At 36.1% G+C, this 58,597-nt stretch overlaps 3 protein-coding genes and 1 long non-coding RNA gene across 4 annotated transcripts; all 4 read right to left on the reverse strand.

The window, feature by feature from the left end:
* Window positions 1-929: 929 nt before the first annotated feature.
* Window positions 930-26,087, reverse strand: LOC144363815 (uncharacterized). Its single transcript, XM_085505930.1, has 14 exons — window positions 25,974-26,087; window positions 25,665-25,778; window positions 25,189-25,252; window positions 10,111-10,308; window positions 8,918-9,183; window positions 8,668-8,779; window positions 6,828-6,955; window positions 5,144-6,290; window positions 4,797-4,889; window positions 4,355-4,447; window positions 4,001-4,108; window positions 3,754-3,846; window positions 3,363-3,467; window positions 930-3,222 (listed from the first exon to the last, which is right to left on the reverse strand). Exons 1-14 carry the CDS (start codon window positions 26,085-26,087, stop codon window positions 2,258-2,260), a joined length of 3,600 nt encoding a protein of 1,199 aa, XP_085362056.1. The 3' UTR covers window positions 930-2,257.
* Window positions 26,088-26,431: 344 nt separating this feature from the next.
* LOC144363902 (uncharacterized) lies at window positions 26,432-27,255 on the reverse strand. The gene is made up of 2 exons (XR_013422780.2): window positions 27,135-27,255; window positions 26,432-26,507 (listed from the first exon to the last, which is right to left on the reverse strand). It is a non-coding gene; the product is annotated as an uncharacterized LOC144363902 (long non-coding RNA).
* A 21,942-nt stretch (window positions 27,256-49,197) lies between these two features.
* LOC144363799 (uncharacterized) lies at window positions 49,198-50,628 on the reverse strand. Its single transcript, XM_078014249.2, has 5 exons — window positions 50,463-50,628; window positions 50,081-50,341; window positions 49,802-49,935; window positions 49,542-49,634; window positions 49,198-49,332 (listed from the first exon to the last, which is right to left on the reverse strand). Exons 1-5 carry the CDS (start codon window positions 50,626-50,628, stop codon window positions 49,240-49,242), a joined length of 747 nt encoding a protein of 248 aa, XP_077870375.2. The 3' UTR covers window positions 49,198-49,239.
* A 1,234-nt stretch (window positions 50,629-51,862) lies between these two features.
* On the reverse strand, window positions 51,863-58,145 carry LOC146735591 (synaptogenesis protein syg-2-like). The gene is made up of 5 exons (XM_085505931.1): window positions 58,082-58,145; window positions 54,545-54,895; window positions 53,520-53,831; window positions 52,627-52,953; window positions 51,863-52,176 (listed from the first exon to the last, which is right to left on the reverse strand). Exons 1-5 carry the CDS (start codon window positions 58,128-58,130, stop codon window positions 51,863-51,865), a joined length of 1,353 nt encoding a protein of 450 aa, XP_085362057.1. The 5' UTR covers window positions 58,131-58,145.
* Window positions 58,146-58,597: the final 452 nt, after the last annotated feature.

Genomic DNA, 58,597 nt, shown 5'->3' on the forward strand with positions numbered 1-58,597 from the left:
GTGACGACAAATTATGAATTATGCTCAGTATGTCAATCAATATTGTGTATATTATGATTTGAATTCTTAAAAATTCATTATTTTACACAAATCATGCACAAGTAGTAGTTAGCAATAAATATATTGGTACAAACAAATCAGCAGAGTGAATATTGAGTTGAATATTGACTCGTATGCTCGACAATAGTGGAATGGCGAATTGTTACTTCTACTTGAACATTACTTTTACTTAATGAGGGGGGGTAGGGTTACCTGTGAAACTTTGTTTATAAGCCTTCATTCAGGTAACATTCATATTTATGAAACAGAATCCAACGTATGTAAACCCAACACTTGTATGTTATTTGTCTGCAAATTTTCTTGATGGTGTAGATGATTATACTTTAAATGTAGACAAGATAGGGTAAATGATTTTGGTATAGTGACCCGAAAATGCATAGCAACACGTTATGGACGTATTATGACATCAAATACCACTTTGTTTAACTTATGTAGTTACTATAGACAAACACTATGGCTCGTCGGGAAAATATAGTGTGGCTATTGCCAATTGAATGTAAAAACTAAATATGCACACGTAGTCCATACTTTCATTAGTATTTCGTGTTTGCTTATATTTAGTAAGCCATTCATAGTGTAGATTGTTTTTGTAGAAATTGTTTGACTACATACTGTTAGGAATTCACCGGGAATTATTAGCGTAGACTATAACTTCATATTGCGTTAAGATATTCCTTTTACTTGCGCGCTATACATAGTCCCATTTACACTCAGTCGGTTGATAAGTAACGCAGTGCTGGTATTCAGTTTAATGTTAAGCTGAACATTGATGCCAATCTAAAATGGTGGATAAATAATTCATAGCGAGTCTCTTACAAGACACAGAAATGACATTTTCACTACAATTGACTTGAACAATTCCGATAAAAGACGATGAAGAAACAAATTATTCTTTATTTAACTTAAAAAGCCTCTAGAACACGTTTCATATGACAAATTCAGGCTAAGTTGGTGTCTTGTTTATTTACAAAAAATGTCTAGAATGTTGAAGGTATATTTTGTTCTCTTGTAACAAAAGCGTGTGCGCCATGTTATTTAACATTTTAGCGCCATTCAGTGAAACAAAACATCAAAATGCCTGTACATTCTTGTATAAAGTAAACATATCTGAAAGTTTAAACCTCATTCTACAATCGAACAAATTCTAAACAAAAACTTTACGAATTAAATATAACATTTTGTCAGGCTTATTTGGACCCCTAGTTATGCTATGAAAAAAAAATATACAGCGAAGATCCATGAAACGTAAATCTTGATTATTTGACATTTTCTGTAACAAGACCAGTTGTATATTAAATGAAAGAATGTCAATTTGCAGATTTGTCTTCTTAAAAAATCAATCATCTGTCATACAATATACATGGAAAAAAGCAGGGTTGGTGTCAAAGTAAACCAATGTTGTCTATAATTTATTCTGTTGCTCACATCAATGAAAACCACAAAATTGCAAAAGTAACAGTTTCTACCAATTTTGAAATATCACTTGTCATGTGTAATTTGATGACAGATGATTTAAATTGTATCATTTGAATGAACCTTCTGTGAACGTACATACAGTAGCATCAACCGATGAAAACTATCTCACAAAATTACTATAAAATTGAACTATAAGGCAATTTCGAGTTTAATGACATTATTCATGAAATATTCTTTTGCTATACGTTGCTTAAAATAAATGACGATAAAACAAACAAAAATAGCTTATATACGTGAATTGACTTTCTGAAAATACTGTAATATTAAACATTCTTTAAAATAAATCCAGTCTTGTCATAAATAAAAAAACAAGACATCTAACAACAAAACAAGTTATATTAAAAATTTTCGACTTTCTAGGAGAAAATTGACAATACATATTGAATTATTGAATTTTTATTTTAGGAATTACTAAATAAGCGTAGTCATAAACTTGATGAAGATTAAACCTTGACGTAATTTATCAATGAGAGGTCGTCTACAGGACATACACAATTTATTTCATTAACATATTTTAAGTCATTTCAAGTTTGAAAATATATTGTTATAGAACACGAAAAATCGAGTCTGCAACCTGTTTTGGAAGTTATTGTTTCACATTTGTTCTGATTGCTGTAATTTTCGAAGGCAATCGTTCAACATGGTGCGTTGATACACAATTCCGATACCTTTTCATAAAGTTTCTTCAACGAGTATGCAAAACATTACTAAAATATGATTGTCACATATTCAATTTCTCTATGATGCATGTGGACATAGACGCCGCTGCCAAGGCTGCATAACGGTGCCATCTACCATCTTTGTGCTCATCTGCATAGTCGCAAACACCTCTCACAAACATGCATCCTTTTGAAGAAATGTGAGCAGCAGTAGCGACGCCGCTGTTTTCATTTTCAAAGCCGATAACATTTGCAGCTGCAGCTAATTTATCTCTTACTTCTGTGTTTCGCATTGCACTGTTTGCAGAACCCAATATGCCAAAATGGACTTTAGGCTCACCAGGACGACGAAGCATTGGCTCAGGTGGATGATGATGTCCCACGGGCAAGATGTCTTCCTCAGCAGCGGGCCTTTGAAATCTTTTACCCTTTTCTTTCATTTTTCTGATAGCACCGTCAATTAATTCACCAACTATTGTAGATGAACTTGGCTCTTCCTTTTCTATATCGTACTTGCATTCTCGTGCTGCATTCAACGCCTTCTGGTGAAGTCCAACATGTTCGCGTCTGATGTTTTCTCGGAAGTTATCCATGGCGAGTAAGGAAATTATTTCCCCGTAATCAAAATGGATAAACGCAGGACCGTTCTGTTCAATTGGGTACGAGACTATAACGTCACCTTTGCGAACATGGGGACGAATATATGCCGTGGTATTATTAAGGCTTGCCTCATCATACTGATAATTAGGTACTCCACCAGCGGTACCTACCATGAATATTATCTGTAAGGTGCTGAATACATCACAGAGACGTGTGACAGTTACTGCTGCGCTGTTCTCTCCCAGAAGCCCAACAGGAAGTTGCGTCATTACAACCGTCTTTCCTTTTATTTTCCCGATTTTGTAGTAATTAACATCTCCTTGAGGCTGAGTACCTTCGTAATCATTAGTTGGAGCATCAAACATCTGCAACATAGCTTCATGTTCCCAATCGAGTGCAGTGACAACACCAATAGTTGGTTTTATTTCTGACCACAAAAGAAAATACAATATTGATTAGCCTGAATACACTTGTATTTGATTAGAATAACACAGCCGGCGTCCTATCATAATATAACTTGTTTTATAATTTTGAAGTATAGTATATCATTATTTTTCAAATATTTACCTTCTTCATTGGAAAGTGCCTTAAGTGTTTCTCTGATTGTTCCTGTTGCACCATCTTCAAGGGGATCTGGTTGACTAGAATCAATACTGTCAGCAGTTATTGGTGCTGTAAATACAAAGTAAACATTGAACTAATAATGACATCATTGTGTACATAGTGCTCATTTGTTTAAATAATCCCCACATTTAATTTGACAAAAACGTAATTGACCTTGTTTATTTATTCAAAATAGATAAACGCAGGACCGTTCTGTTCAATTGGGTACGAGACTATAACGTCACCTTCGCGAACATGGAGACGAATATATGCAGTGGTATTATTAAGATTTATGTAAGAAATTAAAGTATAAAAATATATACAAAAAATTCTACATTTATTAAATTGATATTACCTTCGGTGTCACGTATTTCATTGACAACTGTTACATCAACTTCCAGGGGACAAGTACGACTGGAATAAATCGATCTGGTAGCACTTACTGATACTGTGAAAAGAACATGCAAATATAAATTACTGAATAGTACAATTTACATCACGTGTTTTTGAGTGTATACACCCCAGCTATAAAGTTCACTCTATTCAAAGAACATTTCGTTTTTTATCATTTGGAAGTATATCGCTATTTTTCGAGTATTTACCTTCTTCAGTGGAAAGTGCCTCAGATGTTTCTCTGGTTGCTTCTGTTGCATCAACTTCCAGAGGATCTCGTTGACTGGAATCAATACATCTGTCAGCAGTTATTGGTGCTGTAAAAAATAAAATAAACATGGAACTAATAATTACACTATTGTGTACATAGTGCTAATTTGGTTCAAACAATCCCTAGATTTAAGTGGAAAATACGTAATTGACCTTGTGTATACATGTTATCCTCCTTTATCTATGTATTCACTTTGAACAACTTGCAATGCACATATGTAATTATGTAAGCTATTAAATTAAGTATAACAATATATACAAAAAAAAATCTACATTTAACAAATTGATATTACCTTCGGTGTCATGTATTTCATTGATAACTCTTACATCATCTTCCAGGGGACAAGCACGACTGGAATTGACAGATCTGATAGCACTTAGCGATACTGTGAAAAGAACATGCAAATATAAATTACTGAATAGTACGATTCACAACACATGTTTTAGAGTGTATACACTTGAGCTAGGAAATTCACTATTCGGTTTTTAACATCTTTTTTACAGAAATTGTCAACGGTAATGATAATAATTATCCATGTCATATATAAACGTATAAATCATAGGTAATCTGTCAAAATCAAATTACAGAAGTGTTCGACAAATTCAACTGTTTTTCCCGCTTTTCCGCGAAGACCGTAAATTGCGTGTCAAAATTAAATATGTTATTTATGTAAGCAATTGAATAATTAAATAGATATATATGAAACAACGTTCAGTTTACGAAAATGAATTTACCTTTGGAGGAAAGATATGTGTCATCAACTTCAACATCTACCCTTGGGGTATCTGCATGACTGGAATCAGTAGATCTGTCAGCAGTTCCTGATGCTATAGTAAATAAACATGGAAATAGTAATAACACAATACACTACATAGGCCAATCTATTCAACCGTGTAATCATGCACCAACCATTCAATGATTCATGCGTTAGTTTAAGGATTCAATGTGGATGAAAACATATCAGTATTTTTGCTACTGTAAACTAATGACTACATTGGATTGATGGGGCATGAAAACGTTGTTTTTGTAGCAAAGATCTAAATCTTCATTCGATGAAACAATGAAATTCCATGATACTCACATTTGGGGTACCATATTTTGGGAAAGCAAATAAGGTGCTTCTCCGAACAGAATTTCTCAGTAGTGGCTACACAACCATCATCTAAATCTAGGGACCATGGAATGGTTTTCGTTTCATCATGTTCACCACATGTACATTTGATGCATTCTTTGTAGGACAATCGCGAATACTGATGCTTTACTATCTGATAAAGATGATTGTCTACCACCTCCTTTATCTTTAGTTGTTGACCATTTTGCAGATTACCGATTACGACCAGTCCGATGTCGCACCCCTTCTTGAATAGCTCTAGCTTTAAGGTGGTTTCTGAATCATCTATGGCAAATCTTGCTGCATTTAGAAATAATTTGGCATCCTTCCATGTATGCAAGCACTTCACAACAAGTTGATGGAACAGTGCATCGGGTAGAAAATTTCCCTCAAAGTGATAATATAGTGGACTTGATCTGCCAGCTATTAGCGGATCCAATGACTTCTCTTTCAGCATACATGGCATGTAATAGATTTCCTGGTCGCTATTATCAGATGGGCGCTTACAGATGATGTGAAACTTTTCATACATCCGAAGGAGAACCTCTTTATCATCCAGTCTATCTTCTGCCTCCAGTATGATATCTACCATTTCTTCATACAACAAACCATGATCAAACAGTTGATTGTAATACCAGTGTATCGCCGTAATTAGAGCAACCCGTTCCTCGTATTTAGACATTTTAGTGACAAGAATTCTCAACAGTTCAATCAACCACGGTGGATCAATAATGACGACGTTTTTTAAAATGTCGTCTTCGTGAAAGTAAATCATTTCACGAATACTATGGTAGTACTTCAAAGCTTCCTCGACCATGTCTTCATCCAGGCCTAACTTTTTGCCTATGCTGTGTACTTCGGATATTTGTACGAATTGCTTTTTCATTTGCCGTAAGGCTAACTCAAGTCGAATTTGGGCGCATGGATGTTTACATTTGTGAACAATGGAAAGTTCTTGAATCTTATTCTTGAGCGCGGGAATCTCATTGTTCACTGATAGACCATCACTCCTGCCTTTGTTGGTGATAGCAAATTTACCGGCATACAGCTCACGGAATGCTTTGGGAGTATTCCGGCTTATGTGAGTTATAATTTCATCCATTCTCTTATCCACCACCTGCGCAAAAATATGGCTAAAACTGAATAATTGCATTCATATTACATTCCGTTTATTTATAGCTGGGATATATTACAACAATAACAACATATTCAATGTGTAGATGTGGTAGGATATAAGGTAAATTAGAGGCTTATACGAGCATACAAACACGAACATTGTATACTCAGACTTTATATAGCCGTATGCTCCTCGTTCCTATATTTTTCATACGGCATCCTCGTAATAACATAATATTATTTATTAACAATATGAAATCAAATAAAGTTATAGTCAACCTTAATCTCGATCCCTCTAGATTTCAGAATCAGAGAACACTAGAATATCAGCGCTAACTTGAGATTACTGCTCAGTGCGAATAATTATATAATGCCAATGCTGGTTACAGAAATATTTATTTTGTCATTATATAATAATATTATGAAGAAATTTCCTGCTATAAATAAAATATATTCATTGTCACTACAGCGTGTGACAAGAACAATGAAATTATATACTAGTACATAAACGGATATTGAAAAGATTACGCTTGATTACCTCTGGTTCTACTAAATCTGTCTTTGCGCCCACTATGATGAACTTTGAACTTGCTATTCCATTGGTGTCAGGGTATGCGTCAGGGACGGAGTGCGTATATAGTGAATTGACCCAGGAAGATATAACATCTGAAATATCATACAATCTGGTTATAGTCTCTTCATGCTCAAATTGTATTATATGCCGGACTGATAGTCAACCAGCTCATGTGAATGTGGTGGTTGTGAACCCATAAAGTATTAGTTGCAAACAGTCAAACTCCTATTTTCATCTGTGCGACATTGACCAAAATAGTAAATGCTTAGACCCATTAAAGATGTAATATTTAAGGTGGGGGTAAATATATACTCTGGTACCCTGTTTATCTATTTGCAAAAATTTGATCCGTGAACACATACTATAAAGTCTATTTGGAGTCATGCAGATATTTACGGTTCTAAGGATACATTAGTAATATAAACATTAATACTAGGAATAATGTAAACCATGTTGGTAATATAAATATTATGAAATGATAAATATGCCCACACAATTATGTGGGCATGTTGAGACGAGATTAGGCTTAGTAGCAAGACGTTTTCAAGATGCGTACGCGCTAGCTCGCCGGTAAGTAAAACACTCGACTAGTAAACAGTGCTCTTCACACTTAGAACAGATTCAAAATACAATTGACGCATTGACACTCAAGGTACCCTCTTAATATATCCTTTTAATGTAAATTGTGCAATAACTTATCGTGTTATGAATTTGGACTAAGACCAGCAGTCTGATCGTTATGTAACAGGTGAATGACAAGTAGTTGATTTTAGAAAAGATAAGTACCGCTAAAATACCACACATATGGTTACATAAGACTTCATTTGGAAATTCTGAAATTTTCCCGGCTTCAACCAGGCTTGGTCAAACACAAGCAGCTGCAGATCTTAACTGAGGGCCCCTAAATGTTTTATCCATTGGTTAATAAAACGATAGTGTTGGTTACTGAGGAATGCACAAGATCCGCAACACACTAACATCCCTATCAAATTATAAAATTGAGTTCAACATGCGACAATGCCAACGAATTTTTCAGTGACAATAACATTGTAATATTGATATATTACGATGTGAAACTCAAAGCTTCATGAAACAAATAACTAACATCTGATGCTTTTTTTCCACTCATCAACAGTTCATGCGCTTAACTCAATGTCCATACAATTTCCATCGGTTAAAATATGTCAAATAAAAAATATCAGCAAAATTCACCGATAATGATTTCAATTAGTCCAAAATGAGTTGTGTTGCTTACCAGATATGCGTTCCAAAATAAATTTGATTATAATACCACAACCTCAACATGTTTAGTCGTAGCTATTGAGGACCCAGTTACATCATTAACGCAAATGAGTTTGTTTCCAAATTAGCTAATTACAAAGGCCACCTTTGTTTGCTTGCAGCAGTGGCGGCACAAGGGGCGTCGCCCCTACAAAATTTAGCTGAAACCCGCCGCCTTTGTAGACATAAGTGAATACATGTCTCACTATGAGACCAACTTTATAGCTGCGTTTTTTAAACACACCGCAGATCCTTTGAAAGAAATGTACTGCTCTTTTTGTATATTAATACACGATTTATTAACCGAGGACATGTTATAGTTTCTGTGCAATATTACATCTTTCAAACCTATAATGCCCAGTGTTCGGCAAAATAGATTCTAAATGATACTGATGGGTGAGCAGTTGATTAATGTTTTCCACATAAAAATCGAAATCGACACTGTTGCAAGGCACTGCACCGCGCCCATACATGTTGTTCAACAAAGGAATCTGTCGACAGGAATAGTTATTCTGAATTTTACCTTTAACTTTCTCTTCCTTGTCGGATTCACCATCAGCATAATCAATTGTATCATCCAGTGATTTAGATATGTCAACCACAATTATATAAATACCTTTCATCACAAGGAATATCTGTAATATACAATAATAAATATAGTTTTCCTGAAATATGGAGTAATCTACTTATCTGGATATGGTAAGCAATAATCACAATTTGGTTTAAAGTGAAAATTATTTGAATTGTTATATTTTGGCATGTTTAAAATATACCTGGTGACTGATCTGGTAAATTTTTTGTCCTGCAAAGTCCCATAATGAGAAATTAGAGTATGATTCTTCTGTATCAGTCTGTTCAAGTCGCTCAAACATTCGTTTAAGACCCTCATTACGTAAAGCCACTTCTCTTTCAAAGTCAACATGGGAATTTCCAATCCAACTTTCATCTGGTGAATCCTCTTTCATCTGAGATGCTACAATCTGGCCGAGTAATTTTTTCAGTTCCTCTTCTAGCATATGGCAAAAATACTCACTCTTTTCTGAAATTATATTTAGATGAAGTTTAAATGACGTGTTCATAAATAGAAAACCGCATCAGCCTTAATGATTTTGTAAAATGACACCAGTATAATCTTATGACGTAATCATTTGATCATTAAAAACCCTGCTAACCAGCATTCACAATGTTGGCATATTCGGATTTACTTACAAAGTACTCAGAATGATCAGCCCCTCGAACAGTCACAATCATTTATTAACGTCGTTGACTCAAATATGCAGACATCACTAAATCAATTGGCGATAATAATATATGTAGAAAACAATTTTATTACAATCAAAATAAGCTGCGAGACGGGACCGACCGTGCTCGTTTTATTCGTGGTTGTAATCGATAAAAGCCTTGAATCATAATTTCAAAGTGTGTGCCACCTGACTCAAATGTGTCAAACGCAATGAGCATAAATCTACACAGGACCAAGTGTTGTTTTCGACTGTGGACACAGTACCCGAGCCAGTGTCAATCGCATGAGGTACTGTTCAACCAAATTTCAAACATAATCTTATTTAATCCCTGTAAACTATCCACAATATCCCGAAAATAACAAATACTCAACATGAACTGATTTCTTTTGGTCCTGCGGTTGAATTGACTGGACAGTTTATAGGGAAACTAAACAATGCGACCAAATGTTTCGTTTGCCTCGTCAAGTACTGCAATCGCCATTCCCCTCGGACTCCACAGTTTGAGCAGTTTTAAGTGATGCCGAATAAAGCTTAAATAATTCGACATTAATTTATTACTTGATCAATTTGACACAGTAGATTGTATATTTGGTCATTGGTACGTATTGTCTTTTTCTATAATTTGACTAAAAGTCGACAACTAACTTTTTCGCTTGATACAAAATAATACAAAACCATAGTTTTCTCGTTTTATACTAGTATAAAACATTGCTTCCACTCACCCCTCTTTATCCAATTCAGTACATCAAGCCCATATGTTTCAATCCCATCAGTACTTATGTGTTTCTTCACAAAGGCTTCACCAAATAAACTTTTAATGGTCGACGTCTTCCCGGTACCAAATGAGCCGACAAACATTATACATCCTCTGGACATTTCCATGTACGTGTCATTGTGTAGCAAAGGAGTCTTTTTATCACCTGTAGTAAATACAATATATGAAGGGATGAAGCAATTATCCTCCAATCTGGAGGAAATAGTATGCACAATTTCCAATACCGGCATTCATTGCATTATACTGGATAGGCAGCTATTTTCACAACAATAGTAAAGCACTTGTGTAAATACATCTTACACATATTGTTTTTATTCTCAAAATGTAAATTATAATAATCATAGGAACCTAGATTCAACATTGCAGAAGACTAGTTTATTGTTAATGCATGACATTCAAAGAATAATAATGACTGGATTCATAATTTGAAAATTGTGTTGATGCTATTGCTATTGTTTTCTTTGGTGTTTCATTCAATTGTTTATCACAATGAAAAGTTGAATATAAAAAAAAATATTTAAAGTAATTGTTTTTTTCATTGAAATGACATGGATGGGATAGAATATAACTCAAAATAGATTACGATATACTAACGCTCCAATTCAGACTGACTAATTCGAACTGACTCAAATATTAGGGTTTCGATTTATTAAAGTCATACTTACCAACTGGAGGTAACCATGAAAAGTAATATAAATAAATAGCAAAGCATTAGATGAATAATCTTCCTTTATTTTAAAATCAGTGTTCTTATGCTAATTAGCACGTTATAATCCCAGTTTGTACTGTCATATTTGAGTGTGAAAATGAGATTAAAAACTAATACTTATAAACCGCAAGCATTCATTGACTACAAAATAATAACATGACATACTTTACGTTTTGTTTATTATCTATACATTAAAAGGTCTTTGATAGCTACACTGAACATTACGTAATATAATATAATATGTATGCCTGCTCATTCTACTATATTATCAACGCGATAATCAAAAAGAAAACAAGTGTCTAAATGTTTAACAGCAAGAGTAAGTTTTGGGACTGGAATTGCCCCCTCGACAGTGATTTTTTTTTTATTTAAGTCCGGTTTAACCTTTGCTTGCTTATTCACAATTCCTTTTTTCATTGAATAGCGATAATGAACAGTTTTATTTATCTTGAAATCGCTCATAAATCAATATTGCAATCAATCATCATGGTTCTATTCAATCTGGGTAATGTCATTCATAAACACGAATGCCAAATCAATGAACACATCATGCAAGTCAGATCTGGCATGAAACAATAGAAACAACCTTGATTTGTATGGCATTTTTCTGTTTCCATTATACGAGAACACTCGTATTTTATTAGTATCATCCGATATTATCCTACTAATTCAAAAATAATTGTACATGGCTATAAACTGTATAATAATTGATGGACACTACAAAACATGCAAAAGTGTCATATCAGTTTGATTACTTAAACGTGGAAATAAACAAAGAAACATTATACTTACGTTTTCTAATTCTTCCTAATTGAAAAATATAATAAAAGCAAAACAAAATCAAGTACATAATATATTCATTTAGTTATTAACGACAGTGACATATTAGATATGACTGACACAATGAGCATGCAGACTGACTCATTAGACTGATAATTAAAACGAGAAAATAACATAAATAAATCATAATAACCAACTGTGCAATTCCCAATTGAGTCATATGAAATACAAAAATAAAGCAAATACATGTTATATGTTGTTTTTGACACTCATCAATGTTCTACTCCTCTAAAAAAGTGCAATGCCATAGACATGAATTGTTGTTTCATTGCGTGACTGTGGCGGACACTACTAAACATGCGATAGTGGCATCTCATTCGACTGATAATTGAAACGAGAAAATAAACAGAAACAAATCATGCTTACCATCTGCAATTCCCAATTGAATCATATGAAATACAAAAATAAAGCAAATACATGTTATATGTTGTTTTTGACACTCATCAATGTTCTACTCCTCTAAAAAAGTGCAATGCCATAGACATGAATTGTTGTTTCATTGCGTGACTGTGGCGGACACTACTAAACATGCGATAGTGGCATCTCATTCGACTGATAATTGAAACGAGAAAATAAACAGAAACAAATCATGCTTACCATCTGCAATTCCCAATTGAATCATATGAAATACAAAAATAAAGCAAATACATGTTATATGTTGTTTTTGACACTCGTCAATGTTCTACTCCTCTAAAAAGTGCAATGCCATAGACATAAATTGTTTTATTATTGCGTGACTATGGCGGACACTACTAAACATGCGATAGTGGCATCTCATTCGACTGATAATTGAAACGAGAAAATAAACAGAAACAAATCATACTTACAAGCTGCAGTTCCCAATTGAATCATATGAAATACAAAAATAAAGTAAATACATGTAAAATGTTGTTTTTGACAGTCATCAATGTTCTACTCCTCTAAAAAGTGCAATGCCATAGACATGAATTCTTGTTTCATTGCGTGACTATGGCGGACACTACTAAACATGCGATAGTGGCATCTCATTTGACTGATAATTGAAACGAGAAAATAAACAGAAACAAATCATACTTACCAACTGCGCAATTCCCAATTGAATCATATGAAATACAAAAATAAAGCAAATACATGTTATATGTTGTTTTTGACACTCGTCAATGTTCTACTCCTCTAAAAAGTGCAATACCATAGACATAAATTGTTTTATTATTGCGTGACTATGGCGGACACTACTAAACATGCGATAGTGGCATCTCATTCGACTGATAATTGAAACGAGAAAATAAACAGAAACAAATCATACTTACAAGCTGCAGTTCCCAATTGAATCATATGAAATACAAAAATAAAGTAAATACATGTAAAATGTTGTTTTTGACAGTCATCAATGTTCTACTCCTCTAAAAAGTGCAATGCCATAGACATGAATTCTTGTTTCATTGCGTGACTATGGCGGACACTACTAAACATGCGATAGTGGCATCTCATTTGACTGATAATTGAAACGAGAAAATAAACAGAAACAAATCATACTTACCAACTGCGCAATTCCCAATTGAATCATATGAAATACAAAAATAAAGCAAATACATGTTAAATGTTGTTTTTGACACTCGTCAATGTTCTACTCCTCTAAAAAGTGCAATGCCGTAGACATGAATTGTTTTATCATTGCGTGACTGTGGCGGACACTACTAAATATGCGATAGTGGCATCTCATTTGACTGATAATTGAAACGAGAAAATAAACAGAAAAAAATCATACTTACAAACTGCGCAATTCCCAATTGAATCATATGAAATACAAAAATAAAGTAAATACATGTAAAATGTTGTTTTTGACAGTCATCAATGTTCTACTCCTCTAAAAAGTGCAATGCCATAGACATGAATTGTTTTATCATTGCGTGACTGTGGCGGACACTACTAAATATGCGATAGTGGCATCTCATTTGACTGATAATTGAAACGAGAAAATAAACAGAAAAAATCATACTTACAAACTGCGCAATTCCCAATTGAATCATATGAAATACAAAAATAAAGCAAATACATGTTATATGTTGTTTTTGACACTCGTCAATTTTCTACTCCTCTAAAAAGTGCAATGCCATAGACATTAATTGTTTTATTATTGCGTGACTACGGCGGACACTACTAAACATGCGATAGTGGCATCTCATTCGACTGATAATTGAAACGAGAAAATAAACAGAAACAAATCACACTTACCAGCTGCGCAATTCCCAATTGAATCATATGAAATACAAAAATAAAGCAAATACATGTTATATGTTGTTTTTGACACTCGTCAATGTTCTACTCCTCTAAAAAGTGCAATGCCATAGACATAAATTGTTTTATTATTGCGTGACTGTGGCGGACACTACTAAACATGCGATAGTGGCATCTCATTCGACTGATAATTGAAACGAGGAAATAAACAGAAACAAATCATACTTACCAACTGCGCAATTCCCAATTGAATCATATGAAATACAAAAATAAAGCAAATACATGTTAAATGTTGTTTTTGACACTCGTCAATGTTCTACTCCTCTAAAAAGTGCAATGCCATAGACATGAATTGTTTTATTATTGCGTGACTGTGGCGGACACTACTAAACATGCGATAGTGGCATCTCATTCGACTGATAATTGAAACGAGGAAATAAACAGAAACAAATCTTACTTACCAACTGCGCAATTCCCAATTGAATCATATGAAATACAAAAATAAAGCAAATACATGTTAAATGTTGTTTTTGACACTCGTCAATGTTCTACTCCTCTAAAAAGTGCAATGCCATAGACATAAATTGTTTTATTATTGCGTGACTATGGCGGACACTACTAAACATGCGATAGTGGCATCTCATTCGACTGATAATTGAAACGAGAAAATAAACAGAAACAAATCACACTTACCAGCTGCGCAATTCCCAATTGAGTCATATGAAATACAAAAATAAAGCAAATACATGTAAAATGTTGTTTTTGACAGTCATCAATGTTCTACTCCTCTAAAAAGTGCAATGCCATAGACATGAATTCTTGTTTCATTGCGTGACTATGGCGGACACTACTAAACATGCGATAGTGGCATCTCATTTGACTGATAATTGAAACGAGAAAATAAACAGAAACAAATCATGCTTACCATCTGCAATTCCCAATTGAATCATATGAAATACAAAAATAAAGCAAATACATGTTAAATGTTGTTTTTGACACTCGTCAATGTTCTACTCCTCTAAAAAGTGCAATGCCATAGACATGAATTGTTTTATCATTGCGTGACTGTGGCGGACACTACTAAATATGCGATAGTGGCATCTCATTTGACTGATAATTGAAACGAGAAAATAAACAGAAAAAAATCATACTTACAAACTGCGCAATTCCCAATTGAATCATATGAAATACAAAAATAAAGCAAATACATGTTATATGTTGATTTTGACACTCGTCAATGTTCTACTCCTCTAAAAAGTGCAATGCCATAGACATAAATTGTTTTATTATTGCGTGACTATGGCGGACACTACTAAACATGCGATAGTGGCATCTCATTCGACTGATAATTGAAACGAGAAAATAAACAGAAACAAACCATACTTACAAACTGCGCAATTCCCAATTGAATCATATGATATACAAAAATAAAGCAAATACATGTTATATGTTGTTTTTGAGACTCGTCAATGTTCTACTCCTCTAAAAAGTGCAATGCCATAGACATGAATTCTTGTTTCATTGCGTGACTATGGCGGACACTACTAAACATGCGATAGTGGCATCTCATTTGACTGATAATTGAAACGAGAAAATAAACAGAAACAAATCATACTTACAAACTGCGCAATTCCCAATTGAATCATATGAAATACAAAAATAAAGCAAATACATGTTATATGTTGTTTTTGACACTCGTCAATTTTCTACTCCTCTAAAAAGTGCAATGCCATAGACATAAATTGTTTTATTATTGCGTGACTATGGCGGACACTACTAAACATGCGATAGTGGCATCTCATTCGACTGATAATTGAAACGAGAAAATAAACAGAAACAAATCACACTTACCAGCTGCGCAATTCCCAATTGAGTCATATGAAATACAAAAATAAAGCAAATACATGTTATATGTTGTTTTTGACACTCGTCAATGTTCTACTCCTCTAAAAAGTGCAATGCCATAGACATAAATTGTTTTATTATTGAGTGACTGTGGCCGACACTACTAAACATGCGATAGTGGCATCTCATTTGACTGATAATTGAAACTAGAAAATAAACAGAAACAAATCATACTTACCAACTGCGCAATTCCCAATTGAATCATATGAAATACAAAAATAAAGCAAATACATGTTAAATGTTGTTTTTGACACTCGTCAATGTTCTACTCCTCTAAAAAGTGCAATGCCATAGACATGAATTGTTTTATCATTGCGTGACTGTGGCGGACACTACTAAATATGCGATAGTGGCATCTCATTCGACTGATAATTGAAACGAGAAAATAAACAGAAACAAATCACACTTACCAGCTGCGCAATTCCCAATTGAGTCATATGAAATACAAAAATAAAGCAAATACATGTTATATGTTGTTTTTGACACTCGTCAATGTTCTACTCCTCTAAAAAGTGCAATGCCATAGACATAAATTGTTTTATTATTGAGTGACTGTGGCCGACACTACTAAACATGCGATAGTGGCATCTCATTTGACTGATAATTGAAACGAGAAAATAAACAGAAACAAATCATACTTACCAACTGCGCAATTCCCAATTGAATCATATGAAATACAAAAATAAAGCAAATACATGTTAAATGTTGTTTTTGACACTCGTCAATGTTCTACTCCTCTAAAAAGTGCAATGCCATAGACATGAATTGTTTTATCATTGCGTGACTGTGGCGGACACTACTAAATATGCGATAGTGGCATCTCATTTGACTGATAATTGAAACGAGAAAATAAACAGAAACAAATCATACTTACCAACTGCGCAATTCCCAATTGAATCATATGAAATACAAAAATAAAGCAAATACATGTTATATGTTGTTTTTGACACTCGTCAATGTTCTACTCCTCTAAAAAGTGCAATGCCATAGACATAAATTGTTGTTTCATTGCGTGACTGTGGCGGACACTACTAAACATGCGATAGTGGCATCTCATTTGACTGATAATTGAAACGAGAAAATAAACAGAAACAAATCATACTTACCAGCTGCAATTCCCAATTGAATCATATGAAATACAAAAATAAAGCAAATACATGTTATAAGTTGTTTTTGACACTCATCAATGTTCTACTCCTCTAAAAAGTGCAATGCCATAGACATGAATTGTTGTTTCATTGCGTGACTGTGGCGGACACTACTAAACATGCGATAGTGGCATCTCATTTGACTGATAATTGAAACGAGAAAATAAACAGAAACAAATCATGCTTACCATCTGCAATTCCCAATTGAATCATATGAAATACAAAAATAAAGCAAATACATGTTATATGTTGTTTTTGACACTCATCAATGTTCTACTCCTCTAAAAAGTGCAATGCCATAGACATAAATTGTTTTATTATTGCGTGACTATGGCGGACACTACTAAACATGCGATAGTGGCATCTCATTCGACTGATAATTGAAACGAGAAAATAAACAGAAACAAATCATGCTTACCATCTGCAATTCCCAATTGAATCATATGAAATACAAAAATAAAGCAAATACATGTTATATGTTGTTTTTGACACTCGTCAATGTTCTACTCCTCTAAAAAGTGCAATGCCATAGACATAAATTGTTTTATCATTGCGTGACTGTGGCGGACACTACTAAACATGCGATAGTGGCATCTCATTCGACTGATAATTGAAACGAGAAAATAAACAGAAACAAATCATACTTACCAACTGCGCAATTCCCAATTGAATCATATGAAATACAAAAATAAAGCAAATACATGTTACATGTTGTTTTTGACACTCGTCAATGTTCTACTCCTCTAAAAAGTGCAATGCCATAGACATAAATTGTTGTTTCATTGCGTAACTGTGGCGGACACTACTAAACATGCGATAGTGGCATCTTATTTGACTGATAATTGAAACGAGAAAATAAACAGAAACAAATCATACTTACCAACTGCGCAATTCCCAATTGAATCATATGAAATACAAAAATAAAGCAAATACATGTTATATGTTGTTTTTGACACTCGTCAATGTTCTACTCCTCTAAAAAGTGCAATGCCATAGACATAAATTGTTGTTTCATTGCGTGACTGTGGCGGACACTACTAAACATGCGATAGTGGCATCTCATTTGACTGATAATTGAAACGAGAAAATAAACAGAAACAAATCATACTTACCAGCTGCAATTCCCAATTGAATCATATGAAATACAAAAATAAAGCAAATACATGTTATAAGTTGTTTTTGACACTCATCAATGTTCTACTCCTCTAAAAAGTGCAATGCCATAGACATGAATTGTTGTTTCATTGCGTGACTGTGGCGGACACTACTAAACATGCGATAGTGGCATCTCATTTGACTGATAATTGAAACGAGAAAATAAACAGAAACAAATCATGCTTACCATCTGCAATTCCCAATTGAATCATATGAAATACAAAAATAAAGCAAATACATGTTATATGTTGTTTTTGACACTCATCAATGTTCTACTCCTCTAAAAAGTGCAATGCCATAGACATAAATTGTTTTATTATTGCGTGACTATGGCGGACACTACTAAACATGCGATAGTGGCATCTCATTCGACTGATAATTGAAACGAGAAAATAAACAGAAACAAATCATGCTTACCATCTGCAATTCCCAATTGAATCATATGAAATACAAAAATAAAGCAAATACATGTTATATGTTGTTTTTGACACTCGTCAATGTTCTACTCCTCTAAAAAGTGCAATGCCATAGACATAAATTGTTTTATCATTGCGTGACTGTGGCGGACACTACTAAACATGCGATAGTGGCATCTCATTCGACTGATAATTGAAACGAGAAAATAAACAGAAACAAATCATACTTACCAACTGCGCAATTCCCAATTGAATCATATGAAATACAAAAATAAAGCAAATACATGTTACATGTTGTTTTTGACACTCGTCAATGTTCTACTCCTCTAAAAAGTGCAATGCCATAGACATAACTTGTTTTATCATTGCGTGACTGTGGCGGACACTACTAAACATGCGATAGTGGCATCTCATTCGACTGATAATTGAAACGAGAAAATAAACAGAAACAAATCATACTTACGAGCTGCGCAATTCCCAATTGAATCATATGAAATACAAAAATAAAGCAAATACATGTTATATGTTGTTTTTGACACTCGTCAATGTTCTACTCCTCTAAAAAGTGCAATGCCATAGACATAAATTGTTTTATCATTGCGTGACTGTGGCGGACACTACTAAACATGCGATAGTGGCATCTCATTTGACTGATAATTGAAACGAGAAAATAAACAGAAAAAAATCATACTTACCAACTGCGCAATTCCCAATTGAATCATATAAAATACAAAAATAAAGCAAATACATGTTATATGTTATTTTTGACACTCGTCAATGTTCTACTCCTCTAAAAAGTGCAATGCCATAGACATAACTTGTTTTATCATTGCGTGACTGTGGCGGACACTACTAAACATGCGATAGTGGCATCTCATTCGACTGATAATTGAAACGAGAAAATAAACAGAAACAAATCATACTTACGAGCTGCGCAATTCCCAATTGAATCATATGAAATACAAAAATAAAGCAAATACATGTTATATGTTGTTTTTGACACTCGTCAATGTTCTACTCCTCTAAAAAGTGCAATGCCATAGACATAACTTGTTTTATCATTGCGTGACTGTGGCGGACACTACTAAACATGCGATAGTGGCATCTCATTCGACTGATAATTGAAACGAGAAAATAAACAGAAACAAATCATACTTACGAGCTGCGCAATTCCCAATTGAATCATATGAAATACAAAAATAAAGCAAATACATGTTATATGTTGTTTTTGACACTCGTCAATGTTCTACTCCTCTAAAAAGTGCAATGCCATAGACATAACTTGTTTTATCATTGCGTGACTGTGGCGGATACTACTAAACATGCGATAGTGGCATCTCATTCGACTGATAATTGAAACGAGAAAATAAACAGAAACAAATCATACTTACGAGCTGCGCAATTCCCAATTGAATCATATGAAATACAAAAATAAAGCAAATACATGTTACATGTTGTTTTTGACACTCGTCAATGTTCTACTCCTCTAAAAAGTGCAATGCCATAGACATAAATTGTTTTATCATTGCGTGACTGTGGCGGACACTACTAAACATGCGATAGTGGCATCTCATTTGACTGATAATTGAAACGAGAAAATAAACAGAAAAAAATCATACTTACCAACTGCGCAATTCCCAATTGAATCATATGAAATACAAAAATAAAGCAAATACATGTTATATGTTGTTTTTGACACTCGTCAATGTTCTACTCCTCTAAAAAGTGCAATGCCATAGACATAAATTGTTTTTTCATTGCATGACTGTGGCGGACACTACTAAACATGCGATAGTGGCATCTCATTCGACTGATAATTGAAACGAGAAAATAAACAGAAACAAATTATACTTACCAACTGCGCAATTCCCAATTGAATCATATGAAATACAAAAATAAAGCAAATACATGTTACATGTTGTTTTTGACACTCGTCAATGTTCTACTCCTCTAAAAAGTGCAATGCCATAGACATAAATTGTTTAATCATTGCGTGACTGTGGCGGACACTACTAAACATGCGATAGTGGCATCTCATTCGACTGATAATTGAAACGAGAAAATAAACAGAAACAAATCATACTTACCAACTGCGCAATTCCCAATTGTATCATATGAAATACAAAAATAAAGCAAATACATGTTACATGTTGTTTTTGACACTCGTCAATGTTCTACTCCTCTAAAAAGTGCAGTGCCATAGACATACATTTTTTATCATTGCGTGACTGTGGCGGACACTACTAAACATGCGATAGTGGCATCTCATTCGACTGATAATTGAAACGAGGAAATAAACAGAAACAAATCATACTTACAAGCTGCAGTTCCCAATTGAATCATATGAAATACAAAAATAAAGCAAATACATGTTATATGTTGTTTTTGACACTCATCAATGTTCTACTCCTCTAAAAAGTGCAATGCCATAGACATAAATTGTTCAATCAGTTGACTGTATGCTATAGTTGATTTTCATTCCGATGAATATTGAGCAGTAAGATAATACTTTCTCTCTGTAATCATCAATTGAATTAGGTTTCTATTGGACACAACTAATATATTATCGATTGGCTTTGTGGCCACTTGCATTCCTGTTATACTAACGTTCCTCTGGAAATATTATTCTCGCAGTGTTTTTTTTTTCGTAATACGATCTATTTTAACTTCTCATTACCGGAAGAATAACACATCAATGTAAATATTGCCAAAATCAACAAAAACAATGTACAACCAAGAAACTCGCATGAAAAAATGATGAAGCCGCATATTGAATTAGTAAAATGAATTGCATGGGCTCCGAATATATTAGTCAAATCTTGAAGGTCCATTGTATGTCACTCTGGCAGATATTAATTTCCAAATAAATGTAGTTATTCAAAGCGTTATGTTATATGGAACATGAAAATGAGATTGAATGAATTATTGTAGATGAATTTTCTTGTAGTAGGGCAAATCAAAGAAAAAAGATGCTCTGAAAATATAAATTGTGTCAACGATTTTTTCTCAAGTAATTATCTCGAGTTCCAGTTGCATACATTTTTCCTTATTTTGGCGATACATTGCACATCGATAAGAACGATAATTTGATGTTTTCCTAATGTTTTCCGATTGGTAAAGTAGGAAAATCAGCATACATGCTTCACTGTCATTGATGAATAGCTTGCTCGTACACGAAGGAAATCAGGCTAATTCGAGTAGAAAATATTGTATTGGACACGTTACATACAAACTTGATGTGAATTTTATGACCCCCGCCAAAAACGTCATGTTCTTGGTTTCGTTTTTTTTCATGGCGTAAACGCTATAATTAAATCAATGTGTATTAATTTCGACTATAAATTTATATTCTATGTGCCATTTATATTTTATGTAGTAGTGTCTGTATACATTTAATATGTGGTACTCGGGATTGCCCATTGGCTCACCGCGTGCTTTGTAGCTTTTGGTTAGAGATTCTGAAGTCACTTCACTTTGTTACTAGCGCACTCATTGGAAGTTCAAAGTTGCCTTTGGTCATACGTCGATACGTGCAACAACGACGGCGCCGGTGATCTCTCGTCGCTGTGCAACTTAGCCAAAATAAAATACATGATCATTTGAACACTGCTATTACAAGACTTGTTGGAGGTAATACATTTGACGCGAAGCTATTCACAAATCGGGTTTTTTACTGTTGCCAGGGCAACAGTGGGCCCGGATTTTTATCAGATTTTACCACCAAATTGGAGTGAAACTGACCTGCCTGGCAAGTTTGAGCGAAATCGGCCCAGCCCTAAAAATATCAAAGAAGTAATACGTGAAAACACACATAGAAATACGCACACACAAAAGGGATTTTAATGGCAGAGCAGATTGCCGCACTACAAATCAGTATAACAAGAAAACAAGACATGAACAAAGCAAAATATTCGTTGAGGCTTCTATGTAGTTTATGTAATGTAAAATCATTATTAATGAACATAATGATTGAATGCAAGTTAGAAAACGAATGCACGTTTCATCTATGAATGGATGCAAATTACAATATCTATACTTACAAATAACTGCAATAATCCAATAAAAGAAGGGAATAAAACAAAATATACGTTATTATTTATTCAACTTGTATAGTTTACAAGTTTGAAAAAAATACAACTATGGCAGGCAATTCATACTTTGCGAATAATTATTAATGAGAATAAAATAATTCTATTTCGTTACATTGCGTGCTTTACGATGAAATGCAAGTTATAATACGTATACTTACCAGCTGTAAAAATCCAATAAAATAAAATAAAAGGAGGAAATAAAACAAAATTTAAGTTACTATTTATTCAACTTAAATAGTTTACAGGTTTGCAAGACATTCGTCTATAGAAGTTGATTAATATCCGCCGAATACAAAATTACTAATAGTGCATGTAATCACGTATTTTGAGATGGAATGCATGCTAGAATACGTATACTTACCAACTGTAGTAATCCAATAAAAGGAGGGAATAAAACAAAATATTCGTTATTTATTCAACTTAAATTGTTTACAAGTATAAAAAATACATCCATTGAAGGCAATTCATACTTTTCAAATGTAAAATCATTATTCATGAGCATAATATATGTATATTACGTTGCATAACGTATTTATGAATGAAATATGTATAGTTACACAAAACTCCAGTAATCCAATGAAGGGAGGGAATAAAACAAAATGTAAGTAACTATTTAACTTATTACTAATGAGCATGATGAAACTATTATATCGTATTACGTCTATTGAGATGGAATGCAAGTTATAATACGTATACTTACCAGCTGCAGTAATCCAATAAAAGGAAAAACAAAATGCAAGTTAATATTCATCTAGTGGATGTAGTGTGAATATACAGTATGCAGCCTAAGAGTGCAACTAGTTTCAGGGTTTTAATTCGAACTGGCGTCAGGTGTATTTGTAAAAAAAAAATAATTCCTGAATTACAACAGACGCGATGTAATATTTTGGCACATGGGTAACGTACCCAGCAACGGGCGAGTGTAGGGCAAAAATATAAAAAGTCAAAAAGAACAATAGACATGCAACCCCGGAAGAAGTGTAGGTGGGTACAAAACGGGACAGCTGGAAAAACTTCATAAGAATGAAATACAGTATGCCTCGTTATGATAATTTTTAGAGTAATTCTAAAAATATAGACATAAATATATTTTATGAAAACAAATAATAATATACTTGACAGCAATTGCCCAGGACTAGTGTAAATGTAGATGCGGGCACGTGTAGCACACGATTATGTCCATACGATTTGCAGTCATGTTCGCGATGAAGCTGACAGGTCATTCGTACGTAGAATGGAGAGTAACTACCTCAATGGTGGATAGAATTGGCGCAGGAACGAAGTTAAACTTTGTTGTCACCACTAACAGGAACCCGGTACCAGGAGTAGAGTATTCAAATCGTCATGAGTCTCACAACGACTTTTGGACCAATTTTGTCACCGTGACGTATCATCAACGCCGGTGACGTGGTATGCAAGCTTTATATAAATCCTGTACACCTGGTATTAGCACCACAATACACTCGGCGGAATGAATTAACATCACAATAATCACGAAATGCATTGTTACATTCCATATTCACAGGAAAGGATGGCCATTCAAAAGTCTTGCTGCATATATTAAAATGCCAATGCCACACTACCACCTCAGTAACTTTACAGTTATTTCCAATGATCTCTGAAACAGGGTTCCTAGGTCCCTGTGACGTGATTTCCATCTCATGCAAGGTATGAGTATCGAATGTACATAAAGTTCATGATCTTTCTGAACTGGCCTTGGAAACCTTCCCATGCACACATTGACACGATAACGACATATAATGTCTGTATCATTATAACATATTTAAATACACCCACGTGCACCACTCATGGAAGAGTGTAAATATTCCTATCCCAGTTGTCAAAACCTACATCGCTGTCAAGTGCTTATACATGTCAGACTTTATGGAATATACTCTAAAATAAAACTTGTTACACAAGCTGAGAAACGTAGATTACCAGCTGTAAAAGTTTATTTTTGCATAGAAAATAGACTGAAAAAAATGTAGCACGTGTGCGTTCGCCGAGTGAATATGACCGTGACATAGTTTTTCACCCTCCATAAAAATATGAAAATATTATGCTATAGATAATTTGCATGTTTGTTTTTCTTGCTTTAGCAGAATCGAGTGAACGTTTTCAGAGACTGTACAAGTTAGTTGGAAGACGTAGACACTGGTTACACTGCGATTTGGAAACAAGGACGAGATGTGTACTGGTACTCGGTGTGTTTAGACCGTTCTGTCGTTTACATCTGTCCTGCCTTCCGATTTGTTGTAATTAGGTCACGAAATTTGCGCAAGCTAACAAACCTGAACTTGACCTCAAATTATGTGTATGCAACAGGCGTACATTTGTTTGTATACATACTTTCTGTTCTACGAGGATTGCCATGCACTATTAAGTGCCACAAAATTAAGTTTTAAGATATAGTTGGTTTAATAATACAAATGTTCACCCCAACAGCAGTGAAAATATAGTTTTAGAGACTCCCAGAAATCATTGTCAACCTCGGTTCGCCCGTGGTTGCTACAAACGTATCCCCACCTCGGTTATGATGCTTACCTAACATTAATTTAAACGTATGCTTCCGCTCTGCAATATCCTGGCTCTGCTCTATATCATTGCTCTGGTGTATCAGAAAAAAAATAATAATCAATATGTGTGTCCCTAAATAAGTTACATTAATAATCACATTAATTCTGTGTTATTATATGCAGCTTATAGTTCTACTACTAATAATAAAAGTAATCACTATACAAAGCAATACATAGTATATAATCAGTAAAAATACATTTGACTAACATAATATTTATTTTTTGATGAAAGAAATAAATGAACAATTTTATTTTCCAACTGATGCTTTCAGTTGGTGCATTATCTTAATATCTCATCTAGTGGCAATTATTTTAAGTTCGTGTTATCCACGCATTAAATTAAATGTGGCCACTTTAATCATCAGTAATGTTACAATAAAACATACAGACATATGACACGATAGCCTTGTGAAGAATACGGTGCTTTGCTATGTTCTTACTTACCGGATCAGGTGATTCGTGTTCAGAATTTTCGTTCACGGTCTCACGTGTTAGATCATTATTGTTGGCAATACCTGCAGTCTCTCCCAAAATATCCATTTCAATGGATTCCTGTTTCTCGTGCCAAAAAGTGTAAAATAATGAATCATGATACACTCATGTTGAGAGGGAGTTGTAAACATTGTCTTATTATTGAAAATATCAGATTTAAGACAACCTATGAAACCTAACATTATAGTCAATATAAAAATAATAAGTAAGATCATAGCCCTGTATACGCCTTATTTAAATGTAACGATAATGGTTTCATACCTGATTAGCTTGTACACTTTCATGATTCTCGGCTCCCTCAATGGCATCCATTTCTTGAGTATGAACACGTTCATACACGATGTCACGTCTGTGCTCGTTACTTTTGTCCTTCATTAAAGAACACACAAATATACTATTTACAAGGTTACAACTTTCTATATCAGTTTAAAGTGTATATTGAGCATTTTGCCAATTGTTGTATGAATTAAATAATTTCAATGCTTGAACACAAAATAACGACAAAATACTGCATATACAGGTAGTACATTCTTTGTGATTGCGTGCATAACTCAATAATACACACGAAATGAAATGCAGCCACGTTGTTCATCTGTCATACCACAGTAAGACATACAATCATACGACACCCATGTGGGCATACGATGTTTTCTATTTTTAATAATGCCTTACCAGATCATGATTTATTTATAAGGTTGCATACATTAGTGTGATACTTACAGTTGTTCTTATTGTTTCCATTTCAAGAGATTCCATTCTTATTCTCCTTGCACAATGTTCCCGTCTGTGTCTCTTCTGTTATATAAAATGCACAACAATGAATTATGAACGCATAAACATCACTCACGTTGGGGGGGGGGGGGTTGTAAGCTTTGTTATTATTTAAAATTAGACACAAGTTGCCATTGAGGATGTCACTATATTGACCATATTAGGCCTGAAACCCAACATGGATACAACAATGTCACGTGTGTCTAACGTCACTCCGACATTGTGAACGTTATCCTTTTTACAATTAACCATTACAGTACAATGGCACGATAAGGGTTTGAATAATGCGTATAAAATATTCCTAATTCACCCTAAGTACCCCCACCTGGGTCATAATGTCGATTACATTTGGCGATTTCTATACCTTGATCAACAACGGGAATTAAGTTAAAATAATAAATCATTGTTTAAGTCAGTAATGCCACAGAAATCAGAGTTATATTTCGTTAACACGTCGTTTATATACAGGTATGTCAAATGAATGTCCGCACAAAACAAACGAATGTTGTAGAGACCGTTGTCAAATTTATTTAGAGTTTTGAACATCTAAACACAATAATATATATGAATACATTTAATGCTTTTTATAATGTCTGTATCAACACGAAAAACAGTCAACAAAGTGGTCATGGGTGTTAAGTTTCTGCTTACCTTCTTATAAACACTCGGCGGATGTTCTTTTCCCTTGACAAGTGAAGACAAGATATATGGAATGGATTGCAAGCTGTGTCGTCAAACTGGAACTCCAAAGTCAGCACGTTCCACCCTCCAGTAATTTAGTGGCGTATGTATATGAGTAGGCAGTAGTGTGGCCAATTTTATAGTTTTGAATTCTTCCGGGTTGGACCATTAATTTTGAAAAGGGTTAGCACCACTCAGATTACGTGAATTGTTACTTCAACTACATATATCCTTTTTTGGAAATGATACCGTTGTGTTCCTTCTCGCGCAAATTGTTTTTTTGTATGTGTATCAAACTCTGGAAATAAGAGAATTTGAAAAAAGTCATTCGAGCGTATTTCTAAAGGCGTAATAAGTGTTCCTACTAATTCATACTTTATATGTACAGCAAGGTATTAATAACGAACATCACAGAGTTACTTGTGTATCTGAATTAATATGACATTTTGTTGTTTTATTTTAAAATACCCAGATGTCCCTCCAATTAAAAGCCATACCTTCCCCTGTTAAACACAATCAGTATTGTGTTCCATGACCTCAAACTGATATATTGTTAATATAATATATAACGTTGTGTCATAGTCCAATCCTTAACTAGCGGGCGGTATGACAGTTGTAGTGTTATAGAGCAGAGCGTCCAAGCGCGATCTTGCAAAATCTACGGACAAAAATATAAAAAATCAAATAAAGTGTTTGAGTGCGAAACGCATCATTTTATATATTTTGTTCATAAACACTTTCCAAAATGTGTTTCGGGTACAAATACGTGTGTGCCACACGCACATGTATTATTCATGATGTTGTAATCAGTAAAAAAAAACTTGTTAAAACGTGACTGATTTTAAAGCTATATTAGTGTTACTTTTGTTTTATTTTGACAATTTGTTATTCGGTAAATTTGATTTTAATATTTGAATTCTGTATGTAATCTGATTTATTTGTCCCATGTCATGAAGGCGCAGTATAATTAAACAGTGTGAAATGAAAACATCGGGACTCTGATTGGCCAATACAAACAGAATTTTTGACATCATGGCATACAATAAAATTGCATATATTTGCGATGTCATTGCAAATTCTCCCAAATTGAATACCTTCCCTGCCCAGAAAATTGTTTTTCACCTATTTCTAGTGACGATCTCTAATCGATTGTAAAACAACAACGGCTTGAATTGACTCTAAAATTAGTAGTTATGTAACCAATACACCCCAAAACCGTAAATCATACTAGCGTCAGATATGTATTTTCGACCATATAGTACCGGTGCGTAATCTGACATGTTTTTACTTCTAACTAATTATCATCTTGTTGTAATAATTTACATCCTTTCTTTCCAACATACGCAGCAATGGTCCTGTTACTATTAGTGCTGGCATTCCGTAATCACATTCTGGTTTGCAATAACAGATTGTACAGTACTACTAAGTTTGTTTGTCTCTGAACCGGCCAGATATCTCCCGTTTATAGAGACGCATTTTGCAATGTTAAATCGATTGTACCTATACCAGGTATATTTAGCGATTTAATTCTTTAAGTTATGGAGTAAAATCAGACTTCTGACTTTCCGCTTCTGTAAAAACATCTTTGGCAGTTCAAACAGTTCGAGAATGACGGTGTTATGATAGCAGAACAAACCAATTTACAAATTCGTGAAAGCCTAAAGACGATGAGATGATTTTTTCAAGAATGCCATTTTTAGACCTATTATTCACGGATACAGTCACTGTTTAGTGTAAATGGTATACTCGTAGATGCTTCTTTCTCGTTTTTCTCATGAAACCTGGGCTTTAGCAAGTAATATGGCTTCACAATAAATTTAGCATGAGATGAATTAATGATGGTAAAGACATCGGCATCTATCAATCTCATTAACAGATTTCACAATATTTGTGCAAATGCCTATAGTATGGTTGATGAACACTGTCGGTATACTTTCCGTGCATATATTTTGCTAATGAGCCCTGTTATTTTTTTTCTTCAAATTCGTCGAATTATTTTTTTAACTTCCTTATCGTACTGTGATAATTTGTTTCCATTAGATGCCGGCTCAGTTTTAATATGTTTTTTTGTTGATCTTGTATTTTTTCATTTTTTCTGCGTATTCCATACCCATAATTTCTGTGTTTTTTTGCATATCAAGTTTTTTAACTTTTATTGCCGCCGCTTTTGATTTTCATTGAAAGTTTGTTCATTTATTTAAAATCTTACATTTGTCTTCTATCAATGATTCTAAAGACTGTTGACTGATTACGTTGTTAGCATGGGCATTACTCTATCGTCTACTCTTACTTCTGTGCAGAGCGTGTTGTGACGTCGTTTGTGTAATTCAGGTATTATAGATATATGCTCGCGAGAGGGCGATAATTAATGGTGTTGAAATAATTTACCAGAACATAAGGAGTCTTTTTTTCACAACAAATACGGGTCACAGGTCATTGTCAATCAGTGCTTATTTTCATTGATTTATTATACTGACACGTGTGCTAGTCACCACGTAGTGGCTTGTCAGATTTAGGTGCCTCGTCGTTATTATGAGTTCTTTAAGGTAGGCATTGTTTCACGTCTAGTAAAATTGACAATGGGAGATTGTATTTGTGTTCTGGAGGTTTACAAGAACCGTGTCATCGTTCTACGGACGTTTGCAAAAGCTGTGTTTGCATGAACTCTCGGGCATTCAAAGATTACGCCGTCTGTTCACTGTGCTGTGTTCAGGCGCTGTGTTGTGTTCTAGTCCATCGACGAGCTTGAAATTGAGCCTCGCAATGCGTGCGTCGAAAAAGTTGGAGAACTTCAAGTAGTACTGACCATGACTTTTGAAATTTGGTAATTTTAATGTATGTTCTATTGTATGACTCCAGGCAAAGGCAAATTTGTTTTTGTATGTATTTTTTGTGTCCTAACACGTTGTAATTGTATCACGACAATTATGCTGAATTTATTATTTCGTTAAGTATTTTCACGTGGGCAAATCTGGTGTTTATATTTATACGCCACGACATCGTCTGTACTACGTTTATCAGTTTTGTACAACATATGTCCATTGATATATTGTGGACGCGTGATATATATATTTATTCTAATACAAAATTTGATTTTGATAACAATCCGACTTTGTGTCATTTCTTGCTGCGATTCTCTTGTTTGAGTTGGGCTCAACGGAACGAGTTACGTCTTCCCGTCATCCGACATACGAATCGGTCGTAACGCCGTGCAGTGTCTTGTTGGGCTAATCTGTACTTTTGTGACATACATAAGCTAAGATACTGTCATGCTTTCTATGTTCCTTTTTGTGTGTGTGCACATTTCAGGAATTGGTTGTACAACTAATTCCATTGCTGTCTTTTGCATCATCGTATTGGTTTCTGAACTGTGACTCAGGAATACCAAATAACAGCATCTGCCCATGGAAGGAAGGTGATTTCTCACTTGAAAAAACAACAACACGTTTACACTTGTCTAACTGTCAAATCATTTGATTCAGGTCAGCCAGATCTTTAATATAGTTGGGGTAACACCACTGCCAATGTAAACACGTGACAGTTTCTTTTCGCATTGGCAACGCACAATCTGTTGCAAAACTAAACTGTCAATTTACTACATTCAATTACCCATCATAGACTCCGGTCAGTAAAAATGACTTGTTTTAAGAGTAGACATTAATCTGTGATTCAGTCAATGACAATCTAGGTCAGGGGAAGCCCCATAACCGCATAGATTTTCTTCCACGTCACGCAACACGTGACCAAGGTGAAGAGGGCAGCGCCATCTTGCTCCAACTTCACTCTTCTGTTTCTCCACACAGAGTGTGCATTGCAGCAAAACAGGGCTTCAGCCTTCAGTTTTTTCGACTGAGTTGTCTGATGTACTCCAGTGACCATTGGTAACAGTAAGACTTGGTGTCTGGTAGGATATTTTTGTTCTTATTAGGGGCCCTGTGTCCTTTTATGTGTAGCACTAACGAAAAAACTCAGGTGACGTATTTGACCACCTTGTTTTAATTAACTTTAATTTTGTTCCACTCATGCGTGCCTTATTCATTTCTTAGTGTTGTTTAAAATGAACGGGAAGATAGGAAAACAGTCCAAGAAGACCTCTTCACTTCCTACATTGTGGCCCCCAAATCAACTCGGTAGTGCTGGTATTACCATCAGGATCTCCCAGGTTGGAACCCGATAGCAAATGACACCTTTGTTTAGAATGTCTTCGGGGTTTTGCAACGAGCACGTGTGCTTTTAAAAAACAGGATTCTGATGCCTGGGATATTTTCTAGAACCGTGTGAATGTTGCAGAGACCGATCACGTTTCCTGAGCTTGGGACTAGTAGTGCGTTAGATTCGGGAGACAAGGGGACAAGCCCCGACCTTCCCATCATTTTGGAGGCAGGTGGGGCACAGGCTGGTAGTACTGGGTCTCCGATGAGACTTAGTCCACAGCCGGCTGAATGGGGGGCTGCCGGTCAGGCCTCCAATTTCAGAAGGGTCCAAGCAGCCCTGAGCCCTGTTTCCACTACAGGTCACTCCCCCTGCAGGCATTCCCAGAGGGGACCGACCCGGCCATCAAAGATGTCATCGGCCACACCCTTGGAGGGGGTAAGATGATATTTGATTCGGTTGGTACAAACTTGGGTAGCCCCTCAGAGTCTATTATTTGGATCAGCTATGAGAGTCAGCCGTGGGGGTGATGTGAGGAATCATCAATCCTAGTGACCCCATGTGCATACCCCAACCCTCACCTGGAGTTTGTGGCCAGCACACTGGAATGCATTACGTGGTGTCTCAGGGCGGAATATGGCAGCTATCTTTACCAGCAGGCATATCTGTTGGTGGGGCACTGCACGACTAAGTGGTATATCCTGCAGTGTCAACTGGGTCTCTCAGTAGGAGCCACCTCGATGCAGCGGGATGCTGTTTGGCAGCTTGTGTTTTTTGTACTGGGGTGTCATCGCCTCAGTTACACAGACTGGACCTCGGGGCACTGCCAAGAGATCCCCTCACGTGGAAGCAATCCAACAGAAGATAGACAGTTTGCTTACAAAAGGCGATATACACAGGATAGAACAACTTGCCACAAGTCCGGTTTCTATTCACATGTGTTTGAAGTTCCAAAAGCTGGCGTTCAGTTCTGGACTTAAGCATGCTAAATCAGTATGTGTCCCCCGATCGGTTTTCTAGGCATGGAATTCGGCACAGAGGCAGGCTTAGTGCGCCCATCGCAGACTCATTGCCTAGCTGAACATCTAGTCAGCATTCCCTGTGTGTCTCTCCGGAAGCTGATGTTCATAACAAGTTCGATGATGACAGTTTGCAGGGTAGTTTCCCCAAGCTGTACTGCAGAGCAGTCTGGTGCACTGCACTCTGTTGTAACATCAGTCACACCTATGGGAAGCAGAGAGGCGAGTAACTCTCTTGGACCAAGCAAGGGATGCCTTACCCTTGAACCCACTTGACAGTAGTGTTTAAGGCAATGGACTAGAAATGCATTGGACTCGGCTCACACAGATTTGAATCCTGCTGACTCCATGGTATGACTCTGACAACACTTATTGAACGAACTAACCCAATGAATATGGCCCCTGCTTGGATTCATGACCGCCACATCAATTGGCTTGAACTGAAAGCAGTGCACTTAGACACTTTCTACCCATTATTCAAGGCCAGCTTCACACTCACAACACAGTGGTGGTCTCCTACATCAACAAGGGGAGTGGAGAACCGAATCCCCATCGCTGTCAGCTCTGGCCAAACAAATTCTCTATTGTGCCTGGAATACAATGACTGAACACCACCAAAGTCAAGTAGACAACCTTGTCTTCGTTTCCAGAACACAGAGTGGCAGATACCCCAATAGGTAGCCTCCAGACTGTTTTTTGGCTGTGGGACAGTCCTAGATTGGACCCATTAACCTCACACCGGAATTCCAAGCATACTAGACATTGCTGCTGAAACCAGGAACTTGGGAAATAGACGCATTACTGATCCTGTGTAGCCACATGGTCATGTATGCCTTTCCTCCCCTCCTGCTAATTCACTGGGTATTGGAGAATTTCAACATGAGCACACCTGAATGTTGACGCTAGGGGTGCCCATCTGGCCAAGCATGGCCTGGTTTTCACAACTTTTGAAAATATTAATCGAAACACAAATAGTGCTTCTGGACATTCCGAAACTGCTGTCCCAACTGGACCACGCACTACCAATGTGCCCAGTGTTGTACCACTCACATACATGGAAGCACTCAGTAGACCAGCACGGACAGAAGGTTTATTAGAACAGGCTGTCAACATCTTGGACAGGGCGAATAGCAGATGACTATAATTGGCGGCCATACGTTGACTGATGTAGTGGAAGGGAGGTTGGTCCATGCCACCCAACTGTTGGCCAGGTAGCTGAATGTTTGCATACATTTGTTTGGCAAGTTAGGATTGTCGTATGCAGCAATTGTTGGCTATAGAGATGAGTCCAGTCACCCACCCAAGATTTCTTTTTGGACAAGACTAGCTGATTGCCCTATTATTAGGAGAATGTTTACTGCTTTTCATAATCAGAGGCCTAGAACCCGAATTACAACACATTTGTATGTGTTTTAGCCTGGATAGGCAGGACAGACCAGTCTCCCCGACTTCCATTTCTAGATGGATCACTGCGACAGTGTTTAAGGTTTACGTCCATCTAGCATTCTCAACCCAGGGTATAAAGAGACCCCAAGTACGGGCACATGAGGATCGTGTGATCACTGATTCATTAGCTCTTGCATCAGGTGCCCTCCCAAATGAGCTCACATGACCATATATGGTCATCTGTTATTTTAATCAAATCTCAAAATTGTCATAATTACACAGGATTCATCTTCTTAACCGCAACAGTGCTTGAGATATAAAAGTTATGTGAAAAATGTTATGCATATTAATGAGGTTTGAAGCCCCCACCCCAGGGGCGCCCAGCCACAGGACGTAGCCATGTGAACATATGCACATACAAATTTTCACCCCAATCAGACCAATACAACACATAATTGCCCATTTCCCGTTTTCACATAACCCAAGATGGCGGCCAAACCACGTGAAGGACCAAAATGTTATTATTTTTTTCATATAAAGCTATGACCACACATGTCACATACATATTTATTTAGTTGATTTATGGATGCACCTTCGAAAAACAAATATCTAAACTTTTGGTATGTTTTTCCTATAATTCAAGTTGGCGGCCACTCCACGTGACTGATCAAAAATATATTATTTTTCTCATATGCAGCTATGACCAGACAAAATTGTCAGTTGAAGCACCAATGAGAAAGTAATGTGCAAACGTCTGGTAATGTTGGTTAATAATACAATATGGCGGCAAAACCACATGACCAAGCAACTATTTGGGCTCAAACTGGAGAGAGCTATGCATGTAGATGAATTATGCCAAATTTCATGTCAATCGGTCTGCAACTTTATTAGTTTTGTAAAGGATTTAGCCTTGTTTTCGAAAAAACAAAATAGTGACAAAATTCACGTGACCTATAATGTTCTTTTACCTCGTTAAGTATAGGCATGGGCTATAGGTGCAACACGACAAAAATTTAGACTTCTAGACTGGGACTTTTTTCAAAGTAAGTAGATATAGGTTAGTAGAAGCTATATACTAAGTTTCAGAGGGACCGGCAACAAGAACAAGAGATTTTAATGACAGAAGGACATAACAGAAAAAGTAACGTGACCGCTGAAGTTTTTATTGGTGATATTTATTGCGTTTAGAAAGGGATGATACCCCCCTCGTCGAATTTTGACCGTCAATAACAATCATGACAGTTGACCAATACAAATTTTAAAAAATCAGTGCACAAGTTCACATCACCACCAATGTTTGAAAACATTCTGTTCAGCCATTTTCTCAAATGAGCTGACAAAAAAAGCAGCGGAAAAAGTATAAAAATATATATATATATAAATGTAGGCGAGTCAGAGGCGACTGGAATGTTATGTTTTTCATGTTTGTTTTTAATAGTATCGATATTTAGTACATGTGACATTTAGGCACATTTTGGCTGATCAAGTTGCTTGGGCTCGAGGTAGTCACGCTTTCAGTTGGGGGACCCTGTGGGCGTGAGTGAGTGTTAGCATGGGCAAAATTCAGGCAAAATGAGCAGTCATGGTGCTTCAGGGTACCACCAACCAACCAGTTAATACAGGTGAAACCCTCGAGCAAGTTTGGCTGCTACCAAAGGCAAGCATAAAATGACCCCAAGCTTAGGAGAGATCAACTTCGGTGGAGAAGAGATCAACCCCAATGTAGAACCACCAAAACCTTGGCCACATATTTCTGTCACACACAGATTGTACCAGCGTATTCCAGCAGTGCATAACCGACCCCTGGGCTCACGGTTACAAGACCCAGCTTCGATCTCCACCTACTCTATGAACAGCCCCCGAAATGCCAGGCTCCAACATATGTGACACTTCTGCCAACGAGCTTGGTTCAGGAACGCTTTGTCAATCCCATGGGCCCAAAGGGACGTGTATGCCTTTCCTCTATTCCAGTTAATTCACCGGGTACTGAAAACTTCGACAGGAGCACATACGAATGTTAGTCGAAACACCAGTGGTGCTTCCGAACATACTGGATGTTTTTGTCCATTTATATGACAAGTTGTGCTTGTCCTATGCAGCAGCTATAGGTCAGCCTTGTCACCCACCTTCAAGAATTTTTTGGGGACAATGCTAGCCGATTGTCATATTATTAGGAGACTGTTTACTGTGTTCCATAACAGATGCCTAGACCAAGAACGAATTAACCATCCAATTCGGGCTTGTCGGTTGTACTGTACACTCTAAGTAGATCACCATTTGAGCCTCTGGGATCAGCATCACGAAGATATTAAATTTAGAACAGTCTTTCTACTGGCTCTCGCCTCTGGTATGCATCAGGTCTTTTCCTTCTCGGATGGTTGTGCCGCCTTTATGAACAATCAAGCTGTGCTAGGAACATAAATTGGGTTCAAGCTAAGAACCAAATCCCAAGACATCATCCACAGCCAATAGTTATCTCCTGACTGACTGACATTGTCGGCCCGAGGGATCAAAAGAAGCTGCTTCTTTGCCTGGTTCGAGTGTTGAGTTACGACAAAAACGGGAAGCGAGCACATGTTTATGTGTTATAGCCAAGGTAAGCATGACAAACCATTCTCCCTGACATCCATTTCTAGGTGGATCTCTGCAACAGTGTTAGAAGTTATGACCATCTGACATCCTCGATACAGAGACACCAAGTACGAGTGCATGAGGTCCATGCGATTGCTAACTCATTACCTCTTGCATCAGGTCCCCTTTTGAACATGTACTGAGGACAGGCTTCTGGAGAACGCAAATGTCTTTACCAGTTAATACCTAAAATGCACTCAAACCATTGGAGAGGGTCCTTCTAGGGTGGTTTCTGTCATAGCAGGTCGGATTATGGTTACTGACATGGCCCGAACAACCACAAGGAATCCTGTGCATCTCTGTGTGTAGTCTCTGCTAAAGATTTATGTGGAGACGCTTCTTCCATCAGTGATACACAACCAGGTCTCAATTTTGGCCTATGCCGTCATGCAGAACTGTTTCCGCCTGTTTCTTATTTTGGAATGCTACTTACCCTAGAATTTGGGCTTGGGTGTAGCGTCCTCAGACATGCCGACCCCATCACCCTATCAGCAGTTGCTTTTGTTGTGGGGACGACACGGGCAAGGTAAGACACCATTTGTGACTGGTCTTAAATAGGCGGTAATCATAAGTAGGGAATATTTTTCGGGCTGGGACACCCTTTATTGCTTCTGTTTTTTTTTTGGAAACCTGTCACCTCTCAACGTCTGACTCTGCCTACTGTGCCTGCCTATTCACATAGTTCATACCCACCATGGACTCAAGGTCCCTTCCGACCACCCTATTTTTCCATAGCAATTGGCTTAGTCCTCGAACCACCTTATTGGGACTTGCCAGTTGTGTTGTGAACCACCGTTTGAACCATTGAAATTAGCCCCACTGAATTCGATTTTATATATATGACAGGCGGGCTTTGTCCTTGGCAGAACGAAATTACCCTATAACTCAATTGGAAGCGTTGGCTGTCGTGGTGGGAATTAAATATTTTGATCCGTATTTGAGGCACGCAAAGTTTAAAGTGATAACAGACCACTCTGGTTTAAAGTATACATTCGGTTTAGTTAGACCCAAGGGCAGAATCGTTTGGTGGGTTATAGCATTACAGCAATATGATTTTGAAGTTGTACACAGACCCCGTAAAATTCATCAAAATGCTGATGCATTATCTAGGCGTCCCTATAAGGAACCCGAAAAACCCACAGAGTTAGAAGAAAATGATGATTTTATTGGAATAGTATCTTTAACAACTGATAACGTACATTGTAAGGGTGATACAGTCAATGAAATGTGTGATGATACAGCTGGCTGGTGTAATGCTAGTGGTATGCAACAGGTCGATCCTGACATAAATCAAATTATAAATTACTTGACAAACGACACCGTACCACTGCAACCACATAAAGCACGAATATTGACTTATGCTAGGGATGAATACTTTATGAAAAACGAAAAAAATATACCATCTTTGGTTCCACAAAGGTCGATTTAGCAAAGACCAAAATTGCATAAAACAGTTGGTCATTCCATGTAAATTAAGAAATCGCATCTTAGAACAATTTTTACGACAAAGTGACGGCAGGCCATTTTGGGTTTGCGAAGACATATGCGTCAATTAGGCAGCGCTATTACCGGCCAGAAATGGTGTCAGAAATTCACAGTTGGGTGTCTACTTGCGTAGATTGCGCCACAAGAAAATCTCCTAAGTTACGCACCAAGGCCCCACTACTCCCACTGAAGATAGAAGCCCCTTGGCACAGAGTAGGCGTTGATTTTGTGGGACCTGTACATAAAACTAGGGCGGGGAATCGTTATATCACCATGTTTACCGATTACTTTACTAAGTGGGTGGAGGCGTTTCCAACCAAAGACATGACAGCCCGCACAATCACTAGAATTCTGTTTGATGAAATAATATATAGACACGGCCTCACTATGTCTCCTATCAGATAGGGGTCAAAATTTCTTGTCTGAAGTAATTAAGGGAACCTGTCGAATGTTTGGAATCGGGATTCTGATCCCTCACATGATTTGAAGAATTACGTGATCCAACTACGAAATGAAACCCTAATATTAATCTTATCGTGTTCAGGATTCGTATTGGTCTTAACGATTATTTGGTTATGTAAATGCTACCACGGTCGTTCCATAATGTATCGGGCCCGCAATTACCCCGTACTAAGTTGATATTAGAAATATCGAATGACAAGTTCTATGTTTTAGTTATGGTCATGACCCTGCACATTTCCCCGAGTCAATTGACTTTTGCAAAAAGGCCCGTAATTGAGAATCTGACCGTCGATCGAGGTACATTCACTGCATTGTTAAATATTGAGTGGAATAGTTTGAAATTCATGATTAATGATAAACTGCATGTGATTCCCTTGCATAAGACTATCAAAATCCCAAGATGGAAAGAGAGTGTGTACACTGCCATAGAAGGTGTGGGGGAATTATTACAGATTGTTAATGGTTTGTCTGAAATTTATACTGAAATTCCACGTGAGATGACACAAGATAGGCAAAGGTAGGAAACCAAGTAGTGAATATTTGGCGAACAGGTAATGTGCTGGTAACCTCTGCCTGTAAGAGTAGGGTTTTTAGATTTATAACCCTTGATTTGTGTGACTTCCTAACTATTGTAATTAATCAGTGTGTTTTACTCGTTTGAAGTTATACCTTTTATTATTTTGTATTTTATCTTCATGGCGAGTGTGGAGTGAATTCCGATGTTTTTGATTTATGAACGTGTATGCCAGGGGACATAATTCTAGTGTCATGATTTATATTTCCATGTGTTTAGCTGAGGCCGCTTTTGGCGGTCACAGCGGCTTTCAATGGTGACCCCTGGATAATCCGCATCTGCTTACAATTTATCATGATAGCATTCATGGCATGTTAGTGAGATTAACCAAAAGACAACTGGCAGTTATAATTATCGAATTTGGAATGTTAGTTGAATATAACTATGAGAATTATGTCTCTACATCGGGAGCAATTAATCAGACATTAAGGCGTGTTACATACTTTGTGTGATTGGCTATATGCGAATTGAATGTGTGGAGGCCACGCCTCGAGCTGTTGAACTACTCTGTAATTGGTTAACCGTTGGAAAAGTGAATAAAACTGGTCTCAGGGAGTTGTGGCAGCTCTCCACGAGGCAGTCAGTCTTGATGCGGCCGAAAAAGGGAGACAACATGACTGAGAACGAATGTGACACAATTCGATTCTCAGTGTCTTTGTTCGATTGAAAGGGTGGCGAATTCCCTGATCACTGGTACCTGACTTGTACGTTTAATAACACTCAAATTAAGCCATAATAATGGCAACATGGCCTTTTTGGCTTGTTGTGCTAAAATCTTTGTTGCTGTCAAACATATAAGTCGACAGGAAAATACATCCCCAAGATATTTTTAGTCTACAGGACAGTCAAAATATTCGGTCTTTCTATTTGGGGTGCGGACACAAGATTTCACGTTTGAATATAAGCTGGACAATATTTTAAACATTTTCCTGTTTATACCCCCCTTTAACAGAATATACCACAACCTTTGTCTATCAACAGTGCCAAAAGCACTCGAAAAACCGACGAACGCAGAATTAAATTTTCCTCGTTTTTTGGTAATGTAATTTGAATAATTGACTGCATAATAAAAATGTTATCAAACATTGAGTAACCCTTCCTGAATCCCACCTGTGCTTCGTTGAATTGACCAAGTGCTTCTGCCCAAAGATACAGTATCGAAGTATATTTTACCAAATATACTGAGCAAGAAAGTTGCTCTATAATTTCCCGGGTCATCGGCGGACCCTTATTATATATTGGAAAGACAATTGCTCTTGACCAGACCTTTGGGAATTTTCCTGATTCAAATATTTGGTTAAAAATGATGTTTAAAAATGGGGCCAAGGTAGGAAAAGAGTTTTTAAAGAATTAGCCAATCAGTTCGTCTCATTTATTTCCATTGTGACAAAAATAAATTTTTACCCATAATAACTCGCAGACAAAAACAAATTGTATCATTAAATTAATCATATACATCTTGAATATAAAAAATGAAACTGAGGTAGAGGTCCTTCATGATAGTGTGTGTAGTTCGGTTGTAGTATGCAGAGAGTTGGTGGAGGATAGTCAATTGGCTGGGAGAGTTCTACCTGTGTAATGGTGGATGACCTCAGAGCTGGACTATAAATAGATACATCCTTTTGTGTTGGTGAGGTCGGGGCACTGTGTATGAGGACCCCAGTGTATGATCTTATTGTTAGTAATATTAGTGCAGCTAGGGAACCCAATGTTTCTGTATCTGGTTGGAAGCTAGATTTATCACATAAGGTAGGGCATGTTGGGGTTAGTTCGTCCTCTGGTAATAAAAATTGTTGTCTGTCAGGTATTATAACTAATGTTTCCTCAGGTAATGAAGGTTGTACATCTACTAGTAGTCAGGCTCGTGTGCCCTCTATTGATGATGAAGGTTGTTCTCCAGGTGTTGGCATAAGAGATTCTTCAGTTAGTGGGAGTGTTTGTGAACCCTCCATTGATTCCAGTCAGGATGATAGTGTTGATGATGTACAGGTGGGTACAAACTAGTGCTCAGAAGTTAGCTGAGAGAAAGCCATTACGCAGACTTATAGTTCCTGAATTGCATAGTAAGGTTGATACTAATGGTGGTAAGAAACCTATTACTGTGGATGCAGTGCGAGAGGCACAGCAGTCTAATTCACACATTAGAGCATGCTAGGAATTTAGTGAGTACTGGTGAAGAGTTGATCACAGGTCGTAACAATGCATGGTGATGATATTTTATGATATTATTTTTACGTTAACCACATGAATAAATACATAAATCATCTCATCAAAAGAGTACAATTTCTACACAAAATCATGGAAACGAGATAATTATAAGAATACAAATATAGTGTAAAGGTGAAAAAGAAATGAAAGGGGTATGTCAACGTCACAGCATATTAAATGAATCCCATTTTTCAGTGTGCGTCGCGAATTGTCTTCCCCCTATCGCTATCTCTTTTTCAAAAATATAAATTTGCCTAATGAGATTTTTGGTTTCTCATTTTAGAAAAGTAGATATGGCGTTTGGCTAGAAGAATAATATGATTTGTTATATTCGAAAAATCCTTGTTACCAAAAATAATATTTTGCTTTGACATATTACTAAAGGCTGATAAACGAAACGCACCGTAATAGTTTGCCAAAAAGTCTTCACAACTATATACTCACAGAATAGATGAATCAATGTTTCATAATACGTTTCAGAGAAACTGCATTTTGTTGATGTAATCATGCAGGAGTTCATGGAATATAAATCTTTGTTTGTATAGAGAATATTATGATTTAGTTTCAATTGAAAATGTCTTGTTCTATTATCAATTGTAGTGGCAAATTATATACTAGTATGATCAATATTCAAATTTTCTGACAGTTTTCTTTCACTCATTGGACGGGTGGCAACTTTGTTGATTAACTCTAAGAGTATTTTCCTGCTGTCAATTTTGTTAACTTTGGTAAAATTATTGTTCATATATATAGTCCAAAATCGTCAATTTTAAAATTTCCTTTAATATTTGGAGTAGCGTGATAGCCCACCTATTTGCCATTCGTCCAACGGAATGAGATCGCTATTCTTTCTGAAAAGGTCTGATACATATTTTATACCGAATTTATGCAGTATTCTTTAGAAAATAGACTTTCCTCCACAAGTTATTATTCAACAAGTACATATCAATATCTAAATCAGTTTGGTTATTTAATTCTGACCATGCACTAAAACAATATATGTAAAATGGTAGCAAATTAACATCAAGTAATTCAGTGCTGAAGTTACATTTATCAACAATATCCACCACCTACATTTTTAATTCTCTTTGTTAAAAGATCCTTCCAAACGTGGCTGACACTTTTATCAGATAACGTAAGTTTATCTTTTGTGTTTTATAAATTATACCCATGTCTGATGCCCCAAGACGCCCATTGTCTCTCCCCGATATCATGGTTTTACGAGAAGCCTTGTATTTACCACTCCAGAGAAATCTAAACAAAATTTTATTAATTTTTCTCAGTTCTTCGAGCGGATTCGTTATAAAATTTAAAATGTACTGTAATTTAGAAATACCAATTGATTTCATGATCTGAACTTTGCCAATTAGAGTAAGGTTGCGTTTTTGCCAAATATTGAATATATTAAGGAGATCAGATTTTAGTTTTAAGAGATTAAACTCCAACGCTTCCTGTTTATTGTATGAAAAATAAATACCAACTATCTTAATTGTAGATGTAGGCCACTTAACATTGTAAAATTTATCTCTATGCTTCCGCCATCTACCCAACCATAGGGCTTCAGTTTTCGGAATATTTAGCTGAAGGCCGGAAGCCATATACAACTTGTTTAATAAACAGTTGATTTCGAGAATTTTCTGTTGATGAGAAACAGGTGAGATCGTCGGCATACACGGACGACCTAACCTCCTTGTCACCTATTTTCACACCACAGATACAAGGACTTACATTAATTGATACAAGTAGCACTTCCAGCACAATAATAAATAAATAAATATGGTGACAATGGGTCACCTTGTCTAACCCTGCGTGTAATATTGAAATAGCCCGTGCTGCAACCATTATTCATAACACAGCTTACAGGGTTTGAATAATATGTATGCACCCATTAAATAAATGATTCACTAAAGTGAAAAGCATTCAGACATTTAAAATGAAATTGCCACTCAACTGTGTCAAATGCCTTTTCGAAATCCACAGTCATCATAGTGGCTGGGATATTTTCTTCCTCTGTATACGTAAGCATTCATCAATCAAACCAAACGAGCACAGTCGCCTATGTTACGACCTTTCAAAAATGCACATTGTGATTCAACTTTTTTAACTCGTTCAGCAATACATTTTGAAGCCAGTTTGGTATCCACATTCATAAGGGATATCGGCCGCCATTTTATCAAGCTGAGATGGTTTTTACCTGGTTTATTAATTAATTTGATAACGTTCTGATTTGTGTGAATCAGATAACTCAGCCTGTGCATAACCCTCGTTTAAAGAAAAATCTATAAAAAGTAACCGTTAGACCGTCGTTTCCGGGTGATTTGTTTGTTACATTACATCTTTTTTAGAACCCTGAAAGCTTCATCTAATATTATATCACCGTCTAGAAGAGTGTTTGTTCTTCCGACAGTTTTGGCATATTTTGATCAAGAAATTTATCTTGGCACAAATAATCAGTAACACGAGACAAATACAGGTCACTATACAACGACTTAATTTCTGATAATATATGTTCAGAATGCTCTAAAATCTAACCTTTCGCCCCATCAAGTCTAACAATATGGGATCGTCTACTATTAGCTTTTTCTAAATTAAAAAAACATTTTGTGTTTCTTTCACCCAATTCATACCACTTTGCTTTTGTGTGGACAATTGTGCCATCTGTTATATAATTATAATACAATTCTAATTCATGTTTTATCTAATTGTTTATAATTAGTCTCAGTGGGCTCACTGGCACACACAACCTTGTAATAACTTAATTCTTTCTCCAAATTAGCACGTCTTGCTCTTTTTTTTTTCTTTGGCTTTCGTTTACTGTATGTTACCGTAATTTGCCGGACTTTAAACTTAATGAAATCCCATAATATCCGTTTATGTTATTTTTATCTTTAAATTCATTTTGCCAAACTGGATTATTTTGTTCGATAAGCTTTACATACTCTGGGTGCCGCACGGGACTAGAATTAAACTTCCAGTACGATGGGCCCTGAACATACCCACCCACTTGAAAACAATAGCAACTGCATCATGGTCAGAACCAATGGATGGAACAACTGAAATAGATTCTACCTGATTCTGTGCCGAATCTACTAAAGTCTACTACAGATATATGAATTTGGCCCCCTTCTCCAAGTAAACGCTCTAAATATCTACCAGATCGAATACATTAATAAATCCCCGAACCTATTTTAGTGACGCACGCCGTGCATAATGTGACTTCCGAGTCTATCTAGTGACTATCAAGGGTAAGATTGAAATCGCCGCCTATGAGCTTAATGTCATGTGCATCAGTACATTGTTGTTCTAATAAAAGCGTTACATCTTCAAAAAAACCTAGGTGATCAGTTCCAATATTCAGGGCGTGCATTATTTAACCACATGATTAAACGTGCTCTTGCCCTAAAGTTGTATTTTCATGTTTTTTAATATTGGCATTATCGCTTGCCTTACTACAAATAAAACATGCAATTGAAAATCATATAGACGGGAAAAGTAGCAAAGAACTAATAAAACATTACTTATTTCAGATTTGTTTCAGGTGTTTATCAATGTCCTGGATTGTTACCGAACGCAAACTGTCCTCTTCTGCTTGGTACAGAGCAGTGGCCAGTACTTTCCATGCAATGAAACATCTCTTTTTTTGATACCGTTTTCGAAACCTTTTAAAAAAAACGTTGACGTAGAGTGTTTTTTTCTTGTGCAACTCGACTGGAAACGTTGTCCGACACGTAAATTAAGGTGCCACCTAGTGGATTGTCCCGAAGCGCTTTCGATGCATTGAATAATATACGGTTAGCAATGCTGGAATCGACGAAACAGCTTAATTGGGCGTGGATGATACAAATCTTTAGCTGGACCGGCAGGTGATCTGTATGCCCTTTGTATTGCCACATTTTTCAATTTTCAAACTTCATAAGCACAACAATTAAATGTCGAATGAGAGATTCACATCCCCCAAAATATCAACTGGGCGTTTTCCGGTATGGAAGAGAAGTTTAAAATATTTCTATGAACATGATATTCGAGGTTGTCGTTAGCGTTTTCCAATCTTGTAATTTTCTCAAGTAAAACTTTGGTTTTGGTCAACAGGTGATCAACATTTTTTTTTGTCTTCGCCATTTAATCATTCACCGTCGCCACTTGACCGGTAACTGAGACATATTTTTTTTTTTTTTTATCAACTTCAATTTTGACATCTTCTATATGCTTACCTATCTTGGAAGTCTGGTTACACAGGTGGAACAATATCTTGACTAAAAACTGTTTACGGTCTTCACTTCCAAGTTGCATAACTTTGTCAGCATCCCCGCTTTGAATCAGTTTGTCAATTCTACCAGAGCGTTCTTTACCTCTCGTTTCCATCAGGAATTTGTCTATTCTATTACCACGATGTAGTTCCGGCTTTATTAGCTGGCATATTACCAACGTTATAGTTGAATAAAATCGAAGTCGACCATTTTGCTGGCCCTGAAATAGTTACGCTCACGGAGCGTATGGAAAAACACTACTCACTCATTCCTGTCATGCACAGAAAAGGATGATGATGTTAATAGGTATAGCAGGAAATGTGATATATGGCAGAAGACCGCTCCTAAGGGTTGTGTTAGCAAGGTACCATTAGGTATGCCATTGATTTAAATTCCATTTCTAATGATAGCTATGGATCTGATTGGTCTGATCAGTCCAGCGACTGAGAGAAGTCATAGTTACATTTTAACTGTTGTAGACTATGCTTCACGATACCCTGAAGCTGTAGCGTTAACGAAAATTACTTCTGAGGTGGTTGCTGATGCATTGATCTGTATATATAGTAGGGTTGGTGTACCCAAAGAAGTTTTAACTGATTTAGGGACACAGTTTGTATCTGACATGAAGAAGTGACATTTTTGCATTGATTTTCGCAAACTACGTTGCATTACTTTGTTCGATGCAGACCTATTTTCACAAATATAAGAGGGTCGGTACTTCACAAAAATTGATTTAACCAAGGGTTAGTGGCAGATCCCCATGAGTGAGAAAGACAGTCTTTCTCACACCTGATGGTTTATTTCAGTTTTGGCGAATGCCTTTCGGGTTGTGCACCAGCCTCTTTTTTTCATATGATGCGTATTTTGTTGGTAGGTCTTGAAGATAAAGTTGAGAATTTAATTGATAACATTTTAATTTATTCAAAATCTTGGGAGGAACATGTACATATTGTACATATTGTATTGGCTTAAACAAGTTTAAGGAAGGCAGGATTAACCAAAAAGTGTTTCTTTGGTTTTACTAATTTAGTAGTTTAACTAATTTATTGGTCGACAGCTAGGTGACATATTACCAGATAAAATAGAAGCTATACAGCATGCAGCCCAACCTGAAACAGTAAAAAAAGTAAGGTCAATACAATACAATACAACAGCAGTTTCTCTCAGTGATTTTACCAGAAAATTTCAGTCAAGAAAGGTAGTCTGGAAAGGTCCGCAGGAACATGCTTTTAATCACTTGAGTAAGCAAGCAATTTTAAAGTTGCCTGATTTTACTAAGAGTTTTATTTTGAAATGTAAAATATCAGAAGTTGGACTTGGTGCAGTCTAATTTCAACATTATGAGGAAGGAAAATTTCTAGTGGCATACGCCAGTCATAAATTACTAGCCGGAGAGAAGTCTTATCAAAAAAATCACCAATATTTATACGGTAAAGAATTTATTTTGGAGACTGATCATCAGCTATTAATTTATTTAAACAAAGCACGAGAAGTATGTTAACAGTAGGTTAATTTGGTGGGCCCTATATTTGCAATCATTTAGCTACTACATTATAGCAATTAAAAGAAAAGGGAAATATAGGTGCCGGCTATTTAAGCAAGATTGAGAATTACTGTTAAAATATTTTTTCCAATTTTGCGATTTTTTTATTGATCATTGAAAATGTTCAATCTAGATGAGAGGGAAATGTCAGTATCCTTTGTTCTACGTTTGTTTATATATCACCTCAAACTTGCAAATAGAAGTATAAATGAGACAGCTGCAAACAAGACCACATTCTCCTGTGGAAACGCAGGTGGTGTGCCTGTAACTCGACCATTTATGCCCTATGAATAGGCCAGATTGAGGAAAGTTGTACTCTGTACTGCTATTGTGATATTGTGAAACAAGTGATAGAGGCTTCAACCATCATTATGTAAGACTTTTATCAACTGCTCTGGAATCTCCTGCTATCAGCAGCGCACCCCTGTTTAGTGTGAGTTATGTATGTGTCCCTTTCAATATCAATAAGCAGGCCTTACACTGTGACATTGCTCCATTTTATATGTCTCTTCTGCCCAGTAGAATGCGGGCAACTCTTTACAAATGGTACACAATGCATGCGCAGTATAATGCTCCTCATGCAGTTTTGCACAAAGTGATGTTATATACCTCGTTCGTGAGTAATGACGTACAATTGCGTAATCCAATGATAACACCAATCACAAATCTGGATGTGATGTGTTATTATGTATTTATCATATAAATATAAATTTGGGACAAGCATGATCATAGTCCTACCCTAATGACAGTATAATAACGATTTATTATTCATCCATCCACTGCAGACAAACATATTCAGCTGCGGGTCTTAGTCAAGGTTCTACCAAAGTCATATCATTGGTGAATAAATCATGACCAGTGACTTTAACTTCACCGATACGTTTGTGCCACGAAGATTTTATAGTTTTTAGATTCAGTTAATAGCAGACACTAGCAAAACATGCCATGTGTCACAAATTGTTTCCATGAGATAAGGGGCTTAGTCAGTACATTTATATTATAGGCTTTGTTGGAGTGAACATTCGAATTGTGATTAATATATTCAATTTAATTCTCATAATAAATCACACGATTGCAGTTTCACTGATACTGTATGAAATAGGGTAATAATGATTGTAGTTACTCATGTCTTAAGTAGTTGATGGTTCGCTTATCCGGTTATTTGTCTTAAACTGTTGCTGTATAGTCATGCTCTAGCTCATGTGACTCGTTGTTCTGGCTTTGTGTTTATTGTGTTTATAACTCAACATTAGTGCTTTTATCTATACATCTATGACACGTATCGCGTCATTGGATAGTATTATGTGCGTCTTTGCCAATCTACTAATATTATCAAATCCGAAAACGTGAAACAAAGCTATTCCACGTTTGGACTTGAATGCAGAGTGTGGGATCAAATTGCACTGGATATGAGAATACATATTCCTGAACAAACAATGAACTCGGTTTCGCACCACAAATTAATTTTCACCAACAATTTTCTATTGAGAAACTCCTTTGTTGGGTTGTCTACGCGTTAAAATAAGCTCCAGCTGCGATCTTTAAGAAGCCATAAAACAAAGTTAGGCAAATTGCACCAATAACATATAGTTACATTCACAGTAATCTTTACATATGTTGATGTTATGTTTCATTAAATCTCATTTGAACATCATGTTATATTTACAATGCACACGTGCCTCTCGTGACATGTATTTATTCATGTACTGTAATAATTCCAATTCAAGGAATTTCAATTAACTATATACAACTTACAGGTACATTACAAACATATTAACACGCAACACAGGATTCAGACTCGCAACCATGGCTAATCGCATCGTCATCAAATAGCACGCACAGAACACGAGCGCACAGTGATGAGACAGACATCATGGTGCAAAATTCAATTCTCTGACGTCACAAACAACATGCGGTTTATATTTCTGCAGATGCGATATAAAAACAATAGACCATTTTCCGTACATTGCGAGAATCACGCGTTATGCGTGAAATCGAACGTAAAAACAGGACAAACAAAGGTCATAGCGTCGTAGTCGCGTCAAACATCGAGTGGGATTCGACAAACGCGAAAGTATTTCGGGGACATTTCCATGCTTAATAATGTGCTGTCCACATTTGATGATAGGCAATTTCGATTAAGTAAGGGTATTCGGAAGCAATATTCCTCTGTCGAAGATCGGCCGGTCAATGTAAGCTGCGAAATAAAGAAATTCTAGTTCTAAATCAAATCGTTCGATTTTTGCGGCAGACATTCGACGCGCGTCTTTCATTCATCTCGCGAGATCTCGCAATTGTTCGGAAAATCACCTATTATTCAGGCGCGTTATAATTACAATGCACAAATTTTATTCAGTCATAGAATTGTCTATGGTGTCTTTGGTAATGGTATTTCATAGGTTGATTCCAGGTCACTTGTTCTTGTTGATAGTGAAGTATAGTCACTGTCACCTTCAGCCGTCTGTAAAGACAAATTCACAATTAAAAACCTTACTAAAAATATTGATAATAAAACTTTATATTACTGGAAAATAGAAGAATATAATAAATATTCATTCAATTCACAAACTAATTACCATAAGCTTGTGCGATATACTTTAGTAATTACACTGATTACATTGAAAAATACATGTGAGGGAATATAGGAATCACTTGTGCCATGCAAATTACCTTATCTGTGATAGACATTGGTATTTCGTACACATGCCTGCTTTCTTTTGTCACGGTAGAAAGTGTTGTATAATTCGGATCATCTTGCGGCGTCTTAATAAAAGAAATAATGAAAATAGGACGACATGACTGAAGCAAACGGTTGATTTCTAATAATCACTGATAAATTCAGAAATGAATTATCATGATGATGATAATGATGATATATATATATTTTTCATATATATTTTCATAGACTGCACCCGTAATTACTTACTAACCTGCTGTTTGTGTTGTTTGTGTTGTTTTCGTTTGCGTATGTGGAAAACCACAGCTCCAATATTAGCGATCAGAGAGGCAAGGAGGATAAATACAAGTACTCCGGCAACTAAACCAGTATGGCACGACTGACTGTCTGTAATTTGGAATAAATATCAACACCAAATAAACAGCAATTTGGACAACAAGGGAATCAAACTAGAAAGCTAGGTTGTGGTTTATTTCTGAAATATGTACGTGTCTATGCACTTTTAATATTAAATTTGAATAATTCCTATTACCTGCAATGTCATGTGAATTCTTCATTGGTTCAAAGATCCGTCTATCGCAGACTTGATTGATTGTACAATACGTAATTCTATATCGAGCCATTGGATCAGCTGGTGAGTACTCTAATACATTTCTGTCGAAACAGTTATTTACTGTAGCCCAGTGTCCAACCGTATCCTGTTTTTCAAGTTGTACACATTGGTATTTAGTATCTTCATGTCGTGTCCAATTAATTACGCCAGTTTTACGATTCACGTTAATGGATGGTTCAACTGTGGGAACAAAATGTAGGTAAACAAAATTAGAGAGTAATACGAATGAAAGCCCCTCCATAAAAATAGCTATTTAAGAAAGTAGAATCGTCTTTGAAAGATAAGTGTACATTGTACTTACGGTATGTGTCGAAAACGTAAATACCGGAGAACTGACTAATCCCGTTAATATCTCCTGCCTTTGCCCTCAATTCGTATACAGTAGATGATTTTAGCTTTGTTAACGAGACCGTCGTGTTTTTTGTTCCTATTCCATCGGACGGCCATGGTAAAAATGATGTATCCATCTGTGAGCGGTACTCTATATAGTAATTAATGCTATCTGGTTTCCCATCGTGATATGCAAGTGGTACAAGTTGGACTGTTAGACTATCATAATATCGGCCAATTATAATTATACTTGGGGGCGCTGGTGCATCTGTCGATAATCATAATTATATATATATAGCTACATATCAACATTCAATTAATCTACTTTCGTTAATAGATAATACTGTATGTATGAAAAATTGTATACATGTGATCTGAAAAAAAATACATTGCTTATAATAACTACAATTAATTTAAAAATAAATATATAAGTTAGTATTCAATTATAAATTATTTTGCGTGTAAAAAAGTAAAAAATAAATTGTGATAAAATAAATGTTATTGTGGACTCTCGAATCAGTTTATGTCCTGGTTTTTACCAATAATAATAATAATCTTTAATATAATACCATTTTACCTGGTAGATGCAATTCGATTTGCAGATACACTGTACCGATGTCATTCGTTGTTCTTATACTGTACGTGCCGAAATTGTTTTCCTCAACCACATATATCACTGCAACACTTGTAAATGATGTATCGACTGTGTCGTGTAATACTATATCACCATTCGTCCAATCTCCAAACGTAACTGGTAATGGGTTAGCATCCACTGTTGCAATCATCGACACGGATTCACCAACTCGACTATAGTATTTGGTATTACCAATGATAGATGGTAAATCTATAAACTCAGACAATGTGATAATAGCTCTATGTAGTCAATTTCGTACCAAGTTATGATGCTCACAATAATGAAATACAATCAAAAGTACATATACAGCATAAATTCAAATTAAGTGGAAATAACACCCAGTCATTGATCAATAATCGAAAGTCACATGGGGAAAATATAAGTTCATTCATAAAAGCACAAGCAATGGTCACATCATTGAATCAATGTTACATGAACCCCTAGGTAAACAACCAAAAGGAGATTCAAATAATGTTAACTTGTCAATAGATTGTTGCAGTTACTTGTTACGTATTTGTGATTTATTTTTCATGAAAATTTCATCTACTCGTGGAATAGGATTGCTAAATAAACGACACGTCGCATTTGCTGCTCGGCGATTGGTATACAGTTCCGTCTGATTAAACTTATTGCTCATTAAGGCGTGTCTTCGTGGCGCTGATTCCAATGCATAACACACAACAAAACATAATTTCACTAATTAAAATATAATCATATTAAAATCATATTAACTGATATTAAAATAACTTCATAAATAATTTGTAATACTTACAATACACATTCAACGTGGCCGATGCACTATCTGCCTGACCAACACCATTACCAGCATAACATGTGTACGTACCGGCATCTGACTTCACAATATTATTAATGATCAATGATCCACCAGTCAGTCTGTATTTATTATTATCAGTAACTATATCATTACAGCATTTTTTCCACGTGTATGTGATGGCAGATGGGTTACCTGTTGCCATGCATTGAAATGTTACTGTAGTTGTATGTTCAATTATTGAATGGTCTTGTGGAGACGTGATGATGGCAGCAGGAACTAATAATATTAAGTAAACATTTTATGAGTAAACTCATAAATCAACTTGTGTGTTTCACGGTCATCCACTTGAGAACCAGTTAATGATATATATATCTGATATATTTCCATAAACACTGTATCTTCATGTCGACACAGATCAAATGCACTATTATGTAACAATTAGAACCATGTGTTTTTATTGATATGTAACAATTTTGCGAAGTTTGCAGTGTTTGCTTTTTGGTTTAGTGAATTATTGAACATAAAGCTCCTGATGAGTGAGGTACTCGTACCTTACGAAACAGTGCTGTCGATTTTCAATATTCATGTAGTTGTGTATTAATTCCTCTATTACCGCATTTATCTGCTCTACATATACTTTGTATTGAGCACACTTTTTCTGAATAATCGACTCCCGTATCATAAAATACATATAGAGTTGCATATTACAGTATCTATATTACTTACCATATACGTTCAGTACAATGTGTGAATGTTTGTATTGGCCTGTGACGTCATTAACAGCCCTGCATTGCAACTGCTCCATGTGATTGTTCGGCTGCGGTGCGAAGGTCACTGTCCTTCGCGTTGTTTTTAGTTTTCCATTCGATGTTACGTTAGGAAAGTTCGCATCTAGTTCAATGCTTCCCAAATACCAGGTTATTATTGGTTCTGGTCGGGATTCACCAGCAGTGCATGTGAATGTGGATGACTTGAAAGATGTAACAATCGCTGTTGATCCAGTAAAATATTCGGAACTCGCGTCTGATATTATTGGGTTAAAAAATAAAGGAACTGAAAATAATCACATGGATATAAATTTTTCGATGTTATATTTATTGAAATGAAGAAAAAAACTTGGTTCTTTCGTTTTTTCAACACATTCGTTGTGAAATAATAATAGTATTCACTTGCATGGTTTAATGCCACATGTTACGTGCATGTGAAGAACGAATAAGGAAGACCACATTTCAGAAACAAAAATGCACTGAAACCTACTATTTATGCGAGTATGCAGGCAACGAATTTTGATGAAAATCACGTTTCAGTAGACTAGGTCCTTTAAAAGCCTACCCCTTGAAACAATTTGTCCAGAAAACAACGTATCTTGATTCAGAAACAAATTTACAAGACAAACGCTCCCTCATTAATAAACACTAGTTCAAAACCATGGTAAAGTATATCTATCATTGACACATATGAACACACCAAAAATACAAAAAAAAACATTTTGAAACATTGGTAGACCTCTTTGGTTGCCTGTAATACTGGGTAAGTTTTGGCCAGTGACACTAGATTGGACCTCATGTCTATTTACAAAATCACAATTTAGAATACAATATTCTCTCTCACGAACTTACCATGTACATATAAAACAACTTGCGTAGAGATCGCTGAAACTGCGTGAGTATTATTGGCTTTACACTGTAACAGTTTGTCATCATAATTGTCAATGTCTGGAGTAAACGTAAACACACTTGTTGTATCGTATAGTTTACCACGATTCACGATAGTTGGTGCGATATTATACGAGTCTGTTCCTATCAACCATTCTATATCAGCTGAAGGTTTGGTTCCGATGACTTGGCATGTAAATGAGATCTCCGATGCATGTACAATGTTGGCTGTAGAACCATTTAAATACCCAACAATAGAAGCTGTCACGACCGGCACTGTAGATTGAATGTGAACATTAATATCGTATACTAGTATGTGACGTTTTTATTGTTGTATTAGACATGGTATATATGTTGCCTGAGTACTTTTGTATGTTGGAATATGTCAATTTCATTCATATTACGTTATATTACATTTAAATGTTTAAACTCTTGAACACAATTATCTAGGATTTATCGCGCAATGCGTTCGGAGTTTGTGCAACAGTACATGAGTCGTATACATTACATAGAACCCATGTCAAACACGGCATGTTGAGGGGACCACCGCCCACTGTAAATGGCAAATGTCACGTGCACATTCGCGTATTCATTTTAAGGCTTGTACAATTTCCGTTACGTTTGTATTCTGCATTTATAAAATAAATCTAATCAAACGCTAGGATAGAGACTTCCCGTTTTCGACATTTTGAAATTCTTTTATTTTTATACATACAAAGACGTATTTATCTATCTGTCATACTTCAGACAAATAACATTCAAAAGTATAGAGAACATAGCAAATTATCTTTTTCCTAATATTTTTGTGTAATTGGTAATTATGAAAGTTATCATAAGGCATGCATATGGAATATATTTCGTTGTGAATTACTCTCGACATATTTTTGAATTGGTTGCAGTTGTTTTCAGTCCCACCAAAAAAAATAAACCGAAAGAATCTCACAATGTCTAAAACGGAAAGTCTGTATCATAGCGTTAATTATTCCTACCTGTTACAGTTAGTCGCCCGTAATTGCTTCCTATTGTTCCTGGTGTGTCTGTGGTTGACCCACAATTATATATACCCTCGTCGTCAACGCTGACATTTGGAATAATGAGATCATAATGGTCTGAACGTGATGTATCTCCAGTCCAGTCAAAATGTTTTATTGAGTCGTAATCAGAGCTATGTGCAAACATCCCATTAGGATAAACAGTAAAGATACGAAGATTGGGAGTGCCAACTATTGACCAGGATAAAGCATAAGGCGATACAAACGAGGTGGCACTGCAATCTAGTGTCGCATCTTCTCCATCTATGACAGTAACATCTGAGGGTCCAGTGACTTCAAGACTGCAACCTACGGGGTGTCGTAAAAGATTACTAGATGATAAATGTGTGGCTGTCTGTCCCACACATTCGATCAGCTCCAAAAAACTGCGAGCACTGTGTTTGTGTAATGGTGACACAAGTAAGATTCTATGGTAGACTGTAATACGTATATAAATTAGTACGTCGTTTATTTCGGTAGAGAAGTCTGGCATCAATGTACAATGAGAACAATCCACCCTAAACATGCACTGAATCACCCTTTATATAGGGTTAATAGGATTTACACCTCGGATTTTAAAATTGGAGGAAAACACTGTGATTGGTTTGCCATGTGAGAAGGTCACTATTGAATATAGATTGCGACTTAATCTGCTACAAAGTTGCGACTTCTCTTGCGTTCGCTACGATAAGAGCGTATTTGTGACCATTACGTAAATGGCTTACATAAACTGATTTATGTTTCTCGGTAATAGAGATACATGTATTATGAGGTGAAATCAAGCATGAAACGAGTTCTAACGAATATATCCCAGTGAATAATGCTTGGAATCGAATGAAACGAAAACGAACCAATATAGAAAATCATTGTCTATCGATACAAACTAAATACGAATGAAAAATAACAATTACAATTAAACAAAAACAAACATGAATGAATCAAGAAACACACACGTGGATAAGCATCCACGATAAAATGTGATATTATGAATCGTACAATTTATAAACTAATATTGCATTCAAAATGACTGTTGATTGATGCTTTGTGTAAAGTACACAAGCTTTAATAATTAGCTAATTTGTGAACGAAACACTTCTGTGACCTAAGTGGGCATAATATATATCAACCAAAAAGTCGACATTGTTTTTATGTCTGGTCTTCCGTCATGAAAAGATACTTAGAGATTATTCTAAAAGACCACATTGCCTGCAACCATCACGCCATTCTGATGTCATAAAAGTGCATGGTCGCTAGAGGGCGCAAGTTCTGTGTTCGAGAGCTATGCTAATCGAAATCTTACATAGCCGTTTTTCGATTAAGTTTATATTACCTTCACTGCAATGACTCCCGGCATGCATTGCTGTTTTGAATTCTGCATCGGTGTGCACTAAACACGGCTATCAAACGTAGGAATTAAGTAATGTTGGAAGTTCGCTCGGGCACAGAGGCAATATGAGAAAAAATTTAGATAAAAAAAGAGAGGGTCAATAGTAAAATCATAAAATCATGGGGTGCATCTCAGGCAGATATTTAATGAAAAATGCTTCACATTAAAATTTGATTTTGAGAATATGATCTCTTATAATGTTTGCTTACATCAGCATGACTAGGTCCAGAGATCTTGCAGACACCTCTTATAATTTGCGTGTGCTTAACTGTGTATTTTTTTTTTGTATTTTTAACTTTAAACACATTCTTTTTCTAGTTCTAAAGGGCGGTGGTCGTCGCGCTGCACATGTGCGACATTTGTGTTGATAAACATTGATTTTCCCACAATCAATGTGCTCTTCTAAATGGAATCATGTATGGGGTTTGACCTGGGCGCGACTTGCACTAATTACCGCCGATGACTCCTTGGATACCTTCCAATCACCTAAAAAAAATACCTTGGTAACGTCTCAGTTTGCAACAATCAAAGTCTCTATCTTTGTTTATATGAGACCCATATATCTTGCGCATGCGTGACACAGCGACTGCCGCCCTTTAAGTTGATTGCAATTGTCATATGTGCCTTTCGTTTTCGAATATAGTTCTTTGCAATTTAATAAATACAACTTTGCATGTAACAGGCGCGCCCTGTTTTTCAAGGTTAAACGACAAGCAGTCAGTAGAAATCTCGTATGAGTAAACATGGTTGCCTAAAACGAATTCATTGCATATCTGCCGATTGTGTGTAGTATTTTTTTCTATTATTATTTGTGTTTATTTATTGTTTTAGCCTCCTTTTTGTCGAACTTTCCATTTTTTTTAGTTTTATTTTCTGTGGATTAGATTCGTTTCAAAGGAAATAGTTTTCACACAAACTCGTTAAGTATTATTACTTTGAATTGTATCAACATTTCCAATAACACTGTGTGTATTAGTTGACAATAAACCGTTGACTTTTAACCTAAATTCTAGATTCTATGCTTTTCAACGTGTAAATCTACTTTTGATCACTGAACCGAAACAAATCCCGTGATTCGGATACTTGGCGACACTGTAAGATGCGATTTCGGCGATTGGATGTATATTTATATTATATAGTATGCACGATATGCCGAAGTATTAAAGGGGAGTAGAGGCCTGGCTTTTGTTACTCCGTACATGAAATTTTAGATCTATGAATGAATTCTGGCGATAATACAACTTGTATGTGCTGCCAAAAGCCCTAAATATCGGGTATAATACGGGATGTGAAGTAGACGATAAACGTCCTCTTTGCATGGCGTTATTTCGCCTCTAGGGTGCCACTCAAAGACGTCACCAGTGAACACTGATTATTGAACCCATTCATTCTAGAACGTCAATCTCATAGAAGTGCTTCTATGAAAGACGTTTACTGACATTGTTTATATTACAATGTAGTTGACAATATAAATTTAGAAACTGTGCCGTGGAGGGATGTGGCCGTGACCTAAATTGTTGAGTTGTTCCTTACACAGTGGCCATTTTAACAAGCTATTCAACACGTATACGCACCTGACGGGGTTGTAAAAAAATGTGTTGTTTCATGCGAAATCCAAGAATAATTTTCAAGTGTATATAGAAGTTCGGCTGATGCAACAAAACAAAACGTTTCACTTAGGACTTTTTTACCATTCCTAGGGGGTAAAGTTATAAGACTGTATGTTCTCAAATATGGTGTAATTCGGTTGTTCAAACACTTGAAAGGGAGTGTCATGTTCACTGCCCTCAATGAGCGCTGAATTTTTTTTTTTTCAAAACCGTTTTCAAAACCTTGTGCCCCGGAGGGTGACATAGCACTATGTGATATTGTGCTTTACTTGCAAGCACGCACAGTTTACGTATACACGTGTTTCACGTCGTATACGTGTGAAACTAGTCAGATTATCCCCATATATAGATATATACTATCGCTTTCAGATCAGACTTCTATAATAGTATGAGATTTCAGCGGTCAGATTCCAGTATGCTTACCGCGCATAATAGCACCAGAGGTTAATCGCATTCATGGTTATACAATAGCAAAACACTGAAATGCAGTCAACTCACATTTCTGGAGAAGGACAGTCAACAATAAATAACGACGCAGCCACCGCATTCTGTGTCGTCGAACACCCCCTACTAATATTGTAATTTATTTCCGGGTTCATGACCCCAGACCTTCCAGGTCTCAGTGTGGTACACCTTGTTAACTAATTGCTACACGAAGTATTCTCGTCTAAGAGGGTTCAAATCACCGATGGAATGTGTAAACCTTATTTGTACATGTTGGCTCTTTGAAACTTCAGGCATAAGGCTCATATGCAAGTTAGGCCATGTTAATAACGATGAAAACATTTATTCAGTACGTCAGCCAAGTTGCTTGAACTTAATTTATTTCATATCGGTTGGGTTACTCGCTATTATCAATGTGTAACCTGATCGCTCTTGAATTCTGGCTAAGTGAGTAAGTTTATATTCCTGATCAGGGTATCATGGCGGTTAATTTATGACCGGAACTGTCTTTAAAAATTGTCGAAAAAAAAAATTATTAGTATTCCAATCATTTCTTCTATATAAATTTTA

Source organism: Saccoglossus kowalevskii, chromosome 12 (genome assembly GCF_978046115.1).
Source record: "Saccoglossus kowalevskii chromosome 12, keSacKowa6.1, whole genome shotgun sequence".
Lineage (NCBI taxonomy): Eukaryota > Metazoa > Hemichordata > Enteropneusta > Harrimaniidae > Saccoglossus > Saccoglossus kowalevskii.

Coding starts and splice junctions, on each gene's coding strand:
- LOC144363815 (XM_085505930.1), bottom strand. CDS start 26,087: ATGAAGGACAAAAGTAACGAGCACAGACGTGACATCGTGTATGAACGT. Junction 6,291..6,827: donor CAGATTTAGTAGAACCAGAG/GTAATCAAGCGT, acceptor ATTTTTGCGCAG/GTGGTGGATAAGAGAATGGA. Junction 3,468..3,753: donor TGAAATACGTGACACCGAAG/GTAATATCAATT, acceptor TTGTATTTACAG/CACCAATAACTGCTGACAGT.
- LOC146735591 (XM_085505931.1), bottom strand. CDS start 58,130: ATGCGGTGGCTGCGTCGTTATTTATTGTTGACTGTCCTTCTCCAGAAA. Junction 52,954..53,519: donor AGTTGTTTTATATGTACATG/GTAAGTTCGTGA, acceptor GATTATTTTCAG/TTCCTTTATTTTTTAACCCA. Junction 52,177..52,626: donor CATTGTACTGAACGTATATG/GTAAGTAATATA, acceptor TAATATTATTAG/TTCCTGCTGCCATCATCACG.
- LOC144363799 (XM_078014249.2), bottom strand. CDS start 50,628: ATGGATACATCATTTTTACCATGGCCGTCCGATGGAATAGGAACAAAA. Junction 50,342..50,462: donor TTACGTTTTCGACACATACC/GTAAGTACAATG, acceptor TTGTTCCCACAG/TTGAACCATCCATTAACGTG. Junction 49,635..49,801: donor ACAAACAACACAAACAGCAG/GTTAGTAAGTAA, acceptor TCTTTTATTAAG/ACGCCGCAAGATGATCCGAA.